The 72,089-nt window shown below is 46.0% G+C and overlaps 2 protein-coding genes across 2 annotated transcripts; both read left to right on the top strand.

The window, feature by feature from the left end:
* Nucleotides 1–20,308: 20,308 nt before the first annotated feature.
* LOC149330267 (uncharacterized) lies at nucleotides 20,309–38,886 on the top strand. Its single transcript, XM_089559399.1, has 10 exons — nucleotides 20,309–20,313; nucleotides 21,978–22,004; nucleotides 22,536–22,562; nucleotides 25,502–25,543; nucleotides 25,655–25,699; nucleotides 27,153–27,197; nucleotides 32,058–32,062; nucleotides 34,201–34,349; nucleotides 35,667–35,951; nucleotides 37,267–38,886. The coding sequence occupies exons 1-10, from the start codon at nucleotides 20,309–20,311 to the stop codon at nucleotides 38,884–38,886; spliced, it is 2,250 nt and encodes a 749-aa protein (XP_089415525.1).
* A 2,836-nt stretch (nucleotides 38,887–41,722) lies between these two features.
* Nucleotides 41,723–71,852, top strand: LOC149330266 (uncharacterized). Its single transcript, XM_089559398.1, has 6 exons — nucleotides 41,723–41,738; nucleotides 43,535–43,689; nucleotides 43,768–44,107; nucleotides 66,021–66,059; nucleotides 69,513–69,602; nucleotides 71,650–71,852. Exons 1-6 carry the CDS (start codon nucleotides 41,723–41,725, stop codon nucleotides 71,850–71,852), a joined length of 843 nt encoding a protein of 280 aa, XP_089415524.1.
* The last annotated feature ends 237 nt before the right edge of the window (nucleotides 71,853–72,089 follow it).

Genomic DNA, 72,089 nt, shown 5'->3' with positions numbered 1-72,089 from the left:
AGATAGTGTATCGGGAAAAAATCTAATAACCATATGCTAATGACACTGAGGATCGCCCCAAAGCACAATGTATACAAAGGTGGCTGTCATACTTAGCTGCAGAGCCGAACAGCTAACTTCGCCATGATCTATGCCATGACTTCTATGGCAGTGCTGGGCAGGCTATCGGGGAAGACAGTCACGCACATGGGGCAGATGCTTTTGTTCTAGTCATATTTGTAAAGGATTTCGTATGTGGCTGGTACCGAAAAGGGTTTGCAAAGGGTTTCAGGGAAGACTTCATGTAATTCTCAAAGATAGGTTTTTTGGGGTAAAAATATATGGCTTTTGTAGCGAGAGCTACACTACGCCAGCTCTTCGAGCCTTCAGCGTGGCACCCCTTGAGCTCCGTGGCGGCGCCGTGTCTTTGAGCCGGTTGGTCACGTGGTGCGGAGCAGCTGCTGCAGCCGGCGGCGCGGCGCGCCGGTGAAACCGAGCTGCAACAGCTGTGCGCATGCGCCGTGTCGAGTGAAAAGGGGGGGGGGGGGGAGTAAAGAGGGGGAGAGGTGTCGCAGCTGTATAAGCAGGCGGCTCGGTGGAGCTCTCGCGTCACTCACAGCCAATTTTTTCAGCATAGTATTACCAGTGTTGGCGGACACCAGAAAACCGGTGAATCGTTTTAAGTAGTACGCTGGTTAACTAATTTTAAATTAACATTTAGCTATTAGATCTAGGCGCCTAGTTACAAATAGAGGTTTGTAGCCGGTGGTTAGTAATAGCCATATTAGTTTTTAGAACTTAGAAAACACGATTACCTTTGGCACTATGGCTCGACAAAATTTGTCTTTTTTGACTAGTTACTTGCACTAGAAAGGTTGCCTGTCCTGCATGCTTTTCGAAAGCGCATGTATTATGACACGATATAACCAAATTTTGTAGAGGCACAGAGCTTACTCACTGCGGCTGAACACTTCGCTCTTGGCTGAATGGCCTGAAGAGGTCTCCGTTCTTTTTCTTGTACAGGCAGTCAGAGCAGCCTTCAGCGCCAAGTTGACCTACGACCATCAGAGCATCGGCTACGAGGAGTCTCGTGTAGCGGCCACCAACGCGATATTCTTCAAGCGAGCCTGCCTCTCCCTCTGCGCTTCGACGCTAGGGCCCCGAGACCCCAACGCGTTGAGCGGTCGTGCGGCCCAAGCCGCCTGCCTGTTCGCGGTGGGAACAATACCCCAGTTCCACTCAGCCTTCCGATGCGAGGCGACAGATACGATGCATAGCCTCCTCAAGTGCACCCCTACCTGATTAGGACGCCATCTGTTGGAAACGCGGTAAACAATAATGGTTTACCCGTGGCCTCCGCGATGGGCTCCGGCGGCTTACTGTTTTCTGCTCTATCGTGGAGGTCACGATTTACTGATAGCCCGCACTGGGAAAGTAATTAACGTTCGTTTCGCCCGATATGTGTATATAAGAGATAAATAAGCTTTATTTACTTAGTTGCTTAAATTTATATGATACCTAGACATCCACAAGGGAGTTATTGTTACGGGAGGTGAGTGAACAGAACAAGCAATACTTTACAATGTACTTTATTTAAAACACATAACGTAAAAGAATAGATTGAAAACAGCTGAAAAAGTATCATTGATGTATGCAAGAGCACCAATTGTTTAAGCACTTTCGATTTTTTGTATCTTCTACGGCTGCGTCCCAGTTCCGGACTGGAAACTGTGTTGAAAACCTTTTTTCCGTGGTCGCTGTCCGTGTTTTAAAACGGACGACTTTTCACTCTACATTACCACGATGTGATTCTTTTACCCATTCTTGTAAATACGATTTTGGTTACTGCAAACAACACACTAACTAGAGTTCTGCCTGCATATGTCCTTGCTCATAACGAACTTGGTGGACTCAGGACGTGCAGGATGTCTTTACTGCGTGATCTCGCAGCGCGTTCATATGCCCAAACACGATTTGTTCGTCACTAATATCACCTTCAGTGTCACTAATATCACTTTCAGGATTTCAGTGTCTGCAGGTGCTAGCAGCATACCTGAATGAACTCAGTGATAAGTAGTAGTCATCATCATCATCAGCCTGACTACGCCCACTCCAGGGCAAAGGCCTCTCTCATATTTATTTATTTATTTATTAGTACCTCAAAGGCCCACTAGGGGCATTACATGAGGGATGGGCATACATATCACTGAAAAAAATCAGTGATGAATGATTTGAAGTATTCCAGGCCAGGATGGATGAAAGCTTCAGCGGGGAGGTCGTTGCAATCTCTTGCGGTCTGGGCGAAGAATGATTTTAGGTGCGCAGAAGTGGATGCTCGAGGTGTATGAACAGCTTTCGGATGACTGATGCGAAGTGAAAGGCGGTATGCAGGGGTAATAACGGATTGGCTGAAATGCGAATGATAAAACTTGTGGAAAAGGCAGAGTCTGGTTATTTTTCGACGGGATTCAAGGCTGGGGAGGTTAGCTTTTGTTTTCAATGCTGTTACGCTCGTATGATATGAGTAATCAGAATATACGAATCTTATCGCACGGCTGTGGACGTACTCAAGGGGGTTGGCTAGGTTAATTTGTTGGGGGTCCCAGATTGAGCATGAATATTCAAGTTTAGGACGGACAAGAGTTAAATAGGCGGACAGTTTTGCGGAAGCAGGCGCCAAACGCAAGTTACGCTTTAGATAGCCAAGAACACGGTTAGTTTCGTTGGTTATGTTCATTATGTTGGTGGTCCAAGAGAAATCCTGTGTTAGGCTAATACCTAAATATTTATATGAAGATTCGTGTGACATGATGGAACCGCGAAGAGTGTAATTGGGAGTAAGATACGATTTACGACGATGAAATAATACTAGCGTTGTTTTATTAACGTTTAAAGACATTAGCCAGTTTGCGCACCACTCTTCCACAAGTTTTATGTCGCACTGCAGATGGTGTCTCCGTTACAAGTGATGCTCCGGTAGATGACGCAGTCGTCGGCCAACAAACGAACGGTGGAAGATAAGATTACTTGGGAGGGCGTTGATGTAAATTAAAAATAGTAGAGGTCCTAAAACCATGCCTTGATGTACGCCAGAGGTAACAGGGGAGATGGAAGATGCATGATTGTTAGGCCTACAAACTGTTGGCGGTTAGTGGAAAAATTCCGGAGCCAATCGTATACTAGTGGGTGGAGGTTTAGGCGCCAAAGTTTAAATAAGAGGCGTTGATGGGAAACTTTGTCGAAAGCTTTTTCAAAGTCTATAAGACAGCATCCACGGGTGTGTTCGTATCCATACTAGAACTGATGTCATGAGTAAAGAGGGCCAGTTGGGTAGAGCAGGATAGGTTTTTCAGGAATCCGTGTTGAGAAGGGTCAAAAAAGCTGACAGACTGCAAGAAGGTCATGATGCGTGACTAAATTACGTGCTCCATTAATTTAGAGGGAACGCTAGTGAGGGAGATGGGACGGTAGTTCTTACTAGACGATGGGGGGCCTTTTTTGTGTACTGGGATGATTTTCCCCACTTTCCAGTCGTGGGGTACAATACCGGACTCGAGTGATTGCTGGAATATACGACAAAGAAGAACAGCTACAACGTTTTTAGTATTCTTGAGAACTTTTGTGTTCATTTCATCTATACCAGCAGATGAGGTTAGTTTCATGGAATCGATCAACGCGATTATTCCGTTAGGGTCGAAACGTATGTCAGGCATAGGAGGGTAATCAAAATAAGGATAGTCAGGCATGTCGCCTACAGGATCGTGGGTAAAATTGGATGAAAAGGTATAATTTAATGCTTCAGCCGTGTCACTGTGTGGAATAGGTGAACCGTGTTCGTCGCAAAGCGATATTGGCGGGGTTGCTTTTGGGTTTATAGCCTTCCAAAATTGCCTGGGGTTGTTGTGAAGCATATCAGGTAATGTGGATGCGAAGAATGTCTTTTTGGCTTGTGCTGCGTGAGAAAGTAAGTTCTTTTCGGCAGTATGATACTTTTCCCATGCACGGGCGTCATTGAAATGATTTGCAGAACGATGTCTGTCCAGTTAACCCTTTCAGTAGTGTTTTATCATATCAGTCATATCAGCAGCACTGACCTTATTGTGCATTGGTTCAATCAAAGAATTAATACGAAAGGCTAAAAAAGCATCAACAGCTACACATGGGTAACAAAAAAAGACAAAATCGCACAGCTCGCAAAGAATTGGCACGCTGCACACACTGTCATAGGCTTTGACAAAAAATTGTTTCGATTTTCCGGACGCTTTGGTGACAACAATAGACTGGCAAGCAAATTTATGGAGGAGGATTCGAAGCTTGAAGGTTATTGATTGAAGGGAATAGCTTTTCGTGGGAGTTGGTAAGTACCGCACATCCGGATGACGTGTGTCATATGTGGTGTCTTTTGTTTGGAGATATTTACAGAAACGGAGTTATTTCTTACTGTGTTGCAATGCCAGTCGGTGGTTTCAACATTCCCAAACAGAAATGACTGCCAGATTTTTAGAGTTCTTTTGTGTGATAATCATACGATACGTTGACTGTTATTGTTACTGCTTTCTTTAGTTTTGCCCCACCGCGGTGGCTCAGTGGTTACGGTGCTCGGCTGCTGACCCGAAAGACGCGGGTTCGATCCCGGCCGCGGCGGCTGAATTTCGATGAAGGCGAAATTCCAGAGGCCCGTGTGCTGTTCGATGTCAGTGCCTGTTAAAGAACCCCAGGTGGTCGAAATTTCCGGAGCCCTTCACTACGGCGTCCCTCATAGCCTAAGTTGCTTCGGTACGTTAAACCCCAATAAAGCAAAGCAAAGCTTTCTTTAGTTTTTGTAGCTGTACCCCATGCCAACTGGGCATATGTGAGATGAGGAGGAAAAGCAATACCTGCTCAAGAACTCGGCGTCGTTGTATATCTCCATAGGGTTTTGCCGATCCCTGAGCACTGACCGCGGCGCGCGCGCGTACCTGTACGCTCTGTCCTCGACGATTTCGTCCGCGCGAGCACAGAAGCTGACGAAGTCAGAAAAACTGCCATAGGACTCGGCCATTTTGAAATACTGAAAGAGCCACTTAAGCCAGCCGAGAATTTAGCTTAAGTTCTGGGGTCGATAAGTGCGTCTTTCACTTTGACTTAAGTGCAAGTGCAGTTCACGAAACGTGTTAAGGGCCGGAGAGCCACTTAAAGGGCAACTCCGGCGATTTTTCGATGTGCAGCGATTGAAATGAAATTTTAAGTCTGTATTCTTTATGATAGTCTGATGCCTCATGTAAAATTTCGCACCTGAAACCGGCGTAGTTTTTCCGCAAGCGAATTTTGAAGACAAGCGCTCCTCGACGCGAGCGGCACCCACTGATCGAGCAACTTCTACAGGCCACCCTGTTCTGTGACGTCACTGGCGGGGCGGCGTGTCAAGCTGGTTGGGCGCGCGCCGGCGCTGGCAGTGCAGGGGAAAACTGAAAATTAGTTTTGAGGAAAGTAAATGACGCAGCAATGGACACCCGAACCGCGACATAAGGGAGGAGTTAAAGAAAGGAAGAAAGAGGTCCGTAGTGGAGCTCTCCGGAATTATTTCGACCACCTGTGCAATTTCGCGCCATCTCAACGTGCTTGATGTGATGTGTACGCCAGAGAGATGGGTCACGGCAACTTCTGTTGTGCTGTGGGGTGCACAAATTCTTGATCTGTGACAACGGGCGTGATCTAGCGTAGGTTTCCTAGCGACAAGAACCTTCGCGATAAGTTGGTGAGAGCTGTCCTCCGTGTAAACTGGTCTCCGAGGAAGCATACCCGCTTGTGCTCGCGCCAAATTGCTATGAAGACAGCGTGTACTTCAAAAAGAGCTTTGGACTCGCTAAGGCTTCGTTCAACTGGCGCTTGAAGGCATATTCTGTGCCAACGTTATTCTAGTACAACCGTCTATCGCAGCGGCCAGCTGAACGAAGCGCGGCCGTCAAGAAGCGGTATGTTGGATTGTAGAACTGTAGGTGGCGTGAACTCACTTCGAAAAGCTCGCCGTCGAGATAAAGCTTCGCAGAGAGGACTGTTGGTGATGCATGCCCCTGTAAGGACGTTGTGCACCGCGGCAACGTTCCGGCAGCAGATTCTTTCATCAGGCTGGGTCGGCCGGCACTGGCCACACGAACAGCTGTCGGCGGGTGCATCTCATTAACTTTCGTTCTGACGACTCTGTCACAAATGCATGCACGAGAAATGACTCAAGTAGTCACTTCTCCGAGTTCAGACCGTCTCCGTGCTGCAGGTGACGCGGCCTGTGGTGTGATTCGGCTGGCTCGCTCGGCGGTGGATCATACCTAAAAGGCGACTCGTCCAGTCCAAAATCGTCGAATGAGTCGTCTTATAAAGACTCGCTGGTCTCGGAAAAGCTGTCCCCCGCGCTTTCAGTCATGTCGACAGCGCAGCTCAGGGTACTTGTGATATCTTCGGGGGCTTCACAGCGCGGCGAACCCGCTCGTGACGTCACAGTCAATACCGCACGAAGGCCCCTCCCCGGTTTCGGTTTTGCGGTTTCGGTTTCGAGTTTTGCGTTTTTGCTGTTTAAAAATTATTTTACGGTTGCTTTTGAAAACCTTGTATCGTACACATTACAGGAGGTTCGTAGGAACACAAAACAGCCATTAACTTAAAATGGCTGAAAAATCGCCGGAGTTGCCCTTTAAGTCGTAACTTCAGTTTAAGTTTCGTTCTTCAATACGGCGGTTAGACGCGAAGCTTAGCACCTTAACCACACATAGTGAGACAAGGAGCAACACCGCGCTTAAGGCTTCCGCCTTACCACACATTACTTTTACAAAGTGCCCCGCTGAATTTTTGCGCCGTTCTCTTCCTCAAAACTAAGCGTCTCACTCCTCCCGCAAAAGGCGCCCGTGTGCTGTGCAATGTCAGTGCATGTGAAAGATGCCCAGGTGGTTGAAATTATTCGGGAGCCTTCCATTGCGGCACCTCCTTCTTCCTTTCTTCTTTCACTCCCACCTTTATCCCTTACCTTACGGCGCGGTTCAGGTGTCCGCTGAGATATGGCAGGAACTGCGTCATTTCCTTTCCTCAAAAAATAACTGCGGTTCAGACCGCCTGAACATAGTAAGACGACGAAAGCTCTGTTAAGCGTGGTTAGACATGGTTTAGCTTTGATTAAATTTTATTGCATAACAATGGTTTGACTCGGACGGCGACGATACAAAGTCGAAGCACTAATTCCGGCACGTAGCTCATCCATGTCTTTCTGTGAAGGTTGTTTTCGCGACTGAAAAAAGGATGAACGGCTCGTCACGCGATTTCCGGCAGTTGCGAGAGTGCGGTCGGCTCCGCATACGCAGCTGTGGCGAGGCGCAGCGAGTCACGTGATTCGATAGTTGCTAGGCGAGCGAGCGCCGCCGGTTTAACGCGCGCTGCATTGGCGAGGCATGACAGGTCACGTGGCATGACGTTAGAGGCAAGCCTAAACATTAGGGCTGAGGAGAAGAAGAAACGACTCGCTCATTCGACGGTGCATAAAGAGGGCCCTGGGCTTACCGATTAGCACCTCCACAGAGAAGCTGCTCTCTATGGGAGTGCACAATACCTGGGACGAAATAGCGGAGGCTGTCAGAATTTCACAGCTCGAAAGATTAAGCCGAACAACCGCAGGCAGAACCATCCTTAAAATGGTAGGCCTGCAAACAGGTAGGGGACTACGAGTCAAATCGGGCATTCCGCAGGACTGCCGAGAAAATCTAATCATTCCCCCCCTCCCTCGTAGCATGCATCCCATATTCAACACTGGAAGGAGGGAGAAGAGAGCAGAAGCACTAATCAGACGCTTCGATCCGATGGACAGCAAGTCCGTTGCGTACTTGGACGCAGCAAGTGGCAAGTCGAGTGCGGCGGTCGCCTAAGTGGTCGACGGCCGCGGTGCCCCCGTATCGGCAGCCACCATTAGAAACCGCAACGCGGAAACAGCTGAAGAAGTTGCGATAGCGCTCGCTTCCGTTGGAACGGACGCCAATTTTATAATTAGCGATAGCAAAACGTCCATCTATAATTTTGGAAAGGGTAGGATCTCGCCGGAAGCGGCAAGGATTCTGGCCAGTAGACAGCTGAACAGAAAAGTTAGCCTAATTTGGACTCCCGCACACGCGTCCATTCCTGGCAACGACGCCGCCCATGAGTTAGCCCGATCTCTCTACTTCCGGGTAGCTGTGAAGCCGCCCGACTGCCGGAACATGGAAGAGCGTCAGCAAAATTATACGGAAATTGTTGAAAACTATAGGTTACAGAGGAAACGTGCCACCACCGGATAAAATTCTAAACAATAGGGAGGCAATCGCATGGCGACGCCTCCAATCTGGGAACTTCGTAAACCCGGTATGGGCCTATCATGTGCATAGAGATAAAGAAAACGATAAGTGCAAGCACTGTGGGGCGAGAGGGACCCTCGACCACATAATCTGGGAATGCGCTAGCTCCCCAGGGGCTAACGAAAACATAAATTGTACAGAAACCTGGTAAGCCCTGCTGCGGAGCGAGGCCCCTGCTTCACAGCAACAAGCCATCCGCCTGGCGGAAGAAGCCGCGAGGAATCATCACCTCTTCGCATGCTTCTAATCGCGGAGGTCCCGGCCCCCGTCTTCAAGGCCTGCGTGCCGGGGACGGGGAGTAGGGGGCTTCCTTATCTGGCGGAAAATAAAGTTATCATCATCATCATCCGCTCTTCCTGGTTTGAAGGTCAAATTTCATAGCCACATGACCTTCAGCTTTGTGCGGGAGGAATAGAGCTATCGCTCTAAGACGTATTTTTTAATTTTTGCTCACTCCGCCATTCACTTAGTAGTCCAGCGCCCTAACCGCTAGGCCACCGCGCCGGGCAGAGACCGAAGGTATGTTACCGAGTAGCATCATTTACAGGCGCCTTCCAGAACGGCTGCGGCTCTCCAAAGCCTCGGAGCTTTTATGTAGGAACCACAGCCTGCGCGAGCTGTTGCTTGAACAAGTTTTAAAAAAATGGCTGAGGCTTAGCTAAGGTTAAGCCTAGTCAGATGCGAAGCATATTGATGGCTAGGCTTGGTAAAGTTCCTCGCTTTGTTCTTCAGTTGTTGTAGAACGTTGTCGCCGAGCCGCATATTGAGCACGCCGCTTAGCCAGACGTTCATCCCGCTCTTCATCGGTCTCTGTGGCACGCTGAAGCTTTCGCTTCTCGTTCAAATCAGCCCTGCTTCTAGGCGGCATCCCAACACCTGGCCGCCTCGTAAGTGCCCGGAGAGTTGTTGTTGTTGTTGTGACTGAGAGAAGGATGAAGAGGAAATTGCACGGGCCTGCTACTGGCTCGTGCCAAGCCACCACCGCTGCCACGTGCAGATAGAGGAGAGTTAAAAGATCAGAGGAAAAAGAAAAAGGAAAGAAAACTGAACCTTTTCGTTTGTATATCCAGGCTTAACCACAGCTAAGCCACTGCAAATTTTGTCCCTATTTCATCTTTCTCTTCCACCTTTCTGTCTACACCCCCTCCACCAACACTCCCACGACGCTTTTCGGCGTCTTTATTTTTGTCTGTCCTCCGCGCCATGCCAGCTCAACAGTGACTGCGGTTAAGGTGTGAGCGAGATATGCAACGAATTACTGCGAGGGAGAGAGAGAGAAACAACTTTATTGCCATAGATCGGCGGGATTTAGGGCAGGTGGGCTTGGTGTGGCCCCCAGGTGGGGGCGACTTCCTGGGCCCACGAAATGAGTGCCAGTTGGATGCTCTTGTCTGGCCTTCTGAGGAGTTGGTTCCATCCTTCTTCGGAGGGAGCTGGCAGTAAGGTTCGAGGGGGCGGATTTCCCGCGCAACCCCAGAGGATGTGTGCCTGGGTGGCGATTTCTCCCTGGTAACAATTTTGGCAGACGGGGTCGTATTCCCCGTCTGTGATGAGAGAAAGTCTAGAATGGCTAAGGATGGAGTGCGTCTGCAACCTGCGGAGCAAGCTGGCTTGCGCTCGATTCAAGTCGGGGTGTGGAGGCGGGAACTGGCGTCTCATCTCTCTGTAGAGGTTGGTAATTTCGGCAAAGGTCTGGGGTGCCTCGGCAAGAGCGTCTGGGTCCGTGGGGCCGGCCGCCCGGTTGGTTAGTCCTCGGGCTAGTCGGTCGACCCCTTCGTTTCCAGAGTTTCCCGCGTGGGCGGGTACCCAGACCAGGTTGATCTTATGGTCGGGAGTGCAGCCGCCAAGGATGCGTGCAGCGGGGTGACAGATAAAACGATAAAACCTGCCGAGTAATTTTGTATCGCTCTTTTGGAGTCGCTTAGGACTGTGCGCGTACGTACGTGGATCAGCGATGGCCAGCGCGATGGCGGTTTCTTCTGCCGCTGTCGGAGAGTGAGCTACTACTGTGGCGGTGGTGACGAGAGTAGATTGTGGCGTGGTTGCACAAGCCACCTATGTGTTTGCACTTTGCCGTGCAGCATCTACGTATATTGCGTGTTCGTCGGCAAGGTATGTGGCATCTAGTGCTTGGGCTTTCAGCTGACGGCGCGTATCATGGCGGCCAGGTAGCATGTTTTTGGGGATTGGTTTTGTAACTAGGAGGCTATAGACCCCTATCTTTCCTTCCCTCTAAAGCTTCTGCGGAGTTAAATGAGCCCCTCGCGCACTGGGGGAAAGAGGAGCGTCTGCAACGTTGGGGAAATTATTGGCTATTACAAATTGGGACGTAGACTGGTACCGCCACCAGAGCCAAAATTAAATAAACAAGAAGATGTCGCGTGGAGGCGGCTACAAACTAATACATTAATGAACCCGGTACAAGCGTGATACACACTGTGGGGCAAGAGGGACCCACGACCACATCATTTGGGAGTGCCCGAATTCTCCCGGAGTGGGCAAAAATACTGACAGTAGAGAAGCGTGGGAGACCCTGCTAAGTATCCCGGACCCGGAGCTCCAGCGCACCACCATCCATCTGGCGGAAGGGTCCGTTACTAGTCAAGGACTGCCAGCCAGCATCTAACCGCGGACGCGCAACTCCCGTCTCCCAGGCCTGCGTGGCGGGGATAAAAGTCTTTTGTGATGAAAGTAAAAGTTGTTCATGCAATCAAAAAATAATTTACGAAGTGCGAAGGAGAGGAGTCCATGACGGATATTCGCGAAAAGTGTGCGCCGTGGGATGCTCGTAGGTTGGTCACGCCGACGGCAGTGGATATTCTTCATTACGACGGGAATGACGAAAGCGTGTTAATATCGGAGCTCAACGTGCAAGGCCGCACCGCCAGCGGCGGATCTGACCCATAAGTCGGCGAAGCACAGTGGCCAAACGAGTTCGAAACAGAGAGGCTAAGTAAAGTACGTTACGGGCTCAAAACAAACGAGCCAAAGTCAAGTAGCTAAACATGCTCGAAAAGAGGGGCGAATCAAGCAGCTAAACGTACGCGCAATCGAAAAGCAAAGCCAAATAGTTATTTATGAGTAAGGTTGGCTCGTCGCATGCAATAAATGACTAAATACACTCGTTTGAATGCATACGCCAGACCAACCTTACCTGCCGGAAACGCCGCCATTTCCAACCAGCGTTCGCTGAATAATGCGCTAAACCGGTAAGCGTAGCACCAATAACTTTTTTGGTGAAAAAAAATGCGCTTCGAGCTTCGGCATAGTTTCTGTGTGTAAAATGTTAACGTCACACTTCCCACTTGAATTCGCCCCTTCAGATAGTCTCCAAGAGCAAATGAGTGTATACCATGAACATAAAGTTTCTGTAAAGTTCAGAGTCAAAGTATCTAGCTTGGGAATACTGGTGCAGATACACGGGACGCTGCTGGAACAAGGGCGCATAAATTACTTTAGAGGCAAAAGCTTTCTTATTTAATTTTACAGGGAAAACCTTTTGCCTCCATGCACCGAATACTACTCGGCCGGGTTGGGTTGGATTTGAGGTTATATCGTTTACAACGACTCGGCCTAAAGGATTCTTATGTAATCGACATAGACTTGTGGTGCAACTAATCCCACACCGCCCATGATGGTAGCGAACGTTTGATCGAATAGGATTAGGTGTGATCTGACTCATGCGGATTCTTCCACAAGTGTGCCAGCCTGACGGCCAAGGAACCTTATATTCCTGACAACTGCACGCATAGCATGAAAAATCTGTCTTTACAAACAGGGGAATCCAGGTTATGACAGTAATGATAGCCTAGAATAAAGAGGTACCAGTGACAATCAACTCGCTGTAAAATATGATTATAGCGTTGGAACCCGGCAGCGTTTTGATGGAGGCGAAACGCAAAAGGCGCCCGTATGCTGTGCGATGTCAGTGCAGGTTAAAGATTCCCCCCCGTGGTCGAAATTATTCCGGACCCCTACACGATGGCACCTCCTTCTTTCTTTCTTCTTTCACTCCCACTTCCTTCCTTCCCTTACGGTGCGGTTCAGGTGTCCACCAAGATATGTGAGACAGATACTGCGCCATTGCATTCACTGAAAAACCAATTGCAATTGCAATCAATATTGACACCAATGTGAAGGAGGGAAGAAGAAGACAAATGCGAAGCTTTCGTCAGGCCTGCGTCTAGAGGCAGCACACTCGCTCCTATCTGCAGGGAAGTCCTAAGGCTTAGCTGAATTCTTTTGCCAACGGTTTTGCCTCATCGAGCACGTCCGGCTAGTTGCTTTTTGGGAAGCTGCTGCCATCTTTGCAAGGTAGGTAGACTGGTTTGCTATATTTGCCGTATTGATACCGCCCAGGTTTCGCGGCTTCCAGGGTACAATCTTCGACGTTGCTTTAAGATGTAAACATTGCGTGTCCTAATCCCTCTAATCCGCTCCGCCGCGGTGGCTCAGTGGTTGCGGCGCTCGGCTGCTGACCTGAAAAGACGCCGGTTCGATCCCGGCCGCGACGGTCTAATTTCGATGGAGGCGAAATTCTAGAGGCCCGTGTACCGTGCGACGTCAGGCACGTTAAAGAACCCCAGGTGGTCGAAATTTCCGGAGACCTTGAATACGACGTCCCTCACAGTCTCAGTCGCTTTGGGACGTTAAACCCCAATAAACCAACGTATCTTTTTAATCCACAGCATCGCATTAGAGGCATGCAAGTGGCCTCCATAGGCACAATAGGTATTCCTGTGTTTGCCTGTGTTAATAAAACGGGCGTGTAAAGCATCACGCACTATTCTTACAAGAGAAAATTCAAACTCGACATCCCTCTTATATATTGTGTGAACTGCTCGTCGTGCTGAAAGCCAGAGCAAGCAACTTATGCGACATAAACAACTGACAGGTAAGGCGCATAGCCGGGTTTCTAACCACTTTTTTAGAGCTCTGCTTCATATAAGCTTAATAGCTGGGTTGCTAACCATCCTCATCAGTCCGCTTACGTCCCAGTAGGGGCCAAAGTATCTTCCATTAGCGATCATGGCCATGCTGCAGCCACCCTATCTCCGTAAATTTCTTGATCTTATGTCTACACTCCCCCCTGTACCATGTTGCGCTTTCCTTATCTCGGTATCCACTACGTTGTCCTAACGAACCTTCTGTTACCTGTTCTCTGCATATCATGTCCCACGGACATCTATCTCCCCTCTCTGATTTCAGCCAGGATATCACTAACTCGAATTCGTACCCTAGACCACTCGACCCCTTCATATAGCGTGGGTTAGGAAACACACGTGGGTTAGAGCAACGCGCCATTGGGCGACGTCTTTCACGTTTTGTGCCCTGATTGTTCACGAAGTGAGCCACGTTCTCTGGCTGATGAGGACGATGATTTACTGAGGAAAAAGGGAGGGGAATTAGCGGAAGGTGGTCGCGTACTCAGTCCTGGATTCCGTCTGTAAAGGCCGCCGCCCTTGTTCTTTCGACGAGGGATACTTCATCCTCGAGGTCCTTACCGGACAGGGCTGCCTCCCATCTTCCCCGTGTTGGGTGCTCTATTAAATCTTTAGAAGTATTAGCATCGCAGACCTATAGCGTGTGATTTAGGCGTACATATTGGCCACAGAGCTTACATTTCGATTTCAGAGCTTCTGAATTTATCTTGAGTTTAACCGGATTGTTGAATGGCACAGTTTGCAATTGTCTGAGATGACGTTATTCGCATTTCTTCAAACCCGGTAGCGAGATTTGAACAGATTTGCCGGGTGAGACGCAGGTGTTGTAGAATGTTGGGCGTAGGCTATCAAAAGACTGAAATGAGTCACCGTCTACAGGAAGGAAGTACGTATTCCGGAAGAGCAATGCTCGGGCGGCCGCTTATGCACGCTCGTTTTCCTCTTTCCCATGGTGGCCTGATACCAATACCACCTTTTCGATGGATTAGCAAGCTATGGATTGTTGCATGATTCTGCAGGCTAGCGGTGCAATGATTCCTCGCACATAATTTCTGTGGGCTGTCTGCGAATCTGTGATGATGTATTCCGATGTAAGATATGAGGCCGGCAGCGCAATCGCTACCTCTTCCATCAATGAAATTCCTCTTTGTTTAACAGATAATTCATTGACTACATGTCCCTGGTGTATTGCAGAGATCGCTGACATCTATTTCACTGTATATTCGGCATCTACGAAGAAGGCCCCTTGTAAGTTACTGCAGCTCCGTTATATCGCCTTCGCTGCGGAAATCCTCCTTTCCGAGTGATGCTCCGGGTACTTGTTTCTAGGGAGAGAAGTCACCCTAACCCTAGATATCCACTCTTTCCTGGCAGCTAGATATCAACCTTTTCCTTATATTTTAGGTTTAGGTTTTTAGGGTTTAGCTTCCCAAAGTGACTCAGGCTATGGGGGACGCCGTAGTGAAGCACGCCGGAAATTCCGACCACCGTGCAATGACATCGCACAGTACACGGGCTTCTAGAATTTCGCCTCCATCGAAATTCAGCCGCCGCGGCTGAGACCGAACCCGCGTCTTTCAGGTCAGCAGCCGAGCGCCATCACTGAGCCACCGCAGCGGGGTTTTTCTTATATTTTGCCTTGTTCTGGCATGGTAGGGGTATTCGATTCGTAAGTCGTCCAACACCCTACACCCTGTTGTAGTCCTCGCTAATCAAAAGTACTGATTTGCTAAATGAACGTCAGTAAGTCCGCTTACCTTACTATGTACCCCCAGTTGTAAAAAATCTTCTGCGGGTGTTTTATTCGATAATTTCAGTGCTTTTTGTACGTCTTTTCGATTATTACGTCAAAGTTATTTAAGTCGCATTTCCTCAGCCTAAAGTGTACGGAGCGGCATGCACTGTTTTATTGATTATAAAAGCGTGAATTGGGCCAAGAGAATCTTTTTTAATCATTCCTCTTTTCCTACTAATTGTGCGAGAGATCAATCAAATTATTACTTCGGACGTCGAACGGAAGTTATAAATCATTGCTGCATTGCCTGCCAAACTTCTTACATTTTAGGGCGTAGGTTCGACCTCCGGCCACCGCGGCTGCTCTTGAGTGCAGACGAATTGCAAATGCGCTCTTGTACTGAAAGTTCGGCGCATTTTAAACAACATGAGGCTTTTATTACATGAATTCATTTCTGAATGTATTCTAGAAATGAATACAGTTCTAGTTATCCATGGTCTGCACTATGAAGTACCACGCTTTTGTGAGCATATGCCAAACTTTAATAAAAGCAGAATTACTATATATTTTTCGTCTCTCACAAAGGACATAGAGGCAGAACTGTGTGCCTAAAATACCTCATTACATTCGATTTATTCTTATTCAGATACAAATAGAGCAATGTAATAAATTTGCGATCTGACACAGTATCGTTTCTTCACAGAACCTGAGGAGGAAGCCATGACTTCCAAGCAAGACCCTGCAGTTACCGGTGAGAAATTTCTGACATCCTTCATACCTGCTTTAAATGACAGGCAAGAGCTTCACGTAACGTAAAAAAATTTAATAAAAGCTTAACAACTGTCAACTAGTTCTGCCGTTTCCAGACATGTCTGTGTCTGAAGCTGTCACGACAACGGCAACGAGTGTCAAAGTAAAACTGACTCGGCTGTATAAATGGTAATCTGCTCACGGTATGTTCACTTCTATCGCTGTTTTGTGTTTATTTTTTCTTTCAGGCAAATTATTTGTTTTGAACATTCCAAGTCAAACTGGTCCCCACGAATAATACATGCTAGACAAGGATCACGGTAGAAATTCCTGGTGGGGATTGCAGAAATTACAAAAACCCTGCATGCTTATTTTTTCTCCTCTTTCATCATCGTCAAGCGACTGAGAAGCAGGCTGATGAAATGGCAGGTAAGTTTTCTTTGTTGATTGCCATTCCCCCCACTTCACAACTTCGGTTTGGTTTAGTTTGGTTTATGGGGTTTAACGTCCCAAAGCGACTAAGGCTATGAGAGACGCCGTAGTGGAGGGCTCCGGAAATTTCGACCACCTGGGGTTCTTTAACGTGCACTGACACCGCACAGTACACGGGCCTCAAGAATTTCTCCTCCAAAGAAATTCAACCGCCGCGGCCGGGATCTAACCCGCGTCTTTCGGCTCAGCAGCCGAGCGCCATAACCACTGAGCCACCGCGGCGGCTTCTTCACAACTTCACACAGCATGAACACTACGTACACACACTCAAGTCACCAGTAGTCATTATAATACGGCACGGTGTCCCACCTGCAGAGAAGATGGCACAAAGCGACCACCTAGCCAGCAGAGCAAACCTCAAGATAACAGAACCGAGCATTTATATAGCGGGGGTGCAAGAACACCTTTGACCAGGCATAGGCTTATTCTTACAGATAAAGTTTTCTTCGAATTGTGAAAGCGACAGAACGCTTTTTTTCGTTCCATTCCTTTATATCGCTGACACAATAACCTCAATAGGCGTTCAAAATCTCGTGACCAGCTAAACAGCAGTCAGTAGAACGCTTTGCTTTTCAAGAGAATCCGTACTACGAACGCAGACACTTGCTTTGCAATGACTTGAAGCAAACGCTGATAAGTCCAGCTTGAAATCCGATAATTTACCTGCGCTAAGTTAACTGACCTTCGCTTTTCTCCGTTCCGTTGTTCGAGATTAATTGTCTTTTCCTCTTAATTTGCATAACTGTCCGTGCATGCGACCTTTATGAGAATAGAGCACGTCTTCTCATCCACAATAAAATTTGTTCATTTCAGGCGAGGAGCCTACCGAAAGACCAGAGAAAGAAGGTATGGAGAGGCATGCCCCAATATTTGCTGCCTCTTTGTTTTGATTTTTTTTTTACTTTCGGACCGAAATCAGGGTTTCATGAATAACTGGAATGAAACACTGGGGAAGACATTTTTGTACAAACCACTGCGAAACCCACGACATGATTCAATGAACGTTTCTTATGTTGTTTCAAACATTTTGAAACAGTTTTATGGTCTGATGTGGCCAATCACGGGCATGGATTTGTTTCGAGGTCTCTTTTTTTTTCTCCTTAATGTCCCTTATGAAAACAGCGTTCACAAATACCTGCGATTGTGAAAAGATTTCGAAACATTCTGATGAGGCGACCGCTAGGCTTCGGCATGCATGTAGCTTTTTTAAAAAGAACGTCAGTTTGGGCTAGATGGTGCATTATTTGAGACTGAAAAGGCAATAAATAGCTCTACAGCGAGACATAAAAAAGAAAGACTATTGCCTTTTCAGTCTAAAAAAAAATGTAGCCTTTCGTCGTGTTGGGAGACGATTACGCAACAAAAAACAAATGCACTCTGTATCAAACTTTTAAGATTGTTTTCCCTTCTGCTGAGTTGCACTGATCATGAAGTTCGGTAAACGTTTCTTCGCGCTTCCCTGTTAATACGAGGAGATGCTTTTAGTTTAACGGAATTCATTTATTATAAGGGAGTAATTACTCATTGACGTCCACCCGAGCGCAGCCATACGGCTACAAAGGAAAGCTATACAGCTTTCTCAGAAACTTCGTAGTTAAAGAAAAATTGGTAGAGCGACTGCTCCGGTGAAGCGGTGGTTCCGGGTTCGAACCCTGGACCAGGACGAATTTTTCTTTAACTACGAAGTTTCTGAGAAAGCTGTATAGCTTTCCTTTGTAGCCGTATGGCTGCGCTCGGGTGGACGTCAATGAGTAATTACTCCCTTATTACGAATCTACTCCACCTTGGGGGATTCCCCTAAACATTTGTTCAACACTGTTCCCACTTCGAGTTATTGATCAATTCGCTCTCGCCCTACCATAAGCTCGCCGTCCTGGTTAGCTCAATTGGTATAGCGACTGCTCCGGTGAAGCGGTGGTCCCGGGTTCGAACCCCGCACCAGGACGAATTTTTCTTTAACTACGAAGTTTCTGAGAAAGCTGTATAGCTTTCCTTTGTAGCCGTATGGCTGCGCTCGGGTGGACGTCAATGAGTAATTACTCCCTTATTACAAATCTACTCCACCTTGGGGGATTCCCCTAAACATTTGGTCAATTCATTTATTACTGGATCGTTGGAGAAAATTAATTGCATGTGGATATTCTGGCGTGTTAGACCTGCTTTCTTTTACACAATACACCAAAACAATACACCGTTATACGCCTACCCTTCCGAGACGAACTTACGTCGTCAGGAAACTAAATGCAGATTTCTTCTCGACAACTATTCTTTTTGTTCATTTCAGGATCGGGAAAAGAAGGTACGAAGGGGCACGCCATGATCTGTGCTATCTCTTTCTGCTTGTATTTCTATTGGTCTTCTTCTTTAATGCTTTAATGCTTTCTTCCTACGTCTGTTTCAGAATCAAGGACTTCACAAGAGAGTAGGAGCAGCACTAGTAAGTACTCCCGATGTGTTTATTTGCGTAATGGCACATAATGAGTCTACATCATTCTCACCATTCTCACTGTCTCTGTTATACAAAGCTTCCCAGTATTGTTCACTTGTGGCTTCGTATAGAGATTAAAATAGAAGTTAGCCATTTAAAAACTTCAAAAGCTCTGAGCAGCTAGATTTAGTTTTGCATCTTCTTTATTTTCTTTTTTGAGGGGCCCCGTTCTCTTCACGACATAGCATTTAACGGACCCAGACCTGCGTCTCCTTCAAAGTGAATATTCTGTACGCTTGAATTCTAATGTCTGTTAAATACTTCCGCTTGTCAATTAATAAATGTCCCATTAATTATAGGGCACGTTTACATGCGCGCAGGTCTACGCTAGGTGTAAAAGGCTCGTTTCGATTGTGAAAAAAAACGCTAAAAAATAATGAACTCTGCGCTTATGACATCCATTTCTCACTAAATACATGCCGATTTCATTTATTTATTTATTTATTTATTTATTTATTTATTTATTTATTTATTTATTTATTTATTTATTTATTTATTTATTTATTTATTTATTTATTTATTTATTTATTTATTTATTTATTTATTTATTTATTTATTTATTTATTTATTTATTTATTTATTTATTTATACCTCACAGGCCCGGAAAAGCATTGCGTGAGGGGGACATATCCAAAAAGGAATATGCAGAAGGGAAAAACCACAATAACGGTACAACGAACGCGGTACATGGCAAATACACGAAAAGAACACGAAATTGATACAAAACGGAGTTAAAGTAACATCAAACACAAAAATAGAAAAAAAAAGCGAAACACGAACATGTGAAAAAAAAAAAGCAACCAGGGGCAACAGAAGCAGTGGTAAATGGGAAAACAACGTTAAGAGCAAATGAAACTGTCGTACATTTCGAACATTATTAGGGCAATAAATGTTTACATATATGTTTTTTTAACTCAATGAATTTTGTTATGATATAATCATTTGTTTCAAGATCAATAGGCTTCTACCCCTTCTCACTATAATACTCCATCACAGCAGCGGCTTTTCAGTGCATTTATAGTGGCTAGGAGAAGTGTGCATGCATGCACTCTGCCGGATGCTCCGAGCGCCACTATAGAACCAAGATATAATAAGTATGACGTTGAAATTGCATTCATATTAGTTTTTTGTCGGTGAATCAGTTCTGCAACGCCCCCTTATAGTCCGGGTCAGCTATTCAGAGCGGGTAAAAAGAATGGAATACAATTAAATGAAATAAAACACTGGGTATACGTTATTTCTGACCATCTCTGCTGTTTACTATCGAAACTTCCTTTGAGTCCATTCGTTAGTTCCACAGTGCAAGAAACTGATTCAGTTTAGCTTGTTACTCTGTTCTCATTCGTTTCAGTTTAGTTTGTTATTCCGTTCACATTTGCTGTATTCAGGCCATGGCACTCACACAAATTGGTGCGTCGTGTGCATAGATGCGGTGCCGACGCTCATGAATATTTAAAACTGAAAATTTTTTTCCAAGATCAATCATTTAAATAAGTAAGCTAACAGCCCCTTGCGTTGCGTCGTCTGTTCTGCGAAGCAATGCAGTACAAAACAAGGTAGTGCAGCACCCGTCATGTGGTATGTACTGCGCCGGTTTGCACTGACACTGAAGCCATTTTCATGCACCTCCGATTTGTTCAACGATATCATTAAGAAGAGCTGCCTACATCTTACTCGAGCAAAGAATAGATAATTTATCTGCCAGAACAAAAGTATCTGCCATTGTGCATCATCTTCATTAGTTAATTTATTAGTTACCTACTGTTTAATCGAGCTCAAATAAGAGCTTATGTCCGCCTTGCTTTACCATCCAAACTGAAGATGCTGATGTATCCCTCACAGATTTTTAAAAGAAAAATCTGTAAAGGTTAAAAAAAATCACCCTCTGTACGCGAACCTGAAGTTAGCTGCACTTTTTTTGACGGCCGCAGCTTTGCTGCTTTTATATCCCAAAAGATTACCAAGACCAACAATATCAGGTCAGCAATGTTCCAACACAATAAGTGACTGGAACCTGCTGCCTAATGAAGTATTTGAGAGTGAGAATTTCCTGGTCGCAATTGACAATGCAATAATCTGATTAGGCTGTTCTCAGTGTTGGTTCTGCGTCTCGGGTGTAATCAGAATGCTGTTCTTTATTGGAAGTTCTTAACATTTTTCTATAGCTTTTTTTCTGTTTTGTTCTATTTTGCTGTATTGAATTTTGCTGTTAATGTACTTACCCCCCCCCCCCCCCTACAATAATGCCTCTCAAGGCGCTGTAGGTACCTTCAATGAATAAATAAATAAATTTGCCTTAGTAACACACTATTTCATTCTTAACGTTAAGGCCCACGTTATGCACAAAATACGGCGTCGTCGTCGGCGCTGTGAGCGGAAAAATGCCCAGAGAAGCCACCTAGGTGGTTTTGTGGAAAACCACAGTGTCAAGTGGCAGCTCAATCAGTGATTGGTCACGAGAGCTTGCGCACGAAGAGTGACCTGGATCGGAACAAGCTCCATCGTTTGCAGCATCTCCAATGGAGGGCAGTGGCGCATCGCTTAAAGGGCAACTGCTTAAGTTTTAGAAGTCGACGAGCTTAAATATGTCGGATGTGTGAAACTTGCAGGTAAAGCTTGCGAACTCGTTTTGGACTAGCATTTGAAATTGTGACGTAATCACGAAATAAAATCGCGATGGCCTTGAAGCTTCTCAGCAGCGCACACCGCCAAGTGTGGGGGGGGGGGGGGGGGGGGCGCATGATGACGTCATCGAAGGTATCGGAACATTTACAACGCATAAACGCCAGCTTTTAAGAAAAAAAAATCATTGTCACAGAACGCAAAGCCCGCCGAGCGTTGTTTGGCAGCATCCAACGAGGCTCTGCGGAGTGTGGCTGAAGGCAGCCGTAATTTGAAATCATGCCTTCGGTGACGTCACGCTGAACTTCTCCGCACTCCTCGGGTGCTTTGAGGCGAAGCGCAAATTTCAATCTTCGATTACGTCGTTATTTTAAATGCTAGTGCAAAAACCCTTGGCATGCTTCACCTACGGCCTATGTAGACTTGAATCCTTGAATGTTGCAAAATTCTCAAAAAGTGATGCAGTTGCCCTTTAACCGCTGCACCACTGCGCCAGTAGGACTACAGTCGAGAATAACCGATTCTGCACATATGGGCATTAACCCATTTACGCCATCGCGTCGTACCCTTACATCGGAGCTCAAGTGTCTCCTACATTTCTTTTTCTTTTACCTCCTCAGGTTCCAGAGGCTCAAGGAGAAGTTCGAGTGAGTGGTCTTCGCCTCAGCTGCCAGCATAGAGTACATTTTATATAGCCACTTTATATGGCGCTTTTATACATGCACTCTTCAACGCGATAGCGTAAGGGCACCCATTCTGCAGAAAATTTGCCGTTGTCGTCGTCGTCAGCGCTGTGGGCGAAAAACCCCCGGAGAAGCAAAACCATGGAGACTGCCTTGGTCATGTGACCTTGTAGCGTCGTCACCACCTGCCCACCGGATAGTGGACAAACTGGCCGCCGAGGCAGGTGGCAGTTATATTTATGATCGGTCGCTCGGGAAGAGCAATCTTGGTCATACAAGCCCCACCGGTGGGAGCACCTGCCATCGCAGAGAAGTGGCGCATCGTTAACCGCTGCGCCACTGCGCCAGGTGGGATATGAGGACTCCCAGGGATCTGTGAATATAAAGCAAAGAATGACCCTCTGCATATATTGGAATTAATCCATTACGGCATCGCAGTAAACCGTTGAGCGGAGCTTAATTGTCCCCTACAATTTTTTTCTTTTTCTTTCTCAGGGTCCAAGCGCTCAAGGCGAAGGTCGAGTAAGTGCTGTTCTCGTTAACTCCTAATTAAATTCAAAGGCGCCAAACCATAAGCACACACACACACAGGAGAAGAAAGACGAGACAGAGCGCCACTCACAACTGATTTAATGTGCAGAAAAACACGTACATATATGTCACTGTCGGCGCATGCGCAAGGAAGACATCCAGCTTCATGAAGATAAGCAGCGATCAAAAAACGCTTTTTCAGCCTTATACAGGTTTATCGACGTTTCACTGACGCACAAGTTGCCCCTCTTTTCGATATGCCCCTCTTTCTCGTTAACTCTCAGCATTGCGTGTCCTTCACATAGCGCTTTAATACATGCACTTTTCACCCGGCTTGAGTTAAGGTTCCCGTTCCGCACAAAACCGGCGTTGTCGTTGTCGGCGTGTGAGGGAAAATCTTCGGAGAAGCAATCTAGGCGGATCCACTTGGTCACATGACCTTGTGGCGTCATTAGAACCTGCCCATCTTTTTGTGAGCGAACTGACCACCGTGACAGGTGTCATTTAATTTAATTATTGGCAGCGAGAGGTTGCTCGGGAAGAGACGTGGGTCGCGCAAGGCCCTCCCGGTGACGGCACCTGCCATCGCAGAGCAGTGGCGCATCGCTTAACTGCCCCACCACTGCGCCAGGAGGGGTGCGAGGACTCCCAGAGGTCTATGAATGTAAAGAATGATCAATTCTGCTTATATGGGCAATAATTATTTAAAGCTATCGCACCATACCCTTAAGGCGGATTAAATGTCCTCTCCAATTTTTTAACCCATCCCTTCTATAAACAGGCCTTGCTTTGAGGCGTTGTACAGGTTACGAAGCAGTGAGGGGCGAAAAACATCACTGACACGCATAGCAGTCTGCAATGCTTGCAAACAAGTTATGTTCAACAAATCTGGCCTCGAGCTCGCTGAAGCAAAACCATCTAGAAGTTTATAAAATTCCCGGTTTTATTTTTCGAAACTTACTTTCGAAGTTAGCTGATTCACCGCTACGACGCTGTAGAGAACTTAACTCATCAAATTATACGACTTTACAATTTCGCTAGTGTGTGTGACGACCACCTGATCACTTTTTTTTCAGGTTTAAAAAGCTTGGAAAAAAAGGAACCAACGATGGAAATCTCAGGTAAGCCTTTCCGAGCAATCTTTAGTGTCCAAGTAATTTTTGTCTGCAGCGCGGTTACTTTCCGTCAGTTTTTGTGTTGCGTTAGCATTATAACCCCTCCTGTTGAAAAACTTAGCCGTCCGTCCATCCGTCTGGAGGATTGCTTGGCAGAAGTCGCTGCGGAAAAAGCAAATGCCTCTTTCGACTTTCAGAGGATGTGGGGGCGGAGGGGGAAGTGGGAGAAGGGAGACGAAAAGTGAGCGGAAGGTGACTGGTGGCAGTTAGGGAAGAATGGAGAGGGTGTACGGTGTGCCACACGGTGGTTGACGGACTGGATCATGCCACTAGTTCGCACACTCCGAACCCGTCAGCGGCAGTGGCTCTTTCGTCCTGGGGAACACTATACTAACAATAATCTGCCGCATCATTCGCACTGATCGTGCATAAATTTTTTGTTCCCATGCTTGGTCATCGTGGCTGTGATTTTGTCCGGGTTATGATACATGCTAACTCTGTAAAACAACACAGAATTGCGGGACACGGAAACAACTTTAAGGGACCCGAAAACAAACTAAACTGGGCTTGCATCCATATATACATAGAATTTCGATGGAGGCGAAATTCTAGAGGTCCGTGTATTGGGCGATGTCGGTGCGCGTTAAAGAACCCCAGGTGGTCGAAATTTCCGGAGCCCTTCACTACGGCGTCCCTCACAGCCTGAGTCGTTTTGGGACGTGAAGCACCCGTAAACCATAAACCGTAGATGGCCGCATGCTTCATTTCATTCATTTATTTCATTTATTGATACTGTCAGCCTTTCTCAGGCTATTACAGGCTATTACATGCTTATTGAAAGGACGCTATTTTCACTGAAAGCGTAGCTTTTTCGAGCTATATAAGTCACAAAATGAAGTGCAAGTGTGCTCATCAGCCACTACGAACTGATGTGTATCGACACAGTTTCTGCTCGGATCTCAGAGGCTATGGGCATACAGCTATTGCCTTCAGCACAGTGATCACGGAATTACTTTCGGTGCGGACATCACTGGTGTGAATATAACGGCGGAAAATTTTTTTACCCACTTTTCTCAGCACAAAACGTCTTTTCTAGCCGAACACACATCTCCATACCCAGAAACAGATACACAACAGATTTTGACTGAGAAAAAAAAATATGGAATTAAATTGTCTTCCGCGTCCTTTTTGTTCCCTACTCGTTTTTTTTTTTCTAGTGTCTTCGCTTGCCACCGAAATTTCAGCTCTGTTTCTGCCATAGATAAGTGCATCTAATTGTTACAAACTCTTTTACACTTTTTTTAGGCCCGGAAACTGAATCGCAAGCTTCCGGTAAGTGTAGTTGTACTAGTTAGCGTTTTGGAACCTCCACTTTGGTTAAAGAGTAGGACCGTAAAATAACGATAAGCTTTTTAGTCCTTCCTGCGAGTGAAATATTAAAGACTGATAGCAGTATCGAACCCCACTCCCTAGATGAGAGAGCTCGCACCCAAGGATACCCAAAAATTCTAGGCAAGCTCATTTCTTTAGCGGAAAGTTCTTAATGAAAGCAATTTATTTTTGCGTATAGTAAATATCATCGTAACGATCAATATATCCCCAGATGACTCCTCGGGGGTATTCTAGTTTTTTGCTATTTGCTCTCAAACTCACGCCACGGAAGGGACCGAGCTGGTCCCGAAACGTTGGGCAAAATTAAAGTCTTGGTTGGTGTCAGTTTTTTCTCTCAACTATCTCAAGAACCAAACCAGACGGACTTCCGTCGAAGATGTTTTCGTTCAAATTACATCATGGTTGTGTTCGTTTCACTTGCAGAGACAAAGTCGGCAAGGAGGAATCGAAAGAAAAGAAACTCAGGTAAGTCTTTCTTGTCGAGTATTTTTATGAAAAAAAATTATGCCGAATTCAAATGAAGCTTCTCCTTGCTTTCACTTGGTATTTCGCGACCTTATTTATGATCTTGCGCAGAGGCGCAGATCTCGGCAATGGAGGAGACAGCGGCGGGAGCTTCAGGTAAGCCTTTGGTGGCATCATCATTTCGCTTCTAAGAGCACGATCAAGCTTTCATCACTAAGAGCACCTACCCGCATCAGATATATTCTGTTGAACCTTGCAATCCACGGTGCGCCACGTCCGCACAGACTATAAGAATATGAATATCTTTCATTTATTTCTTCTGTTCACTTTATGCATGCACCTCGGTATTTGTGCGTCGTTTTCTCGTTCTTTCTCACGCATAAGCTCCTATATTTTCTTATTTTAAATATGTGATAATCATAATTTTCCGTTTTATGTACCAGCTGATAAATCATATATATTTTATTTTCTGCAAGCCAGGAACCCCTAGTGACGGAAAGCTTGAGACATTTTTTTATTCGATGCTTAAATTGAGCATTACAACAAGCCGCCGCGGTGGCTCAGTGATTGTAAAACATTTTATTCGCCGGAAAGAGCTTGGCAAGAGGTCGCGTTAAGTGGTCGAGAGTACATAGCCCTCGACGACTTTGTCAGCCCACTCCACCGCCAAAACTTGCGTTCTGGGGTCAGAGCTAGCCAGCACGCTCTCCCACCGCTCGAGAGAAGGAGCTGTAACTAGATCACCCGGAGGTGGCTCTATTTTGCAGTCCCACAGGATTTGATCGTAGGTAGCACGTTGGCCACAGTGTTTGCAGTTTGGGTTGTAAAGATCTGAATAAATGTGCGCGAGGAGTGATGGGGTGCGTATCGATCTCGTCTGTAGACGACGCCACGTAACCTCTTGTTCTTTAGTCAGGCTTTTGTCCGGAGGGGGAAAAATTCCCCTCTCTAGTTGAAAATCATTGGTGGCTCAGTGGTTATAGTGCTGGGCTGCTGACTCGAAAGACGCGGGTTCGATCCCGGCCGCGACGGTGGAATTTCGATGAAGGAGAAATTCTAGAGGCCCGTGTACTGTGCGATGTCAGTGCACGTTAAAGAACCCCAGGTGGTCAAAATTTCCGGAGCGCTTCACTACGGCGTCTCTCATAGCCTGAGTCGCTTTGGGACGTTAAACCCAAACCAACCAACCAACCAAGGGCGATCCCTGTATCACACACACTTTCAAGTACTTAAAGCGGCAGTGGCATCGTAGTACTCCAAGAATCCTCGCCCCCCCCCCCCCCCCCCCCCTCGTTCTCCCTCTTCTATTAAGCCGCGCAAGTCCCATCTGCACCCTCATCGAATGCTTAAAATTGTTTCTTCTGTACTATGCCTTCTAAAAACATACGTTAATAGTGTTTTTTTCTTTTACCCTCAAAAACTACGTTTTAAATTTCCGGTAATGGCACTTATGCAAGGTTGTTTTTTTCTCACCTGCACTGCGTGTGCAAAAAATCTATGTAAACGTCACAATGACATTTTCTAGCACCGTTGATTTAGATGAATGATGCCATGGAGCAAGTAAATGTCCTTTTTGCTTTGACTTGACACTTGGTGCTGTTTTCCTCAGAACCGCAGATATCGGTAAAGGAGGAGACAGCGGCGGGAACTTCTGGTGAGTGTTTCGCAGCCCTTATCGTTTCGCTGCTCAAAGCACGAGCCATCTTCTATAATGACACATCTCACCAAAACGACATTCGCACCATCATTCTCTTTAACACATCAAGAGCTTTTTCGCATATCTGCATTTACTGCCAAGTTTTTTTTCTCAAACATTAAACGCCTTTAAACAGTCAAGTTTCCAAACAACAAATATGGCATGGTTACATTGATTCCAGCAAAAATTGCGAGGACACTTTGGCAACTAAAGTGTTGAAAGGCGGAAGCCGAGGACACTACGCCGTGACGACTTCCCGTGCATGTGACGTCACACCGTTCCTGTGGCTATATCGATACCCAAATTATACGTCTTTCGGGGATCTTAAGTGTTAATTACGCTTAATTACACATTTTTTCATGTAATTTGACACAAATCCGACGTTTTTCCGACCATTCTGTGACAATTTTCACTATGCCGTAACGACTTCCGGTGGATGTGACGTCGCACCGTTCCCGTGGCTATATCGACGTCCGTGCTATTTCGACGTAATTTCGACATTTTTGCCTATAATTGATTAACTAATTACACTACAGTCACCACACTTGGCTTCTAGGTTCATTTTTTGCTCCTCTATTCGAAGCAACCATTGGTTTTCTTCTGTATTATTTAGTTCCTGAGTTAAACGCGTCTGACACGCTTTGTTAACGGACGGACGACAGTATGAGCCATTAAAGGCTTTCGCCTTAAAATAATTCCAAGTCTAAAAGCAACTTCGAATGACACTTACTTGGCATAGGCTTTCGTCGAAATTCTATCAAATTATAAACAGTGCTCCACTTACGGAAACGACTGATGTCTGGGTGGACACACTATTTGCAGTTAACCTCATTCAAGTTTATTCCGTTATTGTCAGAACCGTTTCGTGCCTATTCCTCTCTGGTTTCTACAGCATCCATGATTGAGGATATTATTCCTGAAGCCCTTCCTGAAGTTCATGTAAATGCAATTCAAATAAAGGTCCAAGTATTAGTATATCATTGCCGCTTAAGCGAATAGAGATGTAACCTTTTATTACAGACTCAAACATCCGTGGAGAACGCATCTAGAGTCTGGATGTCACTTGACTACAGTGCCATACTTGTTAACCCGCTATGCAACCTCATTTTATGGATATGTTCATTGCGGAACTCGCTTTCTGGTCTAGAGGACGATTGGCTTCCCCGCGTTTGCCAAGTCGCATTTCACAGGGACAACACTAAGCTCTCGATTAAACCGCAGCTTCAAAGAAGAAGGGTCCCGAGAATGTACTCCTACCAAAGCGTAAGTAACGGGTTCCCTTGTTAAGATGAGTTCTTAACAACTTTTCACTATCTGTTAAGTATTACATGCAAGTTAAGCGCTACATGCAAAAACATTGAAGGATTGCTTCTTAAGCATACACCGTTTCTCGTGTGCGTCACCATATTGGAGACATAGCTCCATGTACAAACGCATACAAACATTTGTCCCGTATTAGTAAGGGTGTTTGTACTTGTGAGACACAGATACTGATCAGGCTGTGTGGGTTTTTCAGCGCTTCCCGCCATGACACTGTTTTGTTATTACCAATGTGAGCGTTCAGGCGTCACCATATCAGCATGTTATAAATGTATAAGTGTTTTAAGGTTGTTCTCTGGGGACCACCTGCCACAAAAATGTTCGTAATTTTTCCCTCTCAACGCCGACAACGCTGACCCAGGTTTTATGACGAATGGGCCCTTTAACGCAATCGTGTTGAAGTCCATTAGTTAGTGCAGTATTATAATAATAACAATAATAATAATACCTTCTTTATTTCCATCAGTGATGGGGGAGACTGCGGATAAAAGCCGCTTGACATCCAAGCGACTTGACTGAAGCCCGCAGCCTCCCTACAATGTAGGCAGCGATGTAACAACAACAAAAAAAGAAACTTGAAGAAAGCATAACATACAAAATTAATGCACGTACACTTGATAGTCACAAGGGGTAAACATAAAAAAGGCAAGATAACACTTTTGTTATTTTAAGCAAGGACTGTTAATGAAAAGATTGCGTAGGGTTCACACAGAAGTAGTATGTAAATCTACACCTGATTTGTGGAATGAATTTAAAAGGGTTGGCAGTGTGTATGACACTTTGCATAGAATAATTTGCCCGCCCAGTGACCACCTTCCACGTTTCTGTGTAACGGGTGGTGTAGGAATGTGTGATTTTATCGAGATCCAATAATTCCTGAAAAACTTTAAATTTTCTTTCACCTCCTGTTTGAACGCCAGACTTATAGTTATAAAGATTAAACAACCGTATTATGTTCGCTTTCGAAAATAGCTCTCAAGTATGGGAATTATGCGGCACATTAAAAAGTGCTCGAACAATTTTTTTTTTTTGCAGTATATGTATTCTTTCAAGATTTGTACGTGTCGTAATACCCTATACCAACACACAATAATACAAAGAAGAAAAAAAGAGAGTATTGTAAACAAGAAGCTTTATATTGAAATGTAATATAGCTCTGTGTCGCGCCGTCATACCAACAACACGCGATAGCTTCCCTGAAACAGATTCGATATGCGCATCCCAAAGCATATTCTGTGTGAAGATAACTCCAAGTATTTTAAGGCGGAAGCCTTTAATGCCTCATATTAAGGCGAAAGGCTTTAATGCCTCATACTGTCGTTAGCAGACGCGTCGGCAGTCGTGTCTACAGATGCGTCGGCAGTCGTGTCTACAGACGCGTCGGCAGGAGTGTCGACAGACGCGTCGGCAGCCGTGTCGACAGACGCGTCGGCAGGAATGTCGACAGACGCGTCGGCAGGAGTGTCGACAGACGCGTCGGCAGCCCTGTCGACAGACGCGTCGGCAGCCGTGTCGGCAGATTCGTCCGCCTTTCGGTGTCACTGCTTAAAAGGCTCAAGGTTCCAGCATGAATAAAGGCGCATCTAGTGAATGCATGGGCTTCATAAATAAAATAAAAGGAGTGAAGTCAAGAAAAGGAAAATAAAAATAAGAAAATAAACAAAAATGAAAATAAGATGCGTAAATAAAAATAAAAACAATAAAATTGAGGAAAGGAGCAAAAAGTAAATAAGAACAATATGAAACATTAAAAAGTAAACAAAACAGTGGCCAGGAAACGCTTTCGCCTTGCAGCACTTTAGAGAGCCAAAGTGCCCCCTGAATTTTTTTAACACTACTCTCTATTTCGATTTTTTCGTTCTCATAAAGAAAGGTCATAATCACTTTATGACGCGATAATCTGGTGGGTCAACTCCCATATACGCAGAAGGCTATTCCCTACTTCATATTCGCAGAACCCTGGGAATCCTATGCCCCTCCTGGCGCAGTGGTGCAGCGGTTAAGCGATGCGCCACTGCCCTGCGATGGCAGGTGCTCCCAGCGGTGGGCCTTGTGCGGCCCAAGTTGCTCTTCCCGGGAGACCAATCATTAAATTAGCTTCCACCTGTCATGGTGGGCAGTTCGCTCACTATCCGGTGGACGGGTAGTGTTGACGCCGCAGGGTCATGTGACCAAGGTGGCCCGCCTGCCTCTTAGGTTGCTCTCTGGGGACCACATGCCAGATCCATGCTCGTATTTTTCGCTCGCAACATCGACAACGCCGACATCGGATTTTATGGTGGACGGGCTTTTAACGCTATCGTGTTAAATCGAGATCTACTCCACTGGTGCAATGTCCCCCTTCTACTCGATTAGCATCCTGTGGCGTGGATGTATTGCACCATCACTGGTTAGCCCAATTCGTTACTCCAGCGAACCCCTCATGTGCAATAACATTCACTTCGAGCACTTGTTCTGTCTGTCTGTCTGTCTGTCTGTCTGTCTGTCTGTCTGTCTGTCTGTCTGTCTGTCTGTCTGTCTGTCTGTCTGTCTGTCTGTCTGTCTGTCTGTCTGTCTGTCTGTCTGTCTGTCTGTCTGTCTGTCTGTCTGTCTGTCTGTCTGTCTGTCTGTCTGTCTGTCTGTCTGTCTGTCTGTCTGTCTGTCTGTCTGTCTGTCTGTCTGTCTGTCTGTCTGTCTGTCTGTCTGTCTGTCTGTCTGTCTGTCTGTCTGTCTGTCTGTCTGTCTGTCTGTCTGTCTGTCTGTCTGTCTGTCTGTCTGTCTGTCTGTCTGTCTGTCTGTCTGTCTGTCTGTCTGTCTGTCTGTCTGTCTGTCTGTCTGTCTGTCTGTCTGTCTGTCTGTCTGTCTGTCTGTCTGTCTGTCTGTCTGTCTGTCTGTCTGTCTGTCTGTCTGTCTGTCTGTCTGTCTGTCTGTCTGTCTGTCTGTCTGTCTGTCTGTCTGTCTGTCTGTCTGTCTGTCTGTCTGTCTGTCTGTCTGTCTGTCTGTCTGTCTGTCTGTCTGTCTGTCTGTCTGTCTGTCTGTCTGTCTGTCTGTCTGTCTGTCTGTCTGTCTGTCTGTCTGTCTGTCTGTCTGTCTGTCTGTCTGTCTGTCTGTCTGTCTGTCTGTCTGTCTGTCTGTCTGTCTGTCTGTCTGTCTGTCTGTCTGTCTGTCTGTCTGTCTGTCTGTCTGTCTGTCTGTCTGTCTGTCTGTCTGTCTGTCTGTCTGTCTGTCTGTCTGTCTGTCTGTCTGTCTGTCTGTCTGTCTGTCTGTCTGTCTGTCTGTCTGTCTGTCTGTCTGTCTGTCTGTCTGTCTGTCTGTCTGTCTGTCTGTCTGTCTGTCTGTCTGTCTGTCTGTCTGTCTGTCTGTCTGTCTGTCTGTCTGTCTGTCTGTCTGTCTGTCTGTCTGTCTGTCTGTCTGTCTGTCTGTCTGTCTGTCTGTCTGTCTGTCTGTCTGTCTGTCTGTCTGTCTGTCTGTCTTATTTACTCTTTCTCTCATTCATGCTGTGTACTCTTCTTGCTTCAGCACCGGTAAAGCCGGAGGAACCAGCGCCGGTGCACCCGGTTCCCCACACAGCTAACCTGAGTGAGTATCATTCCGCATACCTGTATTGTTGTGGCACAAACAAACGAGGTTACTCCATCCAATACATCTCATTCCAAGCGCATGCATTCATTTGCCATTAAATAAAGCCTTGTCTTTTTTTCTATATCCCTGCGTGCGTTTAATTTACTTCAAAGCGTTTGCTGGCTTCGTTATTCAGTACACCTCGAGACCCATTTCTGCCATTCAGCTTAAGGAAGGCCATAAATGCAGCACCTGGTGATCGGGAGGTTCTAGGTTCGATCGCCTGTGCTACCACTAGGCACCCACGAGTTTTTAAGACACGAGCTTTCCTTGCCTACTCTGGTGTGAAATGTTTAGAACTATGGATCACTTGACCACAGGTTAGCCACAGCGCTTTCTGGAAAAGCTGGCCTTGCGCTTTAAATATAAATCATCATCATTAGCAGATTAAATGGATGCTGAGGACAAATAGGAGTTGTCTGTACTGATATAATGCCGCGTTCTGATCATGATGACACCACCATCTTTGAAAACGGAGTTTTTAGAAGCTAGAAAAGTAGAAAAAACGGAATAGAGGTGTCGCCATCATCGGCAAATTTCGCAAAATTCCTGCGTCCCCATCGACTTATGGGCACGGATCCCGGATTCCACTGTACATCGTCATCCACTTAAGAACTGTGGTAACCTGTCCTCTTTAGTAAGGACGCCACGAGTATGAGACAGCTGGCGGTAAACTTAATAGTTACATTTTTTTTTTCGATAACTGTGTCTTTTCCTGGTGTATAAACGTCAACGCGGTCGTAAAGAGCAAAAAAAATTTATTTTTAAGGTGCAAAATATCTGGATGAAGCTGACCTCAGTGAACCTTTAACGAACGCCATTAAGCTTGCCCCTAAGGTGATGGGATCTAAACCGCTTCAGTGAACTCCAACGGAGTAGCCGTACTTTTCATCCTTCGGATGACTTCCTCTTTTGTTTTGATAATGCTCTGCCAACGAGTACCTTTTCTCTGTTTTCGGAATTATTAGAGTGCCTGCGTTAAAAATTTTAAAGGGACTGTACAGATTATCGGCATGAAGGTCATGATATTGTTTGTACGATCGATTCGCAAGTTTAACAGACTTGAGTGTATGCCTCCATCTTAACTTCTGGTGCATCTCCTCTGAATATACATGTTCAAAGTGAGTACCAAATAAGTAGTCTTGCCTCTCGCGTAGTAGTCCTGCTTCTAAGCCTTGGCAAGCTTATCTGTAGATAGGCTGCAGACGGAGGCCTTCCTCATCTGCCCCAGCGTACAATGGTCTCCGCAGCTATTCATATAGAGAGAATACATTGCTCATGGCAATGTGTGTTGAAGGCACTTACGAGTATCACAGGATTTGAAGCGATTCTCTATCATGCTTGCACTATAAAAGACCAGATTTATATCACTCACATGTATAAATGTCGAACCAATTAAGATTCGCGACTGCGATAACCGAGTATGGGCAATTTCTGCGCTAACAGGCGCTGTAGAAAAGGGCTCCGCATAAGTTCGATGACTTGGGTCTTTTAACGTGCTTTGACATCGCACAGTGTATGCGAATCTTATGCTCCCGCCACCGTGGCTCAGTGCTTAGGGCACCAGGATACTGAGCCGGAGAACCCGGGTTCAATCCCGGCTGTGGCGACCGCGTTTCGATAGAGGCGATGTGAAAAAGGCACCCATGTGCTGTTCAGTGGCAGTGCACGTTAAAAATCCCTATGTGGTCTAAATTATTCTGGAGCCTTCCACTACGGCACCTCTTTCTTCTTTCACTCTTTCGTTCTCCCTTCCCTCATGGCGCGGTTGAGGTGTCCACCAAGAAGTAAGACAATAACTGTGCCCTTTCATTCCGTTAAAACTTTTCTGCATTTCACTTATGTAGAGAATAGCTGCAAGGAATATAAGGTATTGGGGTAGATCCAAGCTGCGGTGGACGCATCAGGGTAGAGCCTAAATACGATACTCTTATTAGTGCAATAAGGTTTCAGTCGTCATTAAACAACCGCTGGTGCCCTAAATTTATTCGAAGACATTCATTATCGCATGCTGCAGAAATTGAAATTTCTGCTCGTGCAGGTGGTGCGGACTTCCTCTCGCCGCCCATAGTAGCGATGGGCTTTTTCTTCGTCCTCGGGAGCATCGCCGCCATCTTGACGTCCTTGACCGTCCTGCGGCGCAAGGGCGTTCTTGTAGACCTTCCCTGCGTCGGCGAAGAGTGCCAGGAGGTGACGTCATCGCCTTTTGTAAATAGCCGCCGAGAGAGCTTTGACCACATCCCCTAGGCCAGATACAATATAGGTCAAAGCCTCATTACGGAGCCAAGACGCAGCAAACCAGCCACGAAACAAGCGATGCTACAAGACTGTACAAGTGACCTAAAACAGCTTTTCTAAAGGCGTTTCAAGGGCCTTTTAGCTTATACTTCCAATGGGCTGCAGTGTGCCTGGTCTGGCTCCAGTTCTGTCCTTCCAGAAAAATGAAATCACAACTGCACCAACTTTCATGCATACCTTGACAGCATGACCACACACGGCGCATGTCCCTTATGACATATATACCTATCCAGGGGGTGTCGTCTTCGGACAGTACAGTGAACACGAGAGTTTTCGGTGTGTACATGCTGCTATGATGTGTACACCAGAGAGAACATCGTATACAGATATCGCTACGAACGTCATTCCATACCCAACAATTCTGGGCGAAGGCATTTTTCGCCGGGAAAGAGTTTATGAATTCAATTTTTTTCTGATATTGAGAGATATCACTATAACGATGAATATATCCGGAGATCTCCCGTCGGCAGGCTTACATTTTTTTCTTATTAATGCTTTTGCTACCGTCAAAAGCGTTTCCCATTGTTTTTATATTATAGTCTTAAGTGCTCGATGCGAGCTATGGAAAACTTTCTAAAAAAAATTTTCTACACATCGAAGAATGGGAGGCAGTATTTCTATCACAGTACCTTACAGTCTGACATTGGTGAAAACAGCGCGAAAGAAGAAGCCCGAAGGCGAAACGAGGAAGTGACAGGAAAGAGGCTTCTTCTTTCGCGCTGTTTTCACCAATGTCAGAATGGACCAACTAGGCCAGCAAAAAGTTCTGCTAGATTACCTTACAGTTTCACAATGTTCAATATGTTTGTCCTAGAATTTTGGACATGATAAATCGGCCGTTGTAATAACGTACAGCAATGCACTATTCGTTACGGATCGAACAGCACCAAGGAAACTGGGACATATAGAAGTCAATAATCAGTGCACAGATCGGGAGAAGGCCGATACATAAACGAGGACACAGAAACAGTCCTTATGCAATGTCACTGCACTCCATAACACAGTATATCGTTCCTTCGTCAGATCAAGTTCGTTCAAGCATCGTCAGATCCAGTTTCGCTTACTAAATGAAACCGCTATCTTAATGAACACACAACCAAGTGTGTTGCCTGTTTCTTCGTTTTCTCGGCTCTGTTTAAACCTCAATGGATTGATACGAACGAACTAGTCCAGTTTTCAGTCCTAACGAACCCTTCCCTAATTGCACAGGTCGTGCGTCTCACTGACAGCTACGTGGACCATAACGTGGGCCCCTGCCGCGACTTCTACCGACACGTGTGCGTCCGTTGGATGCGGGACACCAAGAACCCGTCCTCATTCATGATCGATGTGGCCCGCAACATGACGGATGTGTGGCACCAGGCGCTCACCAAAAACTACACCAAGGGGGACCACCACGAGCTCCTACAAAGCGCCTCTTTCTTCTACCGGTCTTGCCTCTCGTTTACGCAACAGCAAACAGACATCGCAGCCTCTGTGCAAGAGCTGTTCAAAGTGAGCGCTCCACTCCTCTATGAGCGCTAAGCTTTAAGCGAAGAGTATCATCGTCTTCATAGATCTCTCTCTATTCTTTCAATTCATGCTGAAAGGCAAAAAATGCTAGTAGAGTCGGTCAGTAGGAAATGGTTCAGTTGCCACAACCGTCAGTACAGCAACTAGGAAGCATTACTCTTTAAGACACTAACGGCCAGCGGACATCAGCCACTATTAGTATTCTTGCTGACTAACCATCCGCAGTCAAGTTAGTTCGATGCAGTCGGTCTCAGTCTATACCTTTTCTGCTCGTAGCATGCCCGTACAAAAATTTCTTTAGACAGTCTATAGACCGTCCATAGACTTATATTTTTAAAGTCTATAGGCTTTCTATAGACAAACCCTATAGAGTAGTCTATAGGCAATATAAATCTTATAGACAGTCTATAAACAATCTATGGATTTATGGCCATAGACTTCAGTCATGGATAATAAATAGACTATGAATAGACAAAAAGACATACCTATAGGAAGGCAATACAGTCTGTAAGAAGTCTAAAGACAGTCTATGGACCATTTTTGTAAGGGTAGTGAAGGCTCTCCCTATGTATTGATGCATTATAACTTTCAAATGACAAGAAAGCTTCCTGCTGAGAAATTCAAGCCTTTATAAGCTTAAGCGAGGGAAGAACAAAAAGCGAAGGCTGCTAGGAATCGCCGCTGCCAGTCATTTCTACAAGTGCACTGGGGTGACTAGTCAGGTTGGATTTTATCTTGAATATCATGAAAATTGCGCAGTCGTGAAAACCACACCACTTATATTTCACTGACAACAAAAACTTGATGAACTGGTCTTAGGTTTTCCTTTAAGCATGATATATGTACACAGGAGGATTTTCGCACGTTGCGAAGAGGAGAATATAGCTTACGCCTTCTTTGCAAAAAAACAATCGAACTTTCTCCCTTCCTAAAAAAATGTTCAATTTCCTCGCTTTTCTTGCGGGCTTCACCAAACTTCTTTCGAGGTGGCCAACACCTTTACTGAATTTAAGGCGTTAATTTAAGGAATACTGACGCAAACTCGCTATATGTTAATTGCGTTTTTATACCACGGACAAGATTTCGCACATGTTTCCTGGAGGCGAAATTCTTGAGGCCTGTGTACTCTGTAATGTCAGTGCGTGTTAACGAACCTCAGGTGGTCGAATGTTCCGGAGCCTTTCACTATGGCGTCTCTCATAACCTGAGTCGCTTTGGGACGTTAAACTCCATAAACCAAACCAAACATAACGAGCTGAAGAGTTAACGTATGTATCACTTGTGTCCTTTCGTCCAGGCTCTCAACCTGCCCGTGTCAAAGTGGCTCGCCGAAACCAGCTGGGAGCAGTTGTTTCACAACATCCTTCACCTGTCCCTAGTGAGCCGTTTCCACACGCTTGTATGCATCGACGCGACACTCAGCGAAACGAACAGGACGCTGCAAATCAGAAGGCAACCACCATTCCACGATTTGGTCCGGCCAATGTACCACGAACACCTCGCCAACTACTTGCGCCACGCCATCAAGGTCATTGGCGAAGATCAAGCTAGCGACGCCGTTATCGAGGAGGTCCTTAACTTAGATATCACGAGAGCCAAAAGGACAACCCAAGACACCACCTCCGAAAAAAGGCTGGATGATATCAGCTGTGAGAGCTTCCCAGCGGGGCTCTGGAGAAAAGTCCTTCAAAAGGACCTGTCCTTACCGGAAACGGTCACTATTACGATCACGCAATCGGACGCAATTTGCGAAGACTTAAAGGCCGTTCTAGTGGACACCCGTTCAGCAGCGAGGCCCGTCTACATCCTCACTCTTCTTGCGGGACAAGTCTTGAAATACGATTACGAGCTCTCTGAGAACCTCACGTCCGATGCCATCAAGGACGTGTGCCATCTGGCAACCGCCGAGGCCTACGATGACATCTGGCTTCGCCTTATGAGCAGCTTCCTCTCCATAAACAGAGCGGTCGAAGTGGGCTTCGACACCTACATCGATTTCATTGCGGCGCGTATGAACATCCTCGTGCGAAGGCGGTCCTGGATGAGCGAAAGCGACCGTAAAGCCACGGTTGAAAAGCTCAGCAAGATCCGCGTGTCTCGCTTCTACGGCGCCGGCTTGACGGAACAGGCTGTCCAGTGCCACAGCAATAAACACGTGGAGATCAGCGGCTTCGTTTCGAATATAGTGGCGCTGCGCGCGCGTGACGTCGAGAACTGCCTTTTCTTGGCTACAATAAACAATAGCAGCTACAACGACCGGAGGATCCTGATGGGCTCGGATATGGTCGCGGACCCCGAGTCCTTGACGATATACGTTCCAGCCTCCATCGCCGTTCCTCCGCTGTACTACCGACACGTAAAGGATGATCAATTCATTAACATCGCCGTAGTAGTAGTGCACCTGGCCAGCAAGGTACTGTCCCTCCTGGACCGAAAGACCTTCAACTCTGCGACGACTACGACGGCGCGGATGGCGGTGGTCAACAACGAGACTACAACCGTCTCAGAGTCCCACTGGAGTGAAGGCACGCTGAAAAACTACTCCTCCATGCAGCAGTGCTACGCCCGGGTCTCAGCCAATTACCACGAGCCCCTCAGGGACGACCAGTTCGACCATGCTTTCAGTATCGTGGAAGCGATTCGCCTGGCGCGCGATGCCAAGCACGAGTATGACCGCTATATCGTCACCAGGAACAAAGCCCGCGTCAGCTCCTCGAACGCTGCGTTCTTCAAACGCTCCTGCCTGTCCCTCTGCACGTCGCGCAATGCCCCCCGGGACGGCACCAACACGTTGGACTTTGTGACGGCGTACGCGTCCTGCCTTCTTGGGGTGGCGAGCCTGCCGCAGTTCGCCGAAGCCTTTGGTTGCAAGCCGGGCGACCCCATGTGGTCGATAGGCCGCTGCTGCGTCGGGTAGATAACTACCGAGCGCCACAATTTATTTTTTTTTACGGGAGGTATCGCAGCATCCTCTCTTGTTTGTAGCATACACAACTGCGTTATGTTCACCTTGATGTTCTGTCCAGTTTGTTTTGACTGGAACATGTATTTGCACCGGGAATTGGAGAAAGAAAAAAACCCTTGTTGCGGAATTCCTGGCGCTAAGATAGTAGAACGATAAAAAATCTATCCGTGGACGAATATACCATTTCTACTCCTCTCAAACCAAAATGCCTTTCTTTGGCACAAAAAGCAAGCTGAACTACAATTTGCTGTTGTCCGTAGTTTTGTGTGCCATGGCATCATGGGTGGGTCACGCGGAGCTGCTCGTTATGCATCCTTAAGTATGCCAAATATCTCGGAGGTAAAAGAAACTCTGGTCCTCCTCTTTTCGGCGGTTAAGACTCCAAGAGCGGCGACTTGAGACCCACTACACAGCTTCGATTCAAACAGCTGTGGGCTCTGAACACTTGATAATGGCCGTACGTCCTTAATAATATGGAGCGAGACTGCCTCGATTGCTAGTACGATTTTTATGCAGGGGTCCAAGCTTATTAGAGACAAGCGTTTTAAAAGCCTCCAAAAATCTACTCTAAATTTAGATGATGGTAATCTCCGAAACTTGGCAAGCGTTATTTTTTGCTCCTTTTGTCTCATTAAGCAAAGTCAAGCCAATAAACCTCAAAGAACAGGCAAGAAGGGTTTTTTTTTTTAATAGAAACTTTATTGCGAGAACAGGCAATATACACAAACACTGTTTGGACCGATAGCTACAAAGGCTAGTCGCCGGTTCAATACAAAAATTACTTTTAATAACTAATTATGAATTGGTTTTCAGGACATGAAAGACGTAGTAAATGCCTCACTTCTCGGAGGATACCTCAACCGCGCCGTGAGCGAAGGGAGTAAGGTGGAGTGAAGATTCAAGAGGAAGAGGTGCCTTAGGGGAGGGCTGCGGAATTACTTCCACCACCTCGGGTTCCGTAACGTACAATACCATCGCACAGTGCTATCCTTGAAACGCTGAAAGCTTAACTTCGTTCTTATGGAAGCAAACCACTGAGCCACCGAAGACATTAAAATGACCGCGCATGCGTGAACTTTAGCGGGTCATGTCAACGACCAACAGAGTGGTTTTCGAAGAATCTCGACCAGCTGGTACGAGCCAGTATGCTACATCGAGATGCTGATAACGCGTGGTCTGCGCATTTGACCGCTTCTTCACGTCGTTCATATGCATGTGAACGTTTATTTGCTTATATTCCCACTTCATTTTGAGGTGGCTGGAATTGCTGCTGCGTTAATGTGGCTTATCATTACTAACGTCACCACTATCATCCCTTTCATCTTCCTTTTTAACTGTGGAGATAGGTTTTCTTGGGGCGCACGAGATTGGTACAACCTCAAGGCTTCTTGCCGGCTAGGTTAACGCAAACACGGAAGAATCCGTATGTACCACCAGAAATCCAATGCAATCGAATGTACGACTACCATTATGGGTGGCGTGAGACTGGTAGGACCACAAGGCTAGGACACTTACGTAAGAATCCGTAATGCCCACATGTTATAAAAGTGAGAACCCCAAATCGAATCCAATCCAGCCGAGCTGTATCTGCTCCTGGAGAACAGTTTCTTCCATTATTCTATTCATATACTCTTCCACCAGCAGCGCCCAGAGTTCTCCAGAAAACTTCCCAAGCTCGCCACTCTATCTGACTCTCTGCCATCTACGAGAACATAGATTTCGTGGTATTTGTTCTAAGACTCCTACAGATTGCCGCGTGTCGGTATAGGATGATATCACGCGCACCAATGTGCAAAATAAAGGTTAATGCGATAGCATTAGGACAAACATGTAGGCAAAGACAGTCCGGCGTCGGTGGTGTCGGCGTCTCTGTGAAGCCTCCTCCTTTCAACCGTGGCAGATAGTTTAAGGGCATTTCCCTCCCTCCACCAGCAATGACTGAGGGGTGGCAGGTGGAGAGAGGGAAATAACCTCTCTACATGTAGGGCAGAGGAAAGAGGGGCGCCAGACAAACACTGACTCTGCAAAAATGAAAACGACTAAGAATGACTCAGCGGGAATCAATAATAGAAGTGGTCGCAAATAGAAATGAATAAGAATAGAATCAGAACAGAAACCGAATTACAACTGGACTAGATTCAGAATTAGAAGAGAATCGTAATTAAAACAGAATCATATATGAAAAAGATTGATGAGTGAAACGCAACAGTGTAGTGAGGGCGAAGTACCGCGGAAGGAACAGAGACGAGACTGCGGGTCGAGTGGTAGACAAGACCAAAAGACCCTTTATTACACAAGGACAGGACACCGGTACGTATACACTTTAGTCACCTGACAGTTATAAGCCAATTACCAAGTCCACATCTGCATAGACAAGTCACAAGACAATCCGCTAGTCTTAAACAAGAACTAAAAACTACATATCCAACAAATGGAAACATCATTGCAATATTATCAGAACTGGAACTGATTGGCTAGTGAAAGAAACATGTCACCACATTTATTCCAAGCAATACAACTAACCACCCCTAGATTTCTTTTGGCGCGGTTAGTGTTCTTCCGCAGAGTATTTAGTTACACTAGGTGAAACTTCGAAACTGTCCAAGCTGTTCATTTTCATCGAAGTAGAAATGCACTCAAGCAAACGAAATGGAAATTGAACCAACCTGCGCGCATTAGCACGAGGCATTCTATCACGTGACGAAGAAGCAGAAGAAGAAAAAGGCGGACGTCGGGTGGGATCCTGTTCTCAGCGCTCGTCTAACCTGGAGACCCTACGCCGTCGACAATGCCGCCTGCTCAAGGTAAGACGCTCATCTAGATTACTCACTGCGTAACGCTTGTAACTGCTAGACGGCTAGTTTAGGGCAGATCACATTTTACCTACGCTACCGGCAGTCTGGTCGTCCGGTACGCCATTACACCAGGTCCGTTGATCAGTAGTCATATGATATTGGCCTAAGGGGATAAGACCACTTCCGGTTAAGTCAGTCACACGACAGATCACTGAACTTGAGCATGGCTGCAGATTCCGAAGGTCACGATGGCACTCAATAACCTGCTAAGCCTAACAAGGAAGCGAGCGAGAGGAAGTAAACATTATTAGGCCGGTAAAAGTAGTTGGTGCTAGAGTCGTAAGGGAGAGGTCCTTAGTGGTGCTAGAGTCGTCAGGGAGAGGTCCTTAGTCTAGTACCCCTGTGGGCCAACTTCCAAGCTATCACCAGGGCTCGAGTGATCAACTTTCGCTAACATCCAAGTCTGAGCTGGTTGACGGCGCCTCTTACTGCTTCCACTTTGTGTTTGGCTTTGGCTAGATGGCCCTTGTTCAAGTGTATTCCGACGTGACGTGGTAATAAGTTGGTTTTCGCTCACACTTATGTTCCGCATTCTTGGACAAAAATATTGAATATTGGAAAATTGTTGAATGGAATTATTGAATGTGATGGTGCATTCGCCCGATGTGTAGCAGAATCTTTTTTTTTTCTATCGCTCGCATCGAGCCACTAAGGCTACCATAGAAAAACAATCGGGAACGCTTTTTACGATAGAAAAAACGTTAATAGGAGAACAATATAAGCCTGCCGACGGGAGATCGGCGGATATATTGATTGTTATAGTGAAATTTTTTATAATTTGTGAATAAAAAACAGCTTAAGACGGGTGCACCAAATGATGGCCTAGACACAGTTTCTTCAAATGTCATGAAATATATCTGCGTCATGGGCAAGGTACCCCTCACTGGCACAAAATGAATGCATTGGAGGCTATTTATTAAGTACGTAACGTTTATCAGATATAACTGCGCGCTTTCACGGTTTGTGTCAGTCATGTGTTACCTCTAAATAGAGGAAAGCAGGGCTAGACAACGATTTTGGATGCTCTGTGCTGATTGGATGTGAAAAGGCGAGAGGTCGTCAAGCTAGTCGCGAGCAAAGAAATAAAACAGAGGTCTCCGACTGTGGTCTTGAAGGAAATTCTTTTGTGCGTTGTGCGCCCTCCTACTAAGGGGTAGTAGTATAGTAGTAGTATGAAACTTTATTCTGCAATATGGGACGGGGTTTAGGGGTTGAGGTCTTGAGAAGCAGGTGGTGTTCCTAGGTACAGGATCCCATTGGTTCTTGCTGCCTCCTCGGCTCGCTCAACCAGCGCAAGCTGATCTTGCGGGTCGGAGCTGGACAGAAGCTCCTCCCACTGCTCGACTAACGGGTTTGTAACTTTAGGCTCTATCGGGCTCGCCCGACAGCCCCATGTGGAGTGGTAAAGGATGAATATCTCTCCGCACCACACGCATTCTGGAGTGTATTGCGTAGGCCAAATCTTACTGTATATGTAGCGACTTGGGTATGAGTTTGTTTGTAGCCGTGTTCATGTAGTTGTCTGATGTCTTCTGAGTGTCTTGCGGGGAAGCGGATATTTACGGCGTCCTAACTAAGGGGAACAGGCACAAAAGGATTCTTTTGTGGCCGTCATTGGACCTTATGTTGCGTTTCTACACATGCAAGTCTCGGAGGCTTTGCAAAGTGCTCGGCATATTGAACTCCTTTGGGAGATACCAAAAACGCAACCAGTTGTTTTTATAATTTTTATTCATTTTCTGCAGGAGGAAAGAAGGAAGAGGGGAAAAAGTCTAAGGGAGAGGTGGGAGGTGGGAAGGACAAGAAAACCGACACACAGAAAGACAAGCAGACAGACAAGCAGAAGCAGAAAGACAAGAAGGACAATGGGATGGACAAGCAGAAAGACAAGAAGGACAATGTGATGGACAAGCAGAAAGACAAGAAGGACAATGGGATGGACAAGCAGAAAGACAAGAAGGACAATGTGATGGACAAGCAGAAAGACAAGAAGGACAATGGGATGGACAAGCAGAAAGACAAGAAGGACAAGGAGAAAGACAAGATCAAGAACAAGGAGAAAGTTGAGCAAAAGGGCACGGACAAGGGCAATGTGAAAGACACGAAGAAAGACAAGAAGAAGGACGAGAACAAGGACACGGAGAAAGACAATCAGAAAGACAAGAAGGTAGGGGGTAAGGACAAGGACAAGCAGAAAGGTGAAGATAAGGGTGGAGAGAACAAAGAGAAGGACAAGAAGAAAGACACGGACAAGAACGAGAACAACGACATGGGGGGCGATCAACTCACGAACAAGGAGAAGACCGACAAGGATGAAGGTAAGGAATATAAATGAGGGCTTCAAACTGAAATCGTGTCTATTTCGGTCTAAAACGTAGAATCTTAAGACCGTTATATTAGGTTATCTATCTTGTTTCACTATCATGAGAACTAAAATAGCGGAACAGGCTATTATAGCCATGTTATGCTTGTAATTTCCGTCAGAGCTGAAGGCGCGTGAAAGAATGTCAAATAATGCACACTGTAGGGTCTGTGTGCTGTAAAGGTTGAACATTGGACGCGATGACTGGCGAGCAGCGTTTACAGCCGCTATTGTTTCATACAAACGTCAGTATGCGTATTTATTTACGTTGCGGTATATGTTGTCCGCATTAAATATTCACGGTCAACCAGTGGCCGGCTTTAATTACTTTTGCTTGCGTAATTCAAGACATAGCCGTCAAAATTGGAGCTTGCTTCAAGCTGTAAGTGAAATTGTACAGAGCGAGCTCGTTCTTATTCCATTTTGATTTTTATTTTAAAACTACAAAATGATATCAGAGGCTTTCAACCCCCCAAACGGACACATTCATTTCTTCTAGAACAAGCACCAAAATTGCTTTTTAGTACCCGTGCTGCCATTTGTCGGCAAAAAGGCCTGGTCCACGTCAGAGCTACAATCACCTCTTATTCATACAGGGCAAAAGCCTTCGAGACTTATCGGTCTAGAATGGGATTCTTTTCATAGCTCTGCTTCCGAGATTTCTTCCAAAATTTTTTTGTGCAGGGGCACCTACAGCCACTACGGTACGCGCCAGCTGTGATTGGAGGGGCCAAGCTGCCGTTCCGCATTGAAAGAATTCTCTTACATGGAAATGGATAGCTCCATTCGGAGAGTAATCAAGCAAGCGTTAGTTTAATAAAGTTAGGCTCAATTGGCAGTATGATTGAGCTATACAGCTTATTTCAATGTTTGAAGTGTCCATTAAGGTGTGGCTTAAGCCGGACGTGGAGAACGTTATTCCGCGTTTTTAGCATACCGGAATGGTAATTAGATAAGCTCACTTGTATAACAGTTTAAAAAGACAGTGGCTACTAGGAGCTTAGTCGCGACAAATTTCAAGATGGATCTCCAGTGTAGATTTGTAGGGTATGGAATTCCCCTGCCCTGTGAAGCCCATCTCGAGGCTGTTTGCGGCCCCTCAATACCGCTGATGCTGAAAATTGATTGATCGATTGATTGATTGATTGATTGATTGATTGATTGATTGATTGATTGATTGATTGATTGATTGATTGATTGATTGATTGATTGATTGATTGATTGATTGATTGATTGATTGATTGATTGATTGATTGATTGATTGATTGATTGATTGATTGATTGATTGATTGATTGATTGATTGATTGATCGATCGATCGATCGATCGTGTTTCCATGGATGCTGACGTGGTTTCTTTATGTTTGCTATGCCTTCGCATTGTGTCCTCGATGCATTCACTGTCTTTTCGTTGTTTTTCTCAAACTTCTAGCCGCCGGCATGTCGCGTAAGTTTGTAGTTACGCACGTTACTGCAAAATGAAGGCATTCTTTTTTCCGGTGTTCGACGTACATTTCGCAATCGTCCTCGCTGCTTTCATTGCGTATTTTATTTGTACATATTGTTTCTCCGCTTTTCCAGCCATCAGCGCTAAATCACGCGAGTCCACTTTCTCATTTTTTATTGCCAAGCATACTGTCCGAAGTTAGCATCACAAAACAAGATGTGTACATTGGCAGGGCCTGTAATGCTCAGAACTGACAACCAGTTGTCAGTTGCTAGTTGTTGTAAAGAGCCAAAATATGTACCTCGAAGAGAAGGATGCGATAGAAGTTAGCTGAGTCAGATAGGGAGAGGAGTTTGGAAAACTTTGTAAAACAATGTAGCCACGGTTGAACTATCACAGAAATAATTGGAGGTTATACTTACGAGTGACGCTGTTTGCGTAGTGGAGTGGATTAGGAAGGTAATGCCGATGCCAGTGTCGGGGAAAGAGAACAAAGTCGAGTGACAGCGCCTAAAGTCCTTGCTTCCAGTTCCCTGGTTTGCGTAAAGTTAGACCGTTCTATTTATGTCGTACAGACGAAGAGTATATTTACTCTAGTGAGGATGTTGCTTGCCAGACTTGGGAAAGTTTTGATCTTTCAAGCTTTGGAAAACTGTCAAATTCAGAGGTCGGGTTCTGTTGTGTCCCCTTATTGCTTTTGTGTGTGTGCGCCCCCGCATCCTCCTCCTAACGACCACTCGCATCCTCCTCCTAACGACCACTCGCATCCTCCTCCTAACGACCACTTGCCCCTCGTCGCACGCTGTCGCCAGATGCCCCCCCATGGTGCGCCCCCGCATCCTCCTCCTGTTTTGGGAAGCCACTCCCTCCCGTGGACGCTTCTCCGCTCCCTCCTTTCTTCGGGCGGCCAGTTCGGCTCCTGCCTCGGTCGACGCTGGTCGCACCCTCATCGGCTTTAAATAAACGAAGTCTTAAAGTACCGTGTGCGTCTTTCGCTGCATTCAACACAGCGACCGGACACGACAGTGGCGACGAGAAAGTGGATTCGACCCGCGCTACGCAACGCTATTGACAAGCCATGGCTACGCGAGGGTTTCCCAATCAGATACCAGAGTTCAACGGCTCATCGTGGTCATCGTGGGTTGGACGCCTTCAGTTCTACTTTGAAGCTAACAACATCACAGACCCAGCCTTGAAGAGGACCAACCTGCTGACGCTGTGCGGGGAGCAGACCTACGATACTGTCTGCGCCCTTATTCAGCCAAGCACACCAGCGGCAGTGTCTTACGACGACATCGTAAAAGCGCTGCAAAAGCACTACGACCCAAGGCCATCCAAGGTCTACAGCCGGGCTCGCTTCCAACGACGAGATCAACTGGGAGGAGAAACTGTGAGCGCCTACGTAGCCGCGCTCAAGAAGCTCGCTGCCGACTGCAATTTTGGAACGCTGTCGACAACAGCTACCGGGCAGGAGGGAGACGCAGCTTCTTCTGCTAACACCACCATGCTTCCCTTGGACGTGATGTTACGCGACAGATTTGTGTGCGGACTGAGTGACGAGTCACTGCAGCAGCGCCTGTTCGCTGAGAAGGACCTCACATTCAGCAAAGCTTACGACATCGCCGTTCGAGCGGAGAGCGCCGGTCACCAGCAGAGAGGGATTCGCCGGAACACCGAGCCGGTACACCAGACAAGCAACCAGGTGCGCAAGCCTTCTGTTGTTGTAAAATCGGTCAAAAAGGCACAACGCTGCTGGCGGTGTGACGACCAACACAACCCCCAGGGATGTCGATTCCAGTCAGCCACGTGTAATTTTTGCCACAAGCGAGGGCATATCGAAAGAGCATGCATTACGAAACGGAGACTTGCCAAGATAAAGTCACCTTCCCAGCCTAATCACAGCGTCAACGCCTCAGAGAATACGCCGCTATCTGATCTCCATGGAACAACATCAGCAACACCATCTGTGTTGTACGACCTGAACACCATGAATCTCGGCACGCGACCGAAGATTTTTACAGAAGTAAGCGTACATCACCAGCTGATTAAGTTCGAGGTGGACTCCGGCGCAGCCTGTACTCTGATCAGTGAGGACACGTTCCGAACTTCATGGCCATCTGACGCACCCGCCCTGCAACAAGACGACACGCACCTGCGAACGTGGTCAGGACAGAATCTGCCACTATTGGGCTCTGCCAACGTGCAGGTTAACTACAACGGCCAGACCCATACGCTACCTCTGCTTGTTGTGAAGGGCACAGGATCAAGCCTTCTAGGGAGAAACTGGTTTTCTCCACTAGGCGTGATGATATGCGGCATACACCAGACGCCGAGCCAGAACATGGTTGAGCAACTGCAAGAGAAATACGAAAGAGTATTCTCGGAAGAGATTCCAGGAAACGAAGGGCCCCCGGTCACACTGGAGTTGTTGGACAACGCGCAACCCAAATTTCTGAAGGCCAGGCCGGTGCCGTTTGCTCTCCGAGATTCAGTTGAAAAAGAGTTGGACAAACTGGAGCAGCAAGGTGTCATCGAGCCGACGCAGCATTCAGAATGGGCCACACCACTTGTCGTAGTTCGCAAGAAGAACGGAACCATACGCCTCTGCGGAGACTACCGGAGCACCGTCAATCTTGCGACTAAAGCGTCCTCTTACCCGCTACCGACACCTGAAGAAGTATTCAGTGTACTACGTGGCGCAAGAGTCTTCAGCACATTGGACCTCACCCAGGCGTATCAGCAGCTGAAGGTGAGCGAGTCAACTGCTGAATTATTGGCAATTAACACACTGAAAGGCTTGTACAAAGTCAAGCGACTGCCTTTTGGCGTAGCTGCAGCCCCGGCCATATTTCAAAAACTCATGGAGACAGTGCTTCAGGGCATCCCAGGAGTTTGTGTCTACCTTGACGATGTCATCATCAGTGGCACTTCCACTGAAGAGCATGCAGTGCGCCTAGAGCTCGTTCTCGAAAGGCTAGCAAACGCTAATTTGTGCATAAGCAAATCGAAGTGCTGTTTTGCGGTGCCAGAGGTGCAATTTCTGGGACACCGAATTAATGCGGAAGGCATTCACCCTACCGAGGACAAAGTGCGAGCGATCACAGAAGCACGAGCTCCAACAAACAAGCAGGAGCTACAGGCTTTTCTCGGACTCTTGACGTTCTACGACCGGTTCTTGGAACAAAGAGCTACCGTGGCCAACGACTTATACCAACTCCTTCGGAAAGATGTGACATGGACATGGTCGCCACGCCATCAGCGGTCATTCGATGCCCTGAAAGACCTGATTCGAAGATGTACAGTCCTCCGCCACTACGACGAAAGGAAGCCTCTGCTTTTGGCTTGCGACGCATCACCGTACGGAGTCGGCGCGGTTCTATCGCAAACTGACGAGCAAGGAAGGGAAGCTCCCATCGCCTTCGCCTCACGTACGTTGTCGCAAGCAGAACGCAACTACGCGCAACTTGACAAAGAAGGGCTAGCCATCGTCTACGCGGCGACACATTTTCACCAGTACATTGCCGGCCGGAAGGTGACCTTTATAACCGATCACCGACCGCTATTGGGCATTCTGGGACCACAAAGGCCTATGCCACCAACTTTGTCTCCGCGAATGACACGTTGGTGCATCAAACTCTCAGCGTACGACTACGCTCTGGTCTACCGCAATGGGAGTAAACATCAAAACGCCGATGCGCTAAGCCGTCTGCCACTAGACGCAACTGTTGACGAACCATTTCCACCAGGAGACGTTCTGATGTTCGAAGCACTGCCAGAACCTCCGCTTACAGCAGGCACAGTTGCAGCATCTACGCAGAAGTGCGCAGCTCTCCGGCTAGTTTACACAGCTGTTCAACAAGGCAACGTGCATAAACTCAAAGGGGACAACTTCGACGCTTACCGCAGGCGAGCTACAGAGTTGAGCACCCATCGCGGCTGCATCATATTTGGGTCCCGAGTTGTGATGCCGAGAGAACTACGCGCACAAGCTATGTCTCTCATCCACGCCGGACATCGGGGCATCGTTGCAATGAAAAAGTGTGCCAGAAGCTACATGTGGTGGCCTGGCATTGACAACGACATCGAAACAGTGGTGCGAGAATGCAAGCCTTGCCAGAGCAGCCGGAGCGCCCCGCCGAAAGCTCCTGTCCCAGAATGGGAAAAGCCAGACACACCATGGCACACACTGCACATTGATTTTGCAGGACCAATTGAGGGCTGCACTTTCCTTGTGGTCGTAGATGCCTACACAAAGTGGCTTGAGATAAGGCAAATGGGACAGACGACTTCGGCAGCAGTCATTGACAACCTCCGATCACTATTTGCAACGTTCGGCCTGCCGCGCAAGGTAGTGTCGGACAACGGAACACCGTTTGTGTCTGCGGAGATCCTCAAGTTTTATCGCGACAACGGGATCTCATCAGTTACATCGGCCCCCTACCACCCAGCGACAAACGGACAAGCCGAGCGCTACGTAGCCGAGCTAAAACGCGCCCTTGAAAGAGATCAGACAGGCTCGCTGCAGCGCCGCCTTGCGCGCTTTCTCTTCAAGCAGCACACGACGGTTCAGAGCACAACAGGCGAGACCCCCTCGAAAATGATGTTCGAGCGTGAAATGCGAACCCAGCTCACAGCCATCCTCCCCGAGCCAAAGGCAGAGACGTTCCGGGAAGAAAAAGCAATTCCGCGCTGCGGCACGCTTAATGAGGGGCAGCGCGTCCTCGCCCGACAGTTTCTGAAAAAGCCACGCTGGGAGGAAGCTACAATTGTCAGACGCATAGGCCTGCGCTCTTGGCTCGTCAACATACATGGCACAGTAGCACGCCGACATCTCAACCAGCTGCGTAGATTTACGACGCCGTCTGAGAGCTGTCCGCCAGCGGAGAGAGCACGTGCACCATCTTCCCACATAGCCTGGCACCTCTTCCCGGAAGAAGAGACTTCGCCCAGGACAGACCTAGGAGACACAGCGAACAACAGCCAGCCTACAAGTGTTTCTCCCCCGAGCGCACAAAGCCAGCGCGCCTCCACGCGTGAGCGCCGACCCCCTGCACGATACCAGGCAACTTTCTAAGGGGGAAGGGAGTGTTGTGTCCCCTTATTGCTTTTGTGTGTGTGCGCCCCCGCATCCTCCTCCTAACGACCACTCGCATCCTCCTCCTAACGACCACTCGCATCCTCCTCCTAACGACCACTTGCCCCTCGTCGCACGCTGTCGCCAGATGCCCCCCCATGGTGCGCCCCCGCATCCTCCTCCTGTTTTGGGAAGCCACTCCCTCCCGTGGACGCTTCTCCGCTCCCTCCTTTCTTCGGGCGGCCAGTTCGGCTCCTGCCTCGGTCGACGCTGGTCGCACCCTCATCGGCTTTAAATAAACGAAGTCTTAAAGTACCGTGTGCGTCTTTCGCTGCATTCAACACAGCGACCGGACACGACAGGTTCATGAAGTCTTTTGTACGGGAGATGCTGCATTGTGACCAAATATATCCCGTGGATTGACCAAAGGCAAATATAGCTTGTATGTGGACCAGCTTTATTGATCCCACTGCAAAGCCATAAACGTAAACAGAGCATAAACCATATCCTTGATAACGAAAGCTGTGCCAGATAATTTCGTTATAGGTGAACGTATATGCGTGCCGTTTGTCGTTACGTTTCGGATCCTTACGCAAGAGGCGAAAATAAAATCGAAGAAAACGAATGGAGACTTAGATTTTTTAAAAAAACCTAATTAGTGGGAACTCCAAGGCGAGCCCGAGTCGCTCTGAAGCGCACTGCTGTACGCACAACCAAATATCTAGGCGTATTACCGAAAAATGAACAGACACATATACATTTACTGCTGTGTCAGCCAGCTGTCTCTATAACATAACTCCATATTTTGATAACTTTGAAACATTTAAGCTTTGGTAGAGGTCAGCAGTCACTTACACTGGCTACTGACCTCCCTTCCGACATCCTGAATGAGTTTTGCCCAGTTGTGGGGCCACCCCTTACAAAAAAATTTTTAGACAGTCTATAGACTCTACATAGACTTCTGTCTATATTGTCTATAAATTCTCTATACACAGCTCCTAAAGAACAGTCTGTACAAATGCTATAGACAGTCTATAGACAATCTAGATTTATGGCCTTACACTTTTAGTAGACTTTTGTCTATAGACAGTCTATAGACTACGAATAGACAAAAAGAAATATCTATAGGAAGGCAGTAGAGTCTGTACGGAGTCTATAGACTGCCTAGAGACTCTTTTACAAGGGACTGACCATCGTGAACCCTGGTTTCATCGGAGAGAGCTGGCGCTTCCATTGCTACTCCCGTGTCATGCTTATATTACTGTGGTCTTCCGCTGGCACATTACCTTTCGTTAGAGATGTTCTTGACTGATAAAACTTTTGAATGCACAGTAGGATGAGATCGATGGGTTGACTATAGATGCGACGATGGACTATCGAGTGTATCATAAGCCCCATAATGTTTCCTGGCCTTTGCACGTGATTGGTGACAAATTAATGCCGAGCGAGGCGTCAGGAATAAGAAATTATCTCCCACATTGGTGCATATTGACAGTCTGTTCACTCTCTTGCGCGCTGTAATAATGTCGCTGGCAGGGAATCATAGCTGCTCACCACGACCGCCATAAATCCTGAAAGAAGTCAGGCATACCCGTGTACAGCGACTCATGTAACACTTTTTCATGCCGCTATTTCAGCTGTTCCCGTAATAAGAAGGCCTACTTGTAAGTCACGTACCTTGCTCACATTGTAGGAATCTCCTACAAAGCTTTGTTATCCATCCGTCAGTCCACCTGGCCTATACCTATGTTATCTAATTGCTATCTTATATTTCGTTCTTTTTTTTTTGGAAAGTTGGAACTTACGACGTTCTGGGTCTCTTCATGTGGACATAGTACACTAATGGCGATACTCTATCACTCAGTTTACGCCATCAATACCTGGAACACTTTGATCATTTTATTATTATTATTTGAATAACAACTTTCTCGACTCACTGAGCTCGGTTTTATTAGTGAAACAGTTTATTTTTTACCCTTAACTCTTACTAGGACTCTTATATTCTTTGCGCAAGATATTGAATTTCATTTCACTATGAAAACTCCTGTTCAATTTCAGTTGCCGTTCAAGATCCCGCCGGTAAGCACAAAGTTTGCGGTTTACAAACGCCATTTTTTAAGCAGTGCGTGGTGAAGCGTTTGGTCAGTAAAAAGCATGTTATGGTCGCTATCGATGTCGTAGCTGACATGCAGTATACAGTGAGGACAACTTGAAGTTTGCCTCTGTCGATCAAGTATCACGTTCTATTTCCAGAGAAACTACTTTCGCAGAAAACGTAGCTTTATATAAGCTATAAAAGTTCAGGAAATGAAATACAGATGTCGCGACAACCAGCCATGTTCGCTGGCAAGTTGTAGTGACGCCAAGAGTTTCATGCGCGCCGATCTCTGTGGCTAGGTTGTACCGCCAACGGTCATACGGACTAATGCTGCGAACTGAAGGGGAAAGAGGGGGAAAGTGAAAGGACGCTGCTGCGGGGAGAAAAATGAAGAGCTGATTTCAAGGTGCTGCGCTAGCAGTGCCAAGTAAATTAAAACGTACTCATATGTTTTCTCCAGAGGCCGATGACTCCAGCGAACGTAAGTAGCTGGACTCAGCCCTGTACAGCTTTTCTATGTTGTGGTGTTAAAGTTATTCTTGCTTCTTTCTAGTTTCTGACAAAAAAAAACTTACATAACTTGAGCTGCACACAGGCAGGAAAGTGAGTCACCGCAGGGCTCACGAAAATTTGAATTTCATTCTCGAATTGGTGACATTTTTTTTTTTGCGCAAGCTACTGCGTCAGAAGCCAATCAAAGCTTCAGTATTTGCGGAAAAGATTTCATGAAATAAGTTTCACATTCCGTAATTGCGACAGTGTTCTTCACAACTTGCCTCATGCCGGCTGTTACGGCAGCCTGAATATAAACTTAGTTGCAGCGTTGGGAGCGGGACCCTCGATATTCTAAACGTGCCTGTTCGTTAAAAGCTAATGGGAGTGAAATGTAGTACCGTAGTTGTAGAAAGTACCTGAATCTCGTATAGATGTCTCTGTGGTTAAGCTACCTCGCGGCAAGTGATCTCCAGCATAGCTAGAGGTCATGGCTTCGACATCCTGTCACAACAGCCTCATTGCGATCGAAGCGAGAGACAAAAACACGCGTTGAGAGACTTCAGTTCACTTCAGGGAAGCCAAGCCGGTTAAAATCACCTTCAAGCATACCATTGTGGCTGAAGTAGTAAACGAAGCAGTTATTTTTAATTGAAATGTTATTTACCGGCTCTGGTTAAACTAATAATAGACATCCTGATATTTTATATCTGCAAGGAGTAGCGAGGTGTCCTTTGGGGACTCGGCAAACTTTCTTTTAGGCTCCCTGAGACTTCTGAAACATGATTCTGCTATCTCAACTGTTTCCTTCGTGTGCTCAGAGTATAGTGACAAAATGAGGATCGAAAATTGCAAATAAAAGCCAGTTATGAACTAATCCGGGAATAACCAGCCCAATAACCACGCGAAGTTCTTGCTGTTTGTTTTTTTTTCTTTCGTCTGGTTCTGCCGATCAGTGGTGAGGTGTCTACTTCTTTGTAGTGGCATTGTAGTGACGGCGCGTATTAAAATAATTACAGTAATAACAAATAATTTTACAGTGCCACAAAGCTTGAAGATATGCTTTCGCAATTAACCTAATGTACTTGCTTTATTTACTTCCTTAGGTCGTCTATTCGCCGCAAGTAAGCGCAACACACAAAGACCATAATATAAGGAAAAAGGTACCAATTTGATTTCGTTTTACTCACCATCGATTTGATTTTTTTCTTGGCAGCCCGGTCAAGAAGAAAAAGCTGTAAGTACAATGAGCAAAGCGCATGTTCCTCGTTTAGGACGTCAATGGAACGCCTTCAGCACTTGGGACATTTTAAACCATTTAAATCGTCTTTCTGCCCAGTGGGCATTGAAGCTGCCTTGCACGTCCCATAGGTGTCCTAAACGTCCACAAGAGGTCCAACGGAGTTTATGTGCCTATTGGGTGTAGCCCTGAGACAGTGCAGTATATTTCAGTGTTAAAAAAGTACAACTACGGCTACACCTCAAGGAAGGCAGAGTTTAAATCTGATTCTATTAAGTATATCAAATATCCGGAGTATTAGCGGCAAGGCTACACAAGAGCAGATCCTGACTAACCCTCCCGACTAGGCCTGTCGTAGCGGTGCACAATATTTACTTCCGGAAAAACTATGCACATGAAAAATTATTCACAAGATGATTGTCAATTGCAACCACAATACATGAAAGAAAGCAGGTTATATAAACAAAGGAATTAAATTAGTACTCCTTTGTTTATATAACCTGCTTTCTTTCAAGAATTAGAATCAAATTAGTATTACCCCTTACTATTAGTATTAAATTAGTATTAGTATATATAGCCTTCATTGATTACGAGAAAGCATTTGACTCAGTGGAAACCTCAGCTGTCATGCAGGCATTGCGGAATCAGGGTGTGGAAGAGTGTTATGTGAAAATATTGGAAGATATTTATAACGATTGCACAGCTACTATATTTCTCCATAAAGTCAGCAATAAAATTCCAATACGGAAAGGTGTCAGGCAGGGAGACACGATCTCGCCAATGCTCTTCACTGCCTGCTTACAGGAGGTATTCCGGGGACTGGAATGGGAAGAGTTGGGGATAAGAGTTAGTGGAGAATACCTGAGTAATTTGCGATTCGCTGATGACATTGCCTTGCTAAGCCACTCAGGACAAGAACTGCAAAGCATGATCAACCAGTTAGACAGGCAGAGCAGAACGGTGGGGCTAAGAATTAACATGCAGAAAACCAAAGTAATGTTCAACAGGCTAGCAAGGGAACAGCAGTTCGCAATTGGTAGCGAGGTGCTGGAAGTAGTAAGAGAATATGTCTACTTAGGGCAGGTAGTGACCGCAGATCCGGATCATGAGAGGGAAATAACTAGAAGAATAAGAATGGGATGGAGCGCATATGGCAGGTTCTCTCAGATCATGAATGGTAGCTTACCAATATCCCTGAAGAGAAAAGTATACAACAGCTGTATCCTACCGGTACTCACCTATGGGGCAGAAACGTGGAGGCTAACAAAGAGGGTTCAGCTTAAGTTAAGAACAACGCAGCGAGCTATGGAAAGGAAAATGATAGGTGTAACATTAAGAGATCGGAAGAGGGCGGAGTGGGTGAGGGAACAAACGCGGGTTAATGACATCTTAGTTGAAATCAAGAAGAAGAAATGGGCTTGGGCAGGGCATGTAATGCGAAGGCAAGATAACCGCTGGTCCTTAAGGGTAACGGAGTGGATTCCAAGAGAAAGCAAACGTAGCAGGGGACGGCAGAAAGTTAGGTGGGCGGATGAGATTAAGAAGTTTGCGGGGATACAGTGGCGGCAACTGACAAAGGACAGGGTTAATTGGAGAGACATGGGAGAGGCCTTTGCCCTGCAGTGGGTGTAGTCAGGCTGATGATGATGATGATGATGATTAGTATTACCCCGCCGCGGTGGCTTGGAGGTTATGGCGCGCGGCTGCTGGCCCTAAAGGCGCGGGTTCGATCCCGGCCGCAGCGGCCTAATTTCGATGGAGGCGAAATTCTAGAGGCCCGTGTACTGTGCGATGTCAGTGCACGTTAAAGAACGCCAGGTGGTCGAAATTTCCGGAGCCCTTCACTACGGCGTTCCTCATAGCCTGAGTCGTTTTGGGACGTTAAATCCTAATAAACCAAACCAAATTAGTACTCCTTCTAATGGTACAGAAGAGTAAGCTTAGTATTTTAAAACGTACATCTCAAAATTCCTGATCAAACAATATGCAGTCAGTTACCTTGGGATAGTCTCGGAACTGCACTTTAAATACCTCCGGTATCATTCGTCCGAAGAGACTTTTTAAGGAAATCCTTATGGTCTGGTAGCATGCTCTAGCTAAAGAAAAATGGCACAGGTCGTCGTCATCAAGAATACTAGAAAAAGAACGGTTGTACGACCCAAGTCCTTTTATATAATCCGAACGGATGAGTCCTTATATGATACGAACGGGTTTCGGGAGTACGCCGACTGAAAATTAAAAGCTAAAGTTATCTTGGCAACCATGCCACAGAATCCGTGTCCTTCCCTTTTCTGTAATAAATCAGATATATCGGAGGGCGGTTAAAATACTGATTAGTGGTCGAAATTTTCGAACTTTCATAAAAGAACCTAAAAATAAGCGTCTAAGTTAGCCTTTCTTTGTTCACTTGCCTAGGAAGTGTCGTTCTTGAGTGTCTTTCTGCAAAGGTGTGACGTCACTAGAATAGTACGGTGGTGGGCGATAAAGTTATGTTTTCCAGAACAAAGCAGAAGTGGAAGAGTCTTCCATAGTTGCTGTAGTTGAGCCTTACTCGTCGTATATCGTCGCGCCAAGGCTCCTATTGAAAACTGAACGAAGTGACTCATGCCAACAAAAAAATTGCGAGGACACTTTGGCAACTGAAGTGTCAAAGCCGAGGACACTATGCCATGACGACTTCCATTGGATGTGACGTCACACCGTTCCCGTGGCTATGTCGATACCCAAATTGTACATCTTTTGGGGGATCTTAAGTGTTAATTACGCTTAATTAGATATCTCTTCATCTAATTGGACACAAATCCATTGTTTTTCCGACCACTGTATGACAATTTTCACTATGCCGTGACGACTTCCGCTGGATGTGACGTCACACCGTTCCCGTGGCTATATCGACGTCCGCGCTATTTTGGCGCAATTTCGACAATTTTGCCTATAATTAATTTACTAATTAATCTACAGTCATCAAACTTGGCTTCTAGGTTCATTTTTTCCTCCTCTATCTGAATTAGCCATTGGTCTTCTTCTATCTTTATTTATTTCCCGACTTAAACGCGTGTGACACGCTTTGTTAACGGACGACAGTATGAGCCATTAAAGGCTTAAAGGCTAAAGTTACCACTGAGTAGTAGATTTCTTTGAACAGTGTAATAAACTGTGTATTTATGTTTACTTCTTTTTTGCAGTTTTGAGAAAAAGGAGTGTCAGTAAGTCGTCCTTGTTCATAGACACACATAAATAAAACACACTACGGCGCCTCTCTTAACCATGCTCAGACTAAGGACGTTAAGCCTTACGTGCCTTTGTATATACTAAACCATCATCATAGCGTTTTCTTGCATTGCCGATAGATGGCAGCACGGATATTAATAAAAATGTTGGCACCATTTTTTGAAAAAAAAAGTCCTTTAGTGAGTTTAATAGACGATATGCGAAATGCGCAGCGCCATCTCTCGACGCTCCGAGAACTACATGTTGGCACGGTACAGAAAACGAAACCGCTGCCCAGCGTTGGGTTAAAACGGCTGCGCTTCGTTTGAAAAGTAAAATGCCGATGCAGTGTTGCGCTACCCTCTCCACTGTGAAAAGACACTACGATGCGTGCCAGAACTAGGTGCGTTCCAGCTTTTCGCTTTTCTATTTTTTTACTCCGTCCCAACGTTTTAGTAACACAAAACGCCATGCGAGGTATCATGTGTCAGCACGCGGATCAGTGCGCAGCTTTCGCTTTCTGCGCTGATTTTTGACAAATCTCTCGAGGTGATTTGCGTTTAAATTAAGATAAGGACCACAGCCTTTGTTGTCTCTGATCAAAATTAGAAGCCGATTTCGTGCATTTATCAACTCCCCGGTCGGGCGTGAATATATATAGACGCATACTTGAACAACGTAATAGAGAAGGTAATATTTTTGAGCGGGCCAATCGCTCGTGCCGTGGCGAAATAAGTTCACTCGAAGAACCATATGCCAATTACTGCTTAGTTTGCTACGTGTTCAGTTAAGTTTTTCCCGCGTTCAATTACTTTTAGAAGGGCGAGCAAACTCTCTGGACCATACGCATATGTTATGCGCGTTAAGGAGTCTTTGTGAAGCAATACACCCTACGTATAAAACCTGAGGTGCGAATGCTTTATTTCTTGAGGATTCCTATACCTTCCATATCTGCGGCGACGAAAATCTAAAAAAAAAGAAGCGAATAATATAGCTACTTTATTATGAAGGAGGGACGCATTTCTAAGCTAGAAAGTTCGTGCAACAGTGTTCTGAAAACGCTTCAGGCCATCAGATTTTATTATCGTTGTGGCAAGCTTCAACAGCTTGCTTCGCAACAAAGCCATTTGTCCAAGTTTGGGAGTAAGCTAATTAAGTTTCGGAAGCAACCGAACATGCTAATTTCGCCCCCTGCACACACAACTTGACCAGCGTATCGAGTCCGTGCAGGCACCTACAGCTGTACGCTCTTTCTCTAATCAAGACGCCGCGGTAGCTCAGTGCTTATCTGAAAAAAAAAAAAAAAACTGCGTCTTTGCTTACATTTTGAATTATATATGCCCACTTTCCTCTTGGTAATATCGACTGACAACATCGCAATACTCGCTTCAACTGCGTCTTAAGCAAGACGCGGTTTCAACGAATAGCGGTGAAAATCAACCGACGCCGGGCTCTGAAACGGTGACGTTGAAAACCGCAGATGCGCATTGCACATTACAGTAAAGGAATCGAATTACGCAGCTGGTCGAGGGTCTTGTGTGATTATACTGCAATGCACGAAGCTCCTGGCGTCGGCGCGAACGAAAGTTCGCACTGTCACAGAAGTTTGTCAACACACGTGCGCACTCACCGCAAAATAACCGCTCGCTACACTACCAGATGAATTCACGTCCACCTGGGAATAAAATAGCCATGATAATGCGTGATGCTTGAACTGGTGCTTTAATGCGAGCATTAAAACGACAACAGCACACGGTCACGGTTCCACTTTCCAACCCACTCTCGAGTGCCGATTACTGCGATCATCAGCGCCAGACTTCAAGCGAAGCTGAGGACGCGGTAGGAGTAAGCTGGCGCTTATTGAAAGCACCTACATTTAGTCAAAGATCAGCTGTGAAAACAACGCAGCAGCTGAAGCTTGCCTGTTGAAATTCCATTCGCAAGAAGAAAGTACGCATAGCAAACGATGCACCAGCCTGACGAGCTCGACCGCGCCAAGATGGAAACCGGAAGTTGTTGGCGCGGTGTTGCCAGACCGCCAAGCAATTTCGCATATCTTCTATTGCAGTGCAGACAGTCGTTGAAACACATGGTATATATTGCTGTACACGTCACCGATATATATCGCACCAATATATATTATATGTTATAATTATATGGAACCTATAAACTGACAATTTCAGGTCGCACCTCAGCTAACGAGAAATACACTATTGATTCCTGTGTGGTGAAAAATAAAAATGGCATATGCGGCCGAAGTAGGACACCTTTGCACTAATAGCACGTAACATTCCCTAAATGCAGCCGGTGGTGAAGAGACGCGTAAGTATAAATGAAGACAATAAAATGTTTGATGTAAAATTTTGAAGTTGCTGAACTTTTTCATTTCGTTCCTTCTTTCAGCTCTGAGTAAGTGAATACGTTTTTTCGCTATTCCGTTTCAGATCCTATTTGACGGGAAAATAAAAAAAAAACACCCACCATTAAAAATAAACACCAGCTATATCTCAGCTCGTTCATCAAAATCAATTGGGACCGGTAATCTGTAGGATCTTCTACGGAGTAGAGAAGCCGATTACCAAAACAATAGCTAGCGATATTAATATAGACCGATTTTTGCGAATCTGCTCGCATGATAAGCATGACTGCTACCAGCATCTTTGGCCATGCAACGCGTCTCCCTTTTTCCGCTTCTAAAAAGCCGTATTCACATCGTGCAGAGTGTGCTTTTGTATAAACACTGTTTTTCCACTATCGAAGAGGCAAAAATTATCGCTTACAACGAAGTCTTGGAGGCCTTGGCAAACTCGTACGACGGAAGCAAATGGAGCTGAAGTCGACGCTGCATGTTCCCAGTTTACACTATAGCTTTAACGCAAAACACAGGAACAAAGACACACAAACACTGGAATGGCGTTAACTTGTAGCGAAGACCTTAGTTGGTACTGAAATGAAAAGTAGAGACAAGCTAACGCACTCTTTGATGCTAGTCCGTGCCAGTTATCCAGCGGTCGAACTATTATCAATGCAGTTGAGATTTGAGACTGGCTCGTTCCGGCCCCTATGGGCAGCTGGTATAATCCGGCCTATCAGTGGGGCAAATGCCGGACAGCTGTGTACCGTGATTGGCTGGTAATGCGATTATCGGTGATTCCTTCTGATGCACAGACCAATTATCCAATGGCTTTTAAATTCGGCCTAAGATTTGCTGAAATCAATCAATCAACGGCCGCAAAGGAAGCCCGTAGAACACCTCTACCTCATTGCGAATGGCGTTTGTACTTCTACGCCAATGCCATGGTCGATGTTTAGTTAGGGTCTCTCTGCAGCACTAGAAAGGTGTGTTGAGTACTACTTATATGCGCAGCAATACAGAGCTTACGCGAATTGGTTTACATCCAAGTGCGTATAGCCGTCAGAAAGAGAAAAATGGCATACATATATAGTCTTTGTCAAAAATAAAAATGCCAAGGGGTTTGCTTCTAAGCCGTGTATCGGGGCTCTTAAACACATCCCAATAGGCACTCCCTTGAACGTCCTGGGGACGTCGAGGACGTCCTGGGGACATCCAGTGACGTCTCAGTGCCCATTGGGATCTGGCAGTTCTAAGCTTGGGAGGGTTGAGGACTTAGTTCCTACCGCTTTCTTCAGATTAGGGACCCTGACTACACAAGAGGAGCCGTGCTACAGGACTCAGAAGCGTACCCTTTGGACTGTATACTTTTGACAAAGACTGTACATGCTGCACAGCGAGCCTTCCAGCCGCATTCGCGAATGCATTGCATATGCTCACTTTGCTGCATCTCGTACAAGTTATCATAAAACGATGACCACTAAAACAGTACAGTCAAACCTCGTTATAATGAAACTGTTTATAGTGAAATAATGGATATAACGAAGGAATGACGATTCCCCTTGGGAGCTCGTCCTGCACGGGCTATAAGGAAAAAATCGTCGGGTCCCTTTAAATTCGTTACAACGAGTTTCAAATGTAATGCTCATTGTGAGCAACGTTTATCTTGTAATTTTTTGTTATTATGATTGACTCTCTTTCTCAACAGCACAGAAAGATATCACCGAATTGATCAAGGCTCGACCCGAACCGAGCGCTGATGACGTTCACGCACGTGACTTGATTCCTACAGGTACTCATCTATTACTTATACAACTTACAACTTGTGGACTTCCTAGAAGTACTTAGTTTTGGATAGGCGTCACCACCCACCTCCCTAACCGGATATTTAGGGAGGGTATATGTTGCTGGGCTAGTTCAGTCTTGTCAGGCATCATGGAATCTCAGCGCCTGCAGACGAGGACATAGAGAGGACGCACACACAACTGCGCTGACAGCGCAGTTGTGTGTGTGTCAGTTGTGTGTGTGTCCTCTCTCTGTCCTCGTGTGCAAGCGCTGAGATTCCATGGTGTCTAGATATTTTGAAGTGATGAGTTTTTTACAGATGTTACCGCCCACCTCCCTAACCAGATATACATGGCCCGCTTCTGACTCTCTTAGTTTCTGTTTGCATACGCGGCTAGCCCATGTCGCCCAACTTACTGACAACCGTACAAACAGCAGCTCGTCGTTGCCAGTGTCCAGACTGGCAAACGTGACCTGTGGGTCGCTATCCCAAAGGGCAGCATACGACACAATGATTCCGGATTGCGTAACCGGAAACAAGAGACAGAAACAAGATGGTGGAAACAAGGAGCAACGTATCACTTCCGAGACGTCATTCATTGACTCCGCGGGGTAGCTTTACTAAGCACATAATTTAGGCTTCAGGTACACACACTCTAGGCAGTCTGACACAGCATTGCTTTTCCTGAGTCACTGAAAATAAGCTATAATCATCTGCGTTCTTTTAGCGAGAGGGGATGGGGCCACGTTCATAAGTTTATTTCTAAGACGTTCGAGACGAAGTGAACCAATAATGTAGCTTTTGGTGCATTATTTTTTCGATATTGGTTACCCTGTGGCGATTGAACGCACACAGTTACACGCACCCGCGTGAGCAGTACAGTGGAGCAAGTGTGTCACGCACGTGTAATTTCTTCCCATAAACTGCGCCTACTTCAAGCCCAGGAAATCTGGAGCAAACGCTTCTAGTCATACCCAGGAACTCTGGACGAAAGCATATTTGAGTGGGAAACAGTTTATAACACTTTTTTATGCGAAGCATATTAACGTAGGTTTCGGGCCTTCGCGCGACGCCCGGCGGTGGCCACCATTGACCTTGAAGTGAGATCACATGATGTGACGTCACGCGATGACGTCACACCGGCTGCAGATGGGGCCTCATATCGCGCCGTCGGACGTCGCCCGGCGGAGGCCTCCACGCTTCGGTTCGCGCCGTCGCGCGCGACGCGGCGGCGGCGCCACCATCGCTGCATCACGTGATATGTGACGTCACGCCAGGGATGAAGCGGCGTGCGCCCGCCGTCGCGTCAGTCTCTGTGCCCGCAACCGCTCCAGCGTCATTGCGCCGGGCGTGTATGCGGTCAAGATGCCTCCAAACGTTAAGGACGTTATTAATAAGAATGCAAAACGAAGGCTGCTTCGCATCCACTGGGCTTAACCTTGATAAGCCTCCAACTTTTTTCATATAATGTAAAATTTCAGTATAACGAGTAATATATCTGCAGACTACCCGATGACTGTCTAGCATTCTTTTTTTTTGCTATTAACGTTTTTGCTATCGTCAAAAGCGTTCCCCATGGGTTTTCTATGGCAGTCTTAACTGCTCGATGCGATCGAATGAAACAAGTTAAAAGAAAGATTTTGTTACCCATCAGAAGAACAGAATATTATCATAAATATTTCCATAACAGCACCTTACCATTTTTAATGTTCCAAATTTTTGTCCAAGAATTTGGACATGTAGCGAAAGTTATTCCTATACACAAAACAGGAGGCAAAGATGACGTTTCAAATTACAGACCAATATCACTAACGTGCACGGTAGGAAAATTATTGGATCATATTATACTAAAGCATATCACCAGTTATGTTGAGCAAGAAAACATTTTATCGCCTGTTCAACATGGATTTCGAAGGGGACTTTCAACTATCACCCAATTACTCGAACTAACACATGATTTGTTCCAGAGCATTGATAACCAAAAGCAAGTTGACGTGATTGCACTTGATTTCTCTAAGGCGTTTGACAGAGTAAGCCATAAAAAACTAATTAGCAAACTTAGATCAACTTTAGGTAACGGCCCTATTATCAACTGGATCGAGGACTACTTAACTAACCGATCTCAGTATGTTGTAGTTAACAATGAAATTTCTTCTACTGCGCTCGTTACGTCGGGAGTACCCCAAGGGTGCGTCCTTGCTCCACTTTTATTTCTTATCTTCATTAATGATCTGCCCTCTAACATAAAAGTTAAAATTAAACTTTTTGCCGATGACTGCATCCTTTACAACGAAATTAACTCTGTAAATGACCACGATGATTTAAACAGCGCCCTTCATGAAGTGGTAATATGGTGTCACAAATGGCAAATGGAACTGAACATTAAAAAAAACAGCCTTCCTATGTGTAACCCGCAAAAAACAAAGGTCCGAATATGTGTACAGCATCAATAACATACCGCTCACCCGAGTTCACGAACACAAATACCTTGGATTAATCATTTCACATGATCTAAGATGGGAATCACATATTAACAGTATTGTATCATCTGCTTTAAAACGATTGTTCTTGCTTAGAAGACGGCTTCGAGAATCGCCACCGGAGACCAAACTGTTAGCATATAACACATTTATACGATCAGTTCTCGAATATGGAAACACGATTTGGTTTCCCTACACACAACAGCTCATTAACAAACTAGAAGGAGTGCAGACAAAGGCAATTAGATTTATTTTTAACAAATACAGGACCAGTGATTCACCATCCCAACTACTAAATCAAGCATGTATTCTTACTTTACAGAAACGCGCCAGACTAGCACGACTAAAATTATTGTTCCAATTAGTTCATAACTCGTTAAACATAGATACTTCGTTATATATATCTGTAGATGAATCGAGACCATCCCGGCATAAGCACCCATTAACCCTTAGAGAGTACGCATTCCGAACCGACTGTTTCAGATATTCATTTTTTCCGCTTGCCATAAAAGAATGGAATAGTTTGAACCCCTCTATCACTACTAATACATCTTTGCAGAAATTTGTAACTCTTGTAGAAGAACAGTTGCGCGATAATTAAATAGATAAATAAATCATAATTATACAAGTACAACAGACCACTCGTATCACTGCATATAACAGCATCTGTATGAACATACTACTTACAATGTATAAAATTGCACCCTTTTCTGTGAAATATACTCTTTCGTTATGTGTTTTATTTTCTGTTATCTGTGTTTTTTCCCATACTCATGTAATTACTTGCAAACAACAGTGTTTTTAATGTATACCATTCCATTTGTATTCGCTTTTACTATGTGCCCATCCTGTAAAAATCCCAATGGGATTGACAGTATCTGAAATAAATAAATGTATGGCTGTCACCACGTGCTTCATTGTATTAAGCGTCAGTTTTTTAGTCCGACAAAAAATGAAGTATTTTTATAAGTAACATTCTGCAGTATCAACAACTTCACGCCTCAGGTCACGTGAATTTTTCGTTTTGTCTGTCACAAATGAAAATATTCCCATTCAGTTACACGGTGTTCGCTAATGGCGGCCGACAGTTGGCGCCAGTTGGTGGTGTCTAAGGAAAGTAGCAGGCACTGTCGGCCCCATCAAGATAGCCTGCCTTTTTTTGTGATTTGCTTCATGTGATTTTCTTCTCCTTTTCACTTAGCCATAAAAATGTCGTGTAAGTATTTATAAATTTTTCGTAGCCCTAGCACTCCACCACAACGCACACAAAAATGAACCGAAGACCCATTACTTTCCAAGAGTGGGCTAAAAAATGCACACACGCTTTGCAGAAATGCAAATAGTAATGAACAGCTGTGTGAATGTGCTGTACGTTGTAGTGAGGTACTACCTTACGCAGAGAAATCCAGAAGACGCGCTTTCTTGAAAAGCTTTTGGGGTGAAAAAAAGTTTTCCTGCACTTCTGCTCTATTATATTTTCCGTTTCTTTCCGTCGCAGTGAGACATAAGTCCATTTGTAAGTAAACATCATTCCTGATTTTAAAAAAAAGGGGGGGGGGGGGGACGTACTCCGGTAACGGGTTTGTTAATGGAGGAATCAGTGCGTGTGGCTGCTGCACTGCCTATTTCACTTCTTGGCGAACGGGAAAATGTTCAGGAGAAATTGCCGTGTTCTGAATTTCTCATTTCAGCCCCATACGATGAGGAGAAAAAGCCGCGAGAACCACTCGGTGAGTCCGTACCTAACATCCGGCACCTCCAGTTGAACATATCGTTGTTGCAGTATGAACATGCTTTACTTGAGGGGTACGTAGATTTGTTATAGCTGCTACCTTGTTGAGCAGTAAGTGTTTCAAAGTCCCTCGGAAACCATATTTCGAAAGGACATACAAAAAAGATGCCCAGGCTTAGCTTGGTTAAGCCAAGAATGCGTTGCATATTGCGCGGTCTTTTTGCGCGAGGAACTGCTTGGCGGCACTCGATTTCCTCAGCAGCTTTTCCTCCGTGACGTATGGATGGATGGATGGATGGATGGATGGATGGATGGATGGATGGATGGATGGATGGATGGATGGATGGATGGATGGATGGATGGATGGATGGATGGATGGATGGATGGATGGATGGATGGATGGATGGATGGATGGATGGATGGATGGATGGGTGGATGGGTGGATGGGTGGATGGGTGGATGGGTGGGTGGGTGGGTGGGTGGGTGGGTGGATGGATGGGTGGATGGATGGATGGATGGATGGATGGATGGATGGATGGATGGATGGATGGATGGATGGATGGATGGATGGATGTATGTATGTATGTATGTATGTATGTATGTATGTATGTATGTATGTATGTATGTATGGATGGATGGATGGATGGATGGATGGATGGATGGATGGATGGATGGATGGATGGATGGATGGATGGATGGATGGATGGATGGATGGATGGATGGATGGATGGATGGATGGATGGATGGATGGATTGGAGCGCCCCCTTTGAAACGGGGCGGTGGCAACCGCCACCATGCTCGGCCGTTATTTTTTCTTGTTTTCTTTTCTTTCTTTCTTTTTTTCACGTGGTTTGGTGACGTCACGTCACCACGTGATGTGACGTCACCAAACCACGTGACGTCAGGTCACGTGGTTTGGTGGCTGCCCGGACGCGCCCAAGGGCTGAACTGAGTGATTGCAATATGCTACGCATAAAAAGGCTCCGGTGCTGTTCTTTTCGAAGATGATGAAAGATGGTGAGATATTGAGCCAGTCCTGCCATATCTTTCGAGCAGGCGTCGAGCAGAGATACTTACCTGGGTTGTAGCTGACGCTCTGAAACAGAACCACATAGGGGCGTCGAAACCTAACACCTTAATAGAGAAGAAACAGAACATCTAAATTTGTTTCCTTAAAATATAATTTTTTGAGCCCGAATAATTGGGGCTACTTGGACTTTCTGGGTAGATCTAACACGTGTTGATTGCAATCAGTGTATTGAGAGGCTTTGGTTAAGGCTTTCATGAGTGAGCTACGTTTGTATACCAGACTCGTACGATGTAAACGCCGCGTACAGACGAGTCTTAAGCGAATGTGGGTTACACTTCAAGGAAATATTATAGCGACAGGACGATTTCGTCGTCTTAGAAGGTTTAGATGTCCGCACACCAGCCCAACCCGTGCCATCATTGATTGTTAGCTACTCTAAAACTCTCATCAATTCTCTAGATCATCTACATGCGTTACTGCGAGTTTTGCAGCACGGAATCAGGACATATCCGCACCCCTATGCGCAGCTGTAAAGCGTACACGTAACCACAGCTGTCGCTAAAAATATTATTGCTACAGGTAAACCTCCGGCTATTTTTTTATTTACTTACCCTCGCAGTTTTCTGGAATAAAAGTTGAGGCTACATTCTTCCTTCAGCCACATGTACAAGAAAACGTAATTATAAGCCAAAAGTTTAACAGCATGAAAGCACCACATATATGCAGAGGAAGAAATTTGCTTGGGCAGAGTATTTAACGCGAAGGCAAGATACTCGATGGTCCTTAAAGGGAAACTGCATATGTTTTAGAAATCAACGAGCTTAAAAGGGTCGAGTGTGTGAAACTTGCAGGTAAAGCAAGCGAAGTCTTTTTGGGCTAGCACTTGAAATAGTGAGGTAATCGCCGATTATAATCCGGACGCCTTCAAGTTTCTCCGCAGCGCACAACGCCAAGTAGGGGGCGCATGATGACGTCATTGAAGGTTTCAGTACATTTCCAACGCACAAAAGCCTACTTTTAAGGGAAAAAAAACCAACGCCACCGAAGGCACAACCCTGCCAAGAGTTGTTTGGCAGTGTCTCACGAGTCAGAGCACGGTGTGGCTGACAACAGCGATAATTTTAAATCGTACCTTCCGTGACGTCATTCTGAATTCCCCTGCACTACTTCGGTGCATTGAGGAGAAGCGCAAAATTCAATCGTCGATTACGTCACTATTTTAAATGCTTGTGCAAAGACACTTGGCATCCTTAACCTACAGCCTATATAGATTTGAATCCTTGAATATCTCGAAATTCTCAGAAAAGTGGTGCAGTCGCCCTTTAGGGGGAAGAGACTGGATTCCAAGAGAAGGGAAGCGTAGCAGGGGCGGCAGAAAGTTAGGTGGGCGGACGAGATTAAGAAGTTGCGGGGATAGGGTGGCCGCAGCTGGCAGGGCGTAGGCAGGCTGATGATGATGACAGTGATGAATAGGAGACTGCTTCACGCAGTATATAAGTTTGCAGCCGATCACATTGCCTTGTATTATGTTTTTACACAATTATTCAATTGTGTTGCGTTGTTAAAGTAAATGTGTGTACCGCCGTGAGATAATGCCCGCAGTGCGGGGGAATTCAGTTGCCCTGTCCATCACGTTACTGACACATAATCCGGAAGTTTCGTCATTATTTTTTACAAAATGACATTTACCTCCAAGAAGACAAGGCGAATGAAAAATTAAAGAATTTGCACACTTATCGCCCTCACTGAGGTTACAGAGGGTAATATAGGAAAAAACAACTGCTTGAAAAGCGAAGCTAATCTTCCAACGCCTAGTTGCCAGACGAAATGCCCTATTGTGGTTCTTTGGTCTACCCTACATGCTTTGAAACTATTGGACAATTCTGAGACCCCTCAGACTTGCAGAATCACATGAACTCGAAATGCACGTCGTCAAAATATGCGCCGGCCGCACCATTTTACTCCGCACTTTGTTCCGCCGCTTCAATCGCTAGCCGCATACATTCCTGCGAGAAGGTTTACTGTGTTCGTAGTGCATTGGTGTTAATCAGTGTTTTAAGGCGAAAACATTAATAGCGTCAGCGGGTAAAAAATTATCCCATTAACTGGAGAGAAATGATGTGACCATAGTGGATAATTTGCATTCGCAATGGGGAAATGACGTAACCAGACCGGAAATGAGTCACTTCCAGTAAAGGTATTAGCGTCTTATAATGTTAGTGACGTCACTTCCGGTGAAGACATCAAAAGCCTTAAACGCTATCGCATTGCCAGCACATAAGGTGATTAATTACCCAGTGGACATTAAAACTCCCATGGGCGTACTGCGGACGTTCGGGACATCCGCAGGACGTCCGAAGGAAATCTAGTGCCCATCGGGTAGGTCTATATACCTGTGAATTTCGTTTCATTTGCCTTCAGATGAGCCGGAGCAGAAAGAGAAGGCTGCCGAAGAAGATGTCAAAGAAAAAGAGGGCGCAGTGCAAGCAGAAGAAGCCAAGGTCACACCAGGTAGGTCATTACAGCACACACCGATCTTTGCTGGAAACAGCGTTGCAAACAGAAACGCTTTCCAACAAGTGCTGCATATTTTGTAGACCCGTATCGCTTCGTAAGGGCGTAAGTTCGCCCTTATTAGCTCTAATTGCGAGTAAGGCCGCCGCGGTGGCTCAGTGGTTATGGCGCTCGGCTGCTGACCCGGAAGACGTGGGTTGGATCCCGGCCGTGGCGGTGGAATTTTGAAGAAGGGGAAATTCTAGAGGCCCGAGTACTGCGCGATGTCAGTGCACGTTAGAGAGCCCCAAGCGGTTGAAATTTCCGGAGCCCTTCACGACGGCATCCCTCATAGCCTGAGTCGCTTTGGGACGTTAAACCCCCATGCACTATAAAACGTCCTAATTTCGAGCAGCTTACAATGTTACAGCAGCTTACAGCTTACATACCCCGCACCTCCACCACACTGTTACAAGTTCTATTTACAAATACTATTTACAAGACAGGTCGAGCAGAGCTTGGTGCGCCGGCGGCAGGATACTGGACTTCCTCGTTTTCTTCCAGCTTGCGCACATCTTCTTTGTTCCTCAGGGCCCATGCGTAGCACGTGGCAATATTCTCAGGCTATGAGAGACGCCGCAGTGAAGGGCTCCGGAAATTTGTACCACCTGGGGTTCCTTAACGTGCACTGACATCGCAGATTTGGCCTTCGCTCTGTGCTTTGTCTTTGATTGTTACTGAGACCATGATTATACTCTGACTGGTTTTATAATTTTTTTTTATTTTTTCTTGCGGACTGCACTCTGTGCTTTCTATGTCTGCCTGTAACTCTGACTTCAACTGTGATGTGCCTCTAGTGTCCTCTTCTTTTGAGCTTTGTTTTCGTTTTTTCTGCTCTGATTTTTCCCATTAAATCTTTTTCTTTGGAGCATTTAGCTCCTTTTCCTTCATTTGAATTGGCGTTAGGCCTGGCAAAGCTTTGCTGGTTCGGCCTTCCTCTCTATCTCTTTCTTTTATGTTGTTTTTTGCATTTTCTTAGAAGAACAATAAAAGGCTAAAAGGGTACTAATCCGTGGTTGCGGCATGCCATGACCGCTGAGCCACCGTGGCGGCAGACTCATGCCGCAGCACAGGCCGTGCACATGTTCAGTGGGCGTGGCGGGATCGGACTACTAGCGCGCCATGCTGTGTCGCCTCGAGGGGCGATAAAATCACCATAGAGGAGAACTGTATAAAAATTCAGGTGACACTTTAATGGGAAAGCCTTGCCACCAACTAGACGACGGCCGTAGGAACACACGTGGCGGCTATTGGGCGATTTGGAGTGGCTAGTCATGACTAGTTAGTCATTACCCATGACCGGCTATAGGGCGATTTGGATTGGCTAGTCATGACTAATTAGTCATTCCCCATTACTAAGTAATCATGGGCAATGACTAATTAGTCATTACTAGTCAATCCAAGTCATGGGTAATGACTAATTAGTCATGTCTAGCCAATCCAAATCGCCCCATAGCCGCCACGTGTGGGCCTACGGCCGTCATGACTAATTAGTCATTACCCGTGCCTAACTAGCCATGATTGGTTAAAGACTAACTAGTATTCATTGGTTAATTACTAACTAGGCATGACTGACTAGTCGTGACTGGCTAATGACTAGTTAGTCATGACTAATTAGTTGGTGACTAACTAGTCATGGTTAGAAATGAATAACTAGTCATGACTGGTTATTGGCTAACTAGTCATGGCTAACCAGCCATGGCTAACTAGTCATGACTAGTTTATGACTAGCCAGTCATGTCGTCATGACTAATAAGTCATGACTAGTTAGTCACGACTGATTAGTGACTAGTTAGCCATGACTTGTGACTAGTAATCACTACTTACGACTTTCACTTCAGATGTAATGGACGGACGGAAAGAGTCATGGCCGCGAGTATGAGCACTTAAAGGCTTTCGCCTTAATAAGTGTGCACTGACCTTGTCTTCGTGCGTGGCTTGTCCGTGCCTCGTTGTTCCTGCTCTGAAGCGCTTGACTGCTCGTCCAATCACTTGCGTCTTCCAGCCCAGACGGCAAGCCGACGAAAACACCTGCTCCTGGTGGCTGCGTCGTGTTTGGCGGGCCTCTGTCTGGTGTCCGGCGTGGTCTTCGTGGTCATGAAAATGATCAAGAAAAGGACGACCATCGAGAACCTTGCCTGCACAACGGCGGAGTGTCATAAGGTGACTAAAGCCTCCGAGCGACCCTCGCTGAGTTGGCAAAACTGAAACACGCGTCGGGTGCCATCTCCATATATATATATATATATATATATATATATATATATATATATATATATATATATATATATATATATATATATATACACATATTGTAATTTGAACGACCGGCATCTGTTCACGCGGTGCGACGAAGAGGTGAACAAAGTGCTGTGCTGGTTCCGGAGTGACTCTGGGTGTGTGCCTGCCGTGACGCGTCTTCAATCAACGGCCTCAGACCTGAGC

The sequence above is a fragment of the Amblyomma mixtum genome, chromosome 9 (genome assembly GCF_055824585.1).
Source record: "Amblyomma mixtum isolate Tamu chromosome 9, ASM5582458v1, whole genome shotgun sequence".
Taxonomy (NCBI): domain Eukaryota; kingdom Metazoa; phylum Arthropoda; class Arachnida; order Ixodida; family Ixodidae; genus Amblyomma; species Amblyomma mixtum.
Note: the sequence above shows the minus strand (reverse complement) of the source record. Positions and strands in the feature narration are given on the sequence as shown.

What these genes read in the sequence shown, in the direction of transcription:
- LOC149330267 (XM_089559399.1), top strand. An exon ending in AGGCTCAAGGAGAAGTTCGA is followed by an intron (nt 22,005 to 22,535) that starts GTGAGTGGTCTT and finishes TTTCTTTCTCAG; the next exon opens with GGTCCAAGCGCTCAAGGCGA. An exon ending in TCGAAAGAAAAGAAACTCAG is followed by an intron (nt 25,544 to 25,654) that starts GTAAGTCTTTCT and finishes GATCTTGCGCAG; the next exon opens with AGGCGCAGATCTCGGCAATG.
- LOC149330266 (XM_089559398.1), top strand. An exon ending in GAAGACCGACAAGGATGAAG is followed by an intron (nt 44,108 to 66,020) that starts GTAAGGAATATA and finishes TTCTCATTTCAG; the next exon opens with CCCCATACGATGAGGAGAAA. An exon ending in AGAAGCCAAGGTCACACCAG is followed by an intron (nt 69,603 to 71,649) that starts GTAGGTCATTAC and finishes TGCGTCTTCCAG; the next exon opens with CCCAGACGGCAAGCCGACGA.